The sequence below is a fragment of the Triticum aestivum genome, chromosome 5B (assembly GCF_018294505.1).
Source record: "Triticum aestivum cultivar Chinese Spring chromosome 5B, IWGSC CS RefSeq v2.1, whole genome shotgun sequence".
NCBI classification, from domain to species: Eukaryota; Viridiplantae; Streptophyta; class Magnoliopsida; order Poales; family Poaceae; genus Triticum; species Triticum aestivum.
The window spans coordinates 544,722,629-544,793,964 of NC_057807.1; the positions used below are offsets into that span (position 1 = coordinate 544,722,629).

Here is a 71,336-nt window from a genome sequence, read left to right on the forward strand (position 1 = left end):
TGGTGTCTCGGCATGACGAACTGTCGCAACGGTGCATACTCGGAGAGAACACTTATACCTTGAAATTTTAGTAAGGGATCATCTTATAATGCTACCGCCGTACTAAGCAAAATAAGATGCATAAAAGATAAACATCACATGCAATCAAAATATGTAACATGATATGGCCATCGTCATATTGTGTTTTCTGATCTCCATCTCCAAAGCACCGTCATGATCTCCATTGTCACCGGCTTGACACATTGATCTCCATCGTAGCGTCGTGGTCGTCTCGCCAACTATTGCTTCTACAACTATTGCTAATGCATAGTGATAAACTAAAGCAATTACATGGCGTGTGCATCTCATACAATAAAGCGACAACCATAAGGCTCTTGCCAGTTGCCGATAACTTTTACAAAACATGATCATCTCATACAACAACGTATATCACATCATGTCTTGACCATATCACATCACAACATGCCCTGCAAAAACAAGTTAGACGTCCTCTACTTTGTTGTTGCAAGTTTTACGTGGCTGCTACGAGCTTCTAGTAAGAACTGTTCTTACCTACGCATCAAAACCACAACGATGTTTCATCAAGTTTGTTGTTTTAACCTTCAACAAGGACCGGCCGTAGTCAAATTCGATTCAACTAAAGTTGGAGAAACAGGCACCCGCCAGCCACCTTTATGCAAAACAAGTTGCATGTCTGTCGGTGGAACCGGTCTCATGAACATGGTCATGTAAGGTTGGTCCGGGCCGCTTCATCCAACGGTACTGCCGAATCAAAATAAGACGTTGGTGGTAAGAAGTATGACTATCATCGCCCACAACTTTTTGTGTTCTACTCGTGCATATCATCTACGCATAGACCTGGCTCGAATGCCACTGTTGGGGAACATAGCATGAAATTTCAAAAAAAATCCTACAATCACGCAAGATCTATCTAGGAGATGCATAGCAACGAGAGGGGAAGAGTGTGTCCACGTACCCCTCGTAGACCGAAAGCGGAAGCGTTAGCTTAACACGGTTGATGTAGTCGAACGTCTTCTCGATCCAACCGATCAAGCACCGAACGTACGGCACCTCCGAGTTCTGCACACGTTTAGCTCGATGACGTCCTCGAACTCTTGATCTAGCAAAGTGTCGAGGGAGAGTTTCGTCAGCATGATAGCGTGGTGATGGTGATGGTGAAGTTATTTGCGCACGGCTTCGCCTAAGCACTACGACAATATGACTGGAGGAGTAAACGATGGAGGGGGGCACTGCATACGGCTAAGAACAATTGATCTTCCCTAGAGGTGCCCCCCTGCCCCCATATATAAAGGAGGGAGAGGGGAGGAGGCCGGCCTAGGGGGCGCGCCAACTGAGGGGAAACCCACTTGGACTCCTAGTCCTATTCGCCCCCCTTCCTTCTATCGGAGGGGGAAAGGGGGAAGAAGAGGGAGAGGGGGAAGGAAAGGGGGGCCACACCCCTACCCCTTGTCCAATTCGGACTCCCCATGGGGGGTGTGCCACCTCCTTGTGGGTTGTCTTGCCTCTCTCCTATGGCCCATGTGGCCCATTACTCCCCCCCCCCGGGGGGGGGGGGGGGTTCCGATAACCTCCCGGTACTCTGATAAATACCCGAAACTCTCTGAACCATTCCGGTGTCCGAATACTATCGTCCAATATATCAATCTTTACCTCTAGACCATTTTGAGACTCCTCGTCATGTCCGTGATCTCATCCGGGACTCCGAACAATCTTCGGTCACCAAACACATAACTCATAATACAAATCGTCATCGAACTTTAAGCGTGCGGACCCTACGGGTTCAAGAACTATGTAGACATGACCGAGACACCTCTTCGGTCAATAACCAATAGCGGAACCTGGATGCTCATATTGGTTCCCACATATTCTACGAAGATCTTTATCGGTCGAACCGTTATGACAACATATGTTATTCCCTTTGTCATCGCTATGTTACTTGCCCGAGATTCGATCATCGGTATCCACATGCCTAGTTCAATCTCGTTACCGACAAGTCTCTTTACTCGTTCCATAATGCGTCATCCCGCAACTAACTCATTAGTCACATTGCTTGCAAGGCTTATCATGATGTGCATTACCGAGAGGGCCCAGAGATACCTCCCCGATACTCAGAGTGGAAAATCCTAATCTCGATCTATGTCAAATCAACAAAACACCTTTCGGAGATACCTGTAGATCATCTTTATAATCACCCATTTACGTTGTGATGTTTGATAGCACACAAGGTATTCCCTCGGTATCCGGGAGTTGCATAATCTCATAGTCAAAGGAACATGTATACGTCATGAAGAAAGCAGTAGCAATAAAACTTAACGATCATTATGCTAAGCTAATGGATGAGTCTTGTCCATCACATCATTCTCCTAATGATGTTATCCCGTTCATCAAATGACAACACATGTCTATGGTTAGGAAATTTACCATTTTTTATTAACGAGCTAATCTAGTAAAGGCTTACTATGGACACTGTTTTGTCTATGTATCCACACATGTATCAAGTTTCCGGTTAATACAATTCTAACATGAATAATAGATATTTATCATGATATAAAGAAATATAAATAACAACTTTATTATTGCCTCTAGGGCATATTTCCTTCATTCTCTTGTAGCATCACACCTCGATGCCCGTACTAAACCACACCGTTGCTAAGTCTGATGGCCTAGAGCACGAGACCTCACCAGCCTCTACCCTCGGCATCGCGTGCTTACTAGCTTCAACAAGGCACCACAGAGCCGCCACCCGCACAAAAACAATAACCAAGGCCTCCTATCGACGGACGACTACGAGTCGGGCCTGGAATTGGAGGAGTCCCGCCCGCATCGAGGCAAGTCAGATCCGTGTGCCTTCTAGCGCGAGAAGGCAACGAGCGGCAAGGGATGTCGTTGACGCACGCCGACGGTCAGAATCAAGGTCCGAGGTCACCGTCGCCGGCCAGATACGATGTCCGGGCCCCTCCACCATATAATGTCTTGCAACACAGCAGCCGCACCGGTACAACCCCGCAAGCCTTCAAGAGCGGGCCACCATGCTGCAACAGAGGCCGGCGGCAAAAGAAGGGAAGGGAGACGGGGAGCCGATAACGGCGGCGGGGTGCTCCTCCCGGGTCGCGCCGGTGCAGGCGACACACGAGTCCATGTGTTCTAGTGCTAGCAGTAAACTTTTTTCTAAGGTCTATAGTCTTACTTTCAAGGCCCGAATCAACTTGGACTCACGAGTGTGTTCGTTAGAATCCCAACACCTCAGTGCAATTTGATAGTTTGATAGATAGACTAACATCGCCACTAGTTTCATCTACTTTGATTCGAGTCTCCGGTCTACCTTTGGTTCGAGGCCTGCCTGGCTGGTTCTGCACGCAACGCAGAGCGGCAGCATCGATCGCCGCCAGGTCAAACGAGACGAGCACGCGCGCGGCACGTGGGGACGTGCGGTCAAGTCCGGCGGGTGGACGGAGGACGGGCCGACGCTCTCCGCAGAATTTTACATTTCCTGGGGGGCCTGGGCGCGAGAGCCGGTTATCTAATAAAACCCCCGGCGCTGAGATCCGCGCACCCGAAGCTTCTCTACTTCCCTCCGCCCCACCCGCCTGCCTTCCCAGCCAGCGCGCGGTTTGGTCGTCGCCTCCTCCTCCTCCTCGCCGATCCATCCCAGATCCACGCCACCGCGCGGATCCCCGATGCGGGCGCCGGCGATGCTCCGGCTGGCCGCCGCCGGGATCGCCCTCGTCGCGCTGCTCGCCGCCGCGCCCCCCGCCGCCGCCTTCTACCTCCCCGGCGTCGCCCCCACCGACTTCGCCAAGGTGAGAACTCGCTTTCTCCCCCCCTGGTGCCACCCACCGCCCCCCTCCGTCCCCGCCGGCCGAGGGAATGAGTAGCTCGCGCCCGCGCCCGGGCTCGCCGGCTAGATCCGGTCAACGGGCGCCGCTTCCCCGCGCGCAGGTTCCCGGGATCCGCGGATCTCGGGACAGGCCCGTACGCACAAGCGTCGACAGTCCAATTACCTTCGCCGCGATCGCAGACAGGGGCGCACTAGGATGCGCGTCGGCTCGGGATCCGCACGCCATGATTCGTGCGTCGCCTCCTCCCTCCCTGCGCGCACCCTTCTGATCCAGGACGTGCTCGCTAGATTCACTCATGGTGCTTGGCTTGGGTCACAGTTGGTTATGTTGCATGCGTGTCCTTGTGCACTTGTAGTGCTGGTGGTTTAAGGCACTGAGAATTGGAAGCGGCGCTTCTCGCAATTTAGATCTCATCTAGTAGTTCTTAGTTTGATCTGATCGTTTATGGCAGTTTAGAATTGGAAGCAGACGCTTATGGCAACTGATTGAGTGGAGTATCCTTCTCAGCCAAGCACAAATCTGCTCGTTTTTAAATGCCCAATTGATAGTAATTGCACGTCCTGCAAGACATTGCTTTTTTATGCTTATTATTATTACTGTTTAAAAGGTTGCACCGTTTATCAGATATATTGTTTATTTATTTGTTTGGATCTTTCATGTCATAATCTTAAAAAAAATGCTTGTTTGATACACCGGGGTTTAGTACATATTCCTAGGAAACTAGATGCTCTGCAGAGCAGTATAGAATATTGTGTAGGATGGTTGAAACATACTCCCTCCGTTCCTAAATATAAGTCTTTCTGGAGATTCTAACAAATGACTACATACGGAGCAAAATGAGTGAATCTACACTCTAAAATATGTCTACATACATCCGTATGTTGTTGTCCATTTGAAATGGCTAAAAAGACTTACATTTAGGAACGGAGGGAGTAGTTTCCAAAACCAAACTGATGAGTGAAGCGGTCACACACCGGATCTGCTTCAACTGACATTGTACTGGCTGGGCCAGATATCTTTTGTGCCGAGTTATTTATATTTTGACTGTATCTGATATTTCTACGAACAGCTATCTGCATGTATCATTTTTTTTGCTGCTAAAAAACGCCCTTCATTTATCTCTCGGTTTATCTGTCTACAGGGAGATGAACTGTTGGTGAAGGTGAACAAGCTGACATCAATAAAGACTCAGCTACCCTACACGTATTACTCCCTTCCTTTCTGCAAGCCGAATACCATAGTTGACAGCTCTGAAAACCTTGGCGAGGTTCTCCGTGGTGATCGAATTGAGAACTCCCCTTACGTGGTAAGTATTCGGTAAAGAATAATCAAGAATTTATGTACCTGGGAGGGAAATGTGCCTAGTTTTTAGTTTAACATCCTCCTTGTCTGAACTGCAGTTTCAAATGAGAGAGCCCAAGATGTGCCAGATTATCTGCAAAATAACTGTTACTGAGAAAGAAGCAAAGGAGCTCAAGGAGAAGATTGAGGATGAATATCGCGTGAACATGTAAGGACAATATAATAGGTGTTGTCGCACTTTAGTTGGCATGGTATTTTTTTGAAATTGACCAGGTTTGCTTTGCAGGGTTCTTGACAATCTGCCACTGGTTGTTCCAGTTCAAAGGCCAGATAGGAACACGGTGGCCTACCAAGGTGGATATCATGTCGGTATCAAGGGCCAGTATGCTGGAGTAAGTTCATACCGCCTGTTCATGCTTACCCATGTCTTTACATGTATGATCGGGACTAACGAATTCACATATATAAATATATTTCCAGAGCAAGGATGAGAAGCACTTCATCCACAACCATTTGTCATTTTCGGTTAAGTTTCACAAGGATGAGGATTCGGAACTTTCTAGGATAGTGGGATTTGAGGTCAAACCATTCAGGTTTTCTTTCAACTTTGCTTGTTGTGTTGTTAATATTTTTTGCCATACCTAAATGGAATGTACCTAATTTTTGTGTTCTGTCTTATATGTTTGCACCAGCATCAAGCATCAGTTTGATGGGAATTGGAATGACGCAAACACTCGTTTGACCACATGTGATCCTCATAACAGCAAGTTTGTAGTAAATTCTGAAACTCCTCAGGAGGTTGAGGTCGGCAAAGATATCATATTCACCTATGATGTTCGCTTTGAGGTACTACTTTTGTTTATTGTTGTCTCCTATGGCATGATAGTTTCTTAACCTTTAATGTTAGATCTGCTTTATGAAAAAATTCATGGAATGTTTTGTTACTTCTGCAGGAGAGTGAAATTAAGTGGGCATCTCGATGGGACACCTATCTGTTGATGTCTGATGATCAGATTCACTGGTTCTCTATCGTTAACTCTCTCATGATCGTGCTTTTCCTATCTGGTATGGTGGCCATGATCATGATGCGCACCCTGTACAGAGATATATCTAGGTACAACCAGCTTGAAACTCAAGAGGAGGCACAGGAGGAAACTGGCTGGAAGCTTGTCCACGGAGATGCTTTCCGCCCTCCAATCAACTCTGATTTGCTCTGCGTCTTTGTTGGCACTGGAGTCCAATTCTTTGGCATGCTGCTGGTTACGATGATCTTTGCTGTTCTAGGTTTCCTCTCTCCATCGAACCGTGGAGGATTGATGACTGCAATGCTTCTCGTCTGGGTCCTGATGGGGTTGATTGCTGGCTATTCTTCTTCACGACTCTACAAGATGTTCAAGGGTGCAGAGTGGAAGCAGATAACCCTGCGCACGGCTTTCCTGTTTCCAGGGATTGCCTTTGTTATCTTCTTCATCTTGAATGCCCTTATATGGGGGGAGAAGTCATCCGGTGCTGTCCCATTCACCACCATGTTTGCCCTGGTCCTCCTCTGGTTCGGCATCTCAGTGCCCCTTGTGTTTGTTGGGAGCTACCTCGGGTTCAAGAAGCCCGCCATGGAGCCTCCAGTGAAGACCAACAAGATCCCGCGTCAGATCCCCGAGCAAGCCTGGTACATGAACCCGCTCTTCACTATCCTGATCGGCGGCATCCTGCCGTTTGGCGCGGTCTTCATCGAGCTCTTCTTCATCCTCACCTCGATCTGGCTGCACCAGTTCTACTACATCTTTGGGTTCCTCTTCCTGGTGTTTGTGATCCTCATCATCACGTGCGCGGAGATCACCATCGTGCTCTGCTACTTCCAGCTGTGCAGTGAGGACTACAACTGGTGGTGGAGGTCATACCTCACCTCGGGATCATCGGCGCTCTACCTCTTCCTGTACGCTGGGTTCTACTTCTGGACCAAGCTGCAGATCAGCAAGCTGGTGTCGGGCATCCTCTACTTCGGGTACATGCTGCTCGCCTCCTTCTCCTTCTTTGTGCTCACCGGAACCATCGGCTTCTGCGCCTGCTTCTGGTTCACGAGGATGATCTACTCGTCCGTGAAGATCGATTAGTCGCTGGAAGCACAGCAGGCAGAGACAGAGACAGAAGCATAGCATATGTTTTCAGCTTTCGCGGTCAGAGGTGATAATTGTATGATTAAGGTGAAGGTGGGGATCATCCCCGTGTTTGTTACTCTTTTGAGGGAAAAGTTACATTTTGGGATTAGTTTATGAACTGTTGATTTATGTTTATTGTTGTGGTCACAAGTGATGATACTTGTTAGTGATAAATGTTGGAGTTACAAGGGTAGAATACAATACACTGTGATGGACTTGTCTGTTTTGGCAGAATTTAATGGATCAGCGTATAAAATTCAATTTATATTCCATGACCTGTAATTCTTGTGCTGCTGTGTCGGTTTGCTGCTTGTAAGTTTTTTTTTTTCTTTCGAATTGGAGGCATAAGATTTGCCTCACCTGTTAAATAAGAAGGGAATAGAGATTTACAAGTGGCTCACATACATGGCATGACAACTACTCGCGCAATACAATATGCCCTAGTTTCTTAGCACCTACGGTAACCCAAAGCATAGCCTTGTTGACAACAATTTTAAGAAGAATTGGCGGCGGCGCACTTGTGGTGTGGTAAACATGGAATTGTTTTAAATTGTCTAGACCACAAGAAAATTCCATCAGTTTGCACTTGTGGGAGGTCATAGCTCGTTTATTGGAGTTTTGCATGTCGGTTCTCTTATCCCACCAATCCTCGAAGGATCCCTCTAAGTGCCAAGTTTAGGTGTCTATGTGCACAAACTCAAACTTATTGAAGAAGTGGTGAGTGCCTGTTTTTTGCTCCCTTTTGCAAAGAGGGCAAAGACTACAATTTGCCCAACCATGCCTCTCCAACCGACCGGCAGTCCAAATCCGACCTCACAATGCGAAGACTTTAACCTTTGGAAGGGTTCAAACTTTTCAAACCGTGAAGTCCATGGGGTAGCGTAAACTCCATCCATAGAATACTTCCAAACAATGTCATCTTCGTTTTCTTTCAAGGTGGTAGTCATGCACAAGCATTCAAAGGCGAAGAATTCTCATATGTGGTCTCTGGAGAAGACGGTGTCGTGGTTGATCTTTAGCATCCAACCATTGAGAGCCTCAAGCACTTTTCAACTCTTTCTCCTCGAGGCCTAAAAAATTAGCGGAGCAATATCCTCGGGACCCCCCAAGTAGCCAAGGGGAATCCCAGAAAGGTGTTTTGGCACCATTGCCAACAGTGATAGCGGTGGAGGCATAGAAGAAATCAAGGCCTTCCCGTTGCATGGGTTACCCTACCCCACTCAAAGCTTGTTTGGCTCTGTCCATTCATACCAAGGCCATCTCAGCGGCAACCACGTGCATATTTTTCGGTGTCAGGACCCCAAGGCCTCAGTATTCTGGAGGACGACAAACCACCTCTCTATTGACCTTGCACTTGGTCCTCGTCGTCTTGTCTGAACCAGACCAAAGGAAAGCCCTCTCATCTTGTTGAGGTTATGAAGAGAGCCGTGCGACACAATGAGGGGCGTGATGGAGTACACCGCTTGAGAGATGATGACCGATTTGACGAGGGGCGTGCGCCGAATGATGGTGATGTTTTGACCCACCTAAGTTACCAATTTTCGACCGCTTTGTCTTCAGGATATTGGAAGTCAACCTTCCTAAGTTGCCAAACCGAGACTTGGAGGCCCAAGTATTCCATAGGGAAATAAGCTCTAGTTACTGGAACGCTATGGAGGATATGCCCCAAATCAAGATGATTGCATCGAATGAGCACCACCGAACTTTTATGGAAGTTGGCGCAAAGGCCCGTCACATTGCCAAAACCCCTTAAGATGGTCAAGGGGTTTTCAAGGCCCCTCTTAATTGGAGGCATAAAAATGGTTGTGTTGTCCGCATAGAGGAATGTTCACACTATGGCACCACGTCCTCGAATCTTGTGTATAATGCCTTTTCTAGTTGCAAGATCGGGGATTTGGGGAAGAGGGTCAATTGCAAAGACGAATAGCAATGGAAAAAAGGGTCCCCTTGTCGAAGCCCTCGGCCAAGTTTGATAGGGAGCCCGGGCAACCCGTTGAGGAGGAATCGCAAAGAGGAAGAGGGAAGTAACGTGGCAATCCAATCCTGAAATTTGCTTGTGAGTTTTTTTTTTCTCGAGTACGCACGAGTGTGCGTATCATTCATTAAAGAAGATAGGGGGAGAGACTCCCCAAATCCACCGTTACATGATTTATTTACATGTGGATTTTATCCGGCACCACCTAAGGTTCACTCATCTCCCAGTCTACAAGGTCTACACCCAACCGTTGAGCCTCACCCTCAAATAATCCCGCCTTTGCCCATAGCTTGCCCTCGTCTCGAATCCGCTGGATGGTTTGTGTAACCGACGGTGTCACCCCGTTGAATACAATATCATTCCAATGCTTCCATATCATCCACATCCCGAGCAGACACTTGGCTCTAGTTGCTTTCCGGTTGGTTGAGCTTTCATCCTGCCTTGTACACCATTGCTCCAAGGCCTCGTGTTGTCGGTGCTCAAGCTCCACCCTTCCGGTCATTTGCCCCATCGCAAATCAAACATGTTTTGCAAAGACACACCCTAGCATTAGGTGTTGGATAGTTTCATCCTGTTGGTTGCACATAGGGCAAGAGTCTTGGTGAGGTAGCCTGCGGCTTGCTAATCTGTCAGACGTCCAGCAAATGGCCAACCAGGCTAAGAAGCGACATCTTAGTGGTGCTTTGGGTTTTCAAGTGAATGCCGTTCTTGTGGACACCTCTCGACCCATAAACCGGGCCGCATATGCCGAGCGGGCTGAGTATTTCCCGTGCTTTTCCCACCCACGTCCATTTGTCGTCTCTGAGCGCATCCGAGACCAGCATGGTTTGCTTGATTCTTTCCGGTATTCGGTCGACCTTACAAGGTGGACTCGCTTGTAAGGTTGTAAAAGCTTTCAGCCAGTACCATTGCTCTAGAGCTCTACGCCTCTTACCAGTCTAGTACTGGTGTGGTATCATTGTATCTCTCCCTCCTAGAGCACGCTTTGGGCATCACCATGGAATTGCTCCGGCATTTGTGGCATGTGGATGCGTTGCTTATTAGCACGGCGACCGTGGAGGGAGCGCAAGGGGCGAATTTTTATTTATTTATTTGGACTGCCCCACCGGCAAAATTTTGCCGGCGACTTTGCCGTGGCGCGTAAAGGATTCAAAGTTCCAAACTCAAAACCCCCGACGAATCTGCGGAGAACCCACTGCTTGCTTGCTGCTGCCCCGGCCAGGAGTGGGCCAGGATGGCCACGAGACCACCAATCAGTGCGCCCTGGCACGAGCAATTTACTTATATGCCACTGTTGCCCCCGTGCTCTGCTCGCTTTCCCCATTCACTGCTCACTCTGCTCGCCACTCCTCTGCCCTGCTCACACTCGGTCTCACTGCAGCGGAGCTGAGCAATGGCATCCAAGGCGCTGTTGCTGGCCGTGGCCGTGGCCGTGGCGGCGGGGTGCGCGGACGCGACGGACCACATCGTGGGGGCCAACCGCGGGTGGAACCCCAACATCAACTACTCCGGCTGGTCCGCCAACCAGACCTTCTACGCCGGCGACCTCATCTGTATGCCCAAACAAAAACCCTCACCTCGACCTCTCTTTTCTTCACCTCTGCCTCCCCTCCACTAGCTCCAGCTCCACCAGATCTACTACGTCCCTGCCGCCTCCACCCTCACTCATTCCTGATTTGCAGCGTTCCGGTACCAGAAGGGGACGCACAACGTGTTCGCGGTGAACGAGACGGGCTACGACAACTGCACCATGGCCGGGGTCACCGGCAACTGGACCTCCGGCAAGGACTTCATCCCGCTCCCGGACCCAGGCACCTACTTCTTCATCTGCGGCAACGGCTTCTGCCAGGCCGGCATGAAGGTCGCCATCACCGTCGCCCCTGGCATCTTCGATCTCGGCCCACAGATCTACCCCCCGCCCGCCCCCGGCGCCGACAACCCATCCGCCTCCTTCACCGCAGGGGCGTGGCCGGCAGCGGCAGCGGTGGTCACCGCGCTGGGAGCTGCTGCCATCATTGCCCTTTAGGTCCTAACTAGGAGCATCATCTGCAGCGATTGACCCAGACATGGTCTCCAATCTAGTCTAATTGGGGTGCATTTAACTAGCTAGCTTTCCTGATGTAATGTAAGCACGTCTGCATCGTCGATTTCGAGTACCAGTAGAATGTACTCATGAATGACCACGCTAGTTGCAATTCATCAAGATAGACCCAAATCGCTGGGAAAAAAAAGAAGCTCTGCAATTTATCCACCAACCAAGATGCTGCTATGTATATTGGACAAAAGGCTACAAGAACAAACCCTATGGGAATTGTTGAATAGAATCCCTCTGTTATATACACCACTTCACTTACTGCTATCCGATTTTGTCTATCACCGATCAGACCTTTCTGAACCATGTGGCTTGGACTCGGAGCGCTGCTGTTTCGACCGGGTCACGACCTTCTGACCATCGCTTTGCCTCGGAGCGCTACTTCGACGACGTCGGGGTCTTTGGGGCATCAGGCTCGCTGTTCACAAAGGGGACAGGGGAGGGGCTCAGATTCTGAAAGAGTAGCTCGGGTCTTACAATGTGGGATTTCATAATCTGTTATATGGTCTTAGTTGCTTCGACAGAGGAAAAGCTTGCTTACCTGGGCCGCATCTCTTCGTTGGTGACTGCAGATTGCTCCGAGCTAGAAGTAGCTGCAGCCGACTTGGTAGGCATGACCGGAGATTGCTCCGAGCTAGAAGTAGCGGCCAACTCGGTAGGCTTCTTGAGCACAACCAAGATCATCGTCATGTTGTCACAACCCTCCCCGCCACTCTCAGGCGCCAAGCACCGGTCAAGCACTTTCTCACACACAGCAGATAGACTATCCTCCTGCGGATTTTCAAACTCCCGGTATATGAGTACCATAACACTACACGATATCAATAATCTATGTTCGGCGAAACAGAGGTGCTTACAGTCTTCAACTTTTCGTGCACAAAGTCCACTACTTGTTGACTTGACATGCAGTCCCTGTCATAAAATAAGGGAGTTAATGAAAACCAAGTCATGATGGAAAGTGTAATTATGTGCATTGTAAAGCTCATCAATCAGGTCACACAGGTAATAAGTTGATACATCATCAGATCACATACAAAAGTAGCATGCTAAGAGTCTATGAAAGTAGCCTCAGATTCTAGTATGGAACCTCTGTTGCCTTCGATCTGTAATTCATCCGTCTTAATTTTGAACAGCATTTCAGTGATAGCATTTAAGATGACGTTGATAAAAGAAAACGTTCCACAGCCTAAAAGATCAAAAACTCTGGACTGATCCGGATCAAAGGTGTTGACTCCATGGCATGGAATGGAACTAACCAAGTCTCGTAGTATCTGCAAAACTGGTTGCAACTGAGCTTCCACTAGTATCAGTCTAACCATGTCCGACACTGCTTGCTAAATGCACAAAATCTAACCCTTCGACAATCACAACATGATGCATACGAGAAGAGTGTGATCAACATTATTTGTGCCATACTGGTCACTACAGATCCAAGGACACGCTGAAATAACTAAGTTCTCTAAAGACACATTGGCATTCTCCAATTCAAATTTAGTACTGAATATAATTTGTCTGGGTGTACGTGGCATCTGAAATAAGGCACCAGTTCTGTTGAGCGACCATTGTGCTCTCAATCTTCAAGAGACAACATAACATCTCAGCAGAATTGTGTGTCAATGGGCTCTAAGCGCCCAGAATGTTACACTGGGAAAACACCATGTTATGCTTTCGGTCTATCCTTAGCACAAACTATTGCGTACTTGTTATTTAAGGTTCAGAACTGCAAACATACTGACCCTCAGCAAAATTTTGAAAATTTAGCAGCAACTTGTAAAGCTAGTAAATATGTGCCATGTCAATTATGTTGATGAATGATGACAATAAGCTCCTGTACTATGTCAACTTGCCAACATAGCCATGTGTTCTTGATTAACATGCATCATATGTAGTGCCCAGATCAAACAATGGCATGCCCGGTGGTGGCAAGTTTTTCTTTCCCTCTATGCTTTTGTACAGTAGTTATAGTACATGGAAATCAAGGAAAATAATTGTGTTATATCCTCTTCAAGTTTCATGACTCTGATACAAAAGGTACAATTGGGAAGCCCTTTACTATTATATAAATCATGAACGGCAAGAAAAAACAGGCAAAGCAGGTATCACGATAAGTCTCAACCCTGAGAATGAATAATTATTACAGCCAAAAATTCATACCATATACCATCACAGGCCAAAACAATGAACTCATCATCCTCAGAAAGTGTAACCTGACCAACAGTAATGCAATTCTGAGTTGAGTAATTTTGTTCAAACAAAACTGACAGAAAAGAGGCAGCAAAACTCACTGTGTTCACTTCAGGTTCAGCTGAGACAGTCTGTTTCTCGGCTGGTAAAAGCTTATTTTCTTTCATCTCCATGTCCCCTGGGGATTAGATTTACAAAAATGAGTACCAATAATATATCCAATATATAAACGTTTTACTTGAGGAGTGTGCGCTACCAATTGCTCTTGTCAAGTTCAAACTTCCATTGACCCGCCCAGCAACAATGTAACCACCAGCATTCTCAATCCTCTCTTTTTCTGACTGAAGTTCTGGCTTGTGATCTCGTGACAAATCGCGAGCCTTAACAGTAGATGAGTTCGGAAAACATAAGCTAGCATTTATACTTCAATTACAACTAAAGATAGTTACAACTGGCATACCTGACCCTTCCTTGAGATAACACACCGGGAATCCCCGGCATTTGCAACAACCAGTTGATCATTTCTTATGATAGCCACACACGCTGTGCTTCCACATGTTGGCCCAGAAAAATCTGAATGAGGACCCTGGTACAGTAGCATAGTTAAAAAAAGGTCCGGTAAACTTAATATTCACTAGAACATCATAAAACTAGTTTTTGTGAGTTTACTGTATAAGAAACAAGGGCACATATAAATATAACACCCCAACATTGTTGTACTGCAAGTAACATGACGGACCTATGTTTTAGAAACAATGATGTTAGGTAATTACTGCAGATATGTTCTCGTATTTCAATACAGGGGTATGGAACAATCTGCAGTCTGTTTTACGACTGGTCAGTATTAGGAGATTCACTAATCTCATCTGAGCAATCCACCGGCCCAGTTCCCACCCATCCCTGCAGAAACTCCATCCGTCTCCCTTTCTAAAGCAGGGCACAAGCCTCCTACCCAACCCACTTTGCTTAACAACATCACCAATTTAAAGAAAACCCCTCTTTAAATATGGGTTGAGAAATGCCCACAATCCAAGCAGTTCTATCCATCAAATTTATTCTCAAATAAGAGATGATCTGTGCCATGAAAAGTAACCTATTCGATTCCATATCCAGCAGAAAGGATTGAGCAGAGAGAGAAGGAGGAGGAAGCAATTTTACCTCCTCCGAGTGCCATCCGTCCCCAAGTTTTTCTGCATCTCCAGCTTTGGGAGACCAAATTATACTCTCCAGCACTCCAGCAAACTTTGGCCCCTTTTCTCCCAGCTCAGCCAGTTCTCTCCATCCCCTTTGCCCTTTCATCATCTCGTCCATTCTGAAAGAGCAATACAGATTCATTGAACCATCAAGCATGTCAGTTTCAAGCAAAAAGCATACCACAGTGCAAAGAAAGAACATGGTAGATACCTCAAGAAGGCTTTCCGAGCAGAAGAAGCTAAATCACCAGAACAATATGCCGCACTTCTTAAGAATTGCATGTGTAGATGTTTGGCGCAGAATTTAGCAACCGCTTTCCCTGTAAATTTTATTTTGTATTGGCTAATAAATTCACGTCACACATAAGAAGACAACACATAATGCAGCTATTTTTTTCACCAAAAGCAAAAGCACGTGTAAATTTTCAACTGACATTTTCCAAATATGTGCTTCTATCTCTTACATCCAATGGTTAAATGGAAACATGTAGCTACTGAGTCATTTGATTGGCTATTGCCATGTTAGGATACTGCCATGCTGTAAAGCCAAACTCAACATAGCTAATCTCCACAGCATACGCACAACAACTAGTCAATGCTACAAATGTTTAATTCTCAGAGTTAATAAAGCCAGTGAACACATATTGTTGTTGAAGCAATCTTTTAGGTTTCAAAAAAATAAAATCCAATGAGGGAATCAAAAGGCCATGAACCTTCAGGAGAGGACAACACAGTAAGCAAAAATGATGATCAAATAACAAGTCCTGCCAGTTAACGTGAACATTGCAGTCCTGTCAATAGCTATACACATCCAATACTGTATGAAAGTACCAGGATGATAAAATAGTGCTAATTATATTTATGTTGAACAGAATAACAGCAAACCACATAGTGATGTGCAATGCATGATTTAGTGTAAGGTAACAATACAGAATTTTGTTCTATGGAAGGTTTTAAAGGGTTAGATTATACTAATCCACTCAAAGTAAGATGTGACCAGCTTAAACCAAAATAGGTACAGACCATTGTGAAACAAACAGAACAGGTACGACTGAATAGATGGTACGGTATAAAGTTAAACGAGAAGAGAAAACAGGCAGTATTTACCTCCATGGCCATCAAAAACGGCAAAAAAGGATGTGCGTTCATCAAGCTGTGGCACAGCAGTATGCTACAAGGGTAAACAGGTGCCCAAGTCAGATTTTAACGAGTAATAAACATGCGGATACACTCAAACTTGAGTATCACAAGCAAACAACTCTTATCCTCGACAAGATATCTTCAGATATGATGCAGCACTCTAAATCTCCAACTTCAGTCATACGTCAGAATCAGAATCCACTTACATGAGCTAGCTAGCAGTGAACTCCCAAATGCAAGTCAGCAAGCCGATAAACCGCTATCTCAAGCTTTTCGCCTATAGAGAAGCGCTGGCGCCATTGAGCGAACCAATGGAATTTCCGGTGCAAGTCGCAAGCCGACAAACCGCGTCTCAAACTTTCCACCTTATAGAGGAAAGGCGATTTGGCGGGCGAACAACAGATAGAAAGCTACCAATGCAGGTGGCAACCGACAAACCGCTACGCCGAGAGCCTTTCCGTTTGCACGGAAAATGTTGCCATTGGGTGAATGAGTAACAACTTTAATTCTGACTAGGTGGTGTGGTCGGTTCCCAAATAACAGGAAGAGACCCAATCACACGAGGCAAATGAATAACGGGGTCAGAAACAGCGAACTCACAATGCAAGCGACAGTCTGACAAACCGCTACCGCCAGTGGGGGTGAATCACAATGGAATTCAGGGGCGTCAGTTCAGCAGATAAACTCGTGACGCGAATGAACAGGGCAGGACGGAATCACAAACAGCGAACTCCCGATGCAAACCAAACCTCTGCGTGGAGCAGTACGGGAAACGCCATTGCGGGGAATCGCTAACGGGAATTCATCGCACCATCGCACCACCGCCGACCAATTAACTCATCATGACGCGGGCGAGCGAATCTATCTACGCGAGAGGCGCCACCCCGGGACCCCCCGAGCCGCCGCGGATTCATTCCCCACACACTGGCGCATCGAGCCACGCGCTGCCTGCGCACCCTAGGCCGTACCGTGCCGAGCGGCGCGCACAGAACGCAAAACAGAGAGAGCAGGGGAGGTGGGGAGAGGAGGAACTCACGGCGTCCTCCATGGTGGTCCGCCATCCCTGCATGGAGGCGAGGCCGTAGCGGACGCGGGTGCCCTCGCCGTCCGCGGTCTGCTTCTCCGTCTTGGGCGTGCTGAGGTACGTCCCCATGGCGCCCTAGCCCTCGAGCCCGGCGGCACCTGCGTCAACCAGCAACAACAACAACAAGGCCCTCGCCGTCACTGCTACAGCCCGTCTCGGCCGCGACTGCGCCTGCGACCCCGGCCCGCGCGATTGCGGCAATTGCGGCCCCGCGGCGGGAGCGGGGGCGCGATTCGGCGGATGAGGCGCGGGGTGGGGAGGGACTCACTGCGGTCGCGGCGGGCGGGCGGGCGGTGGAGCGGACGCGGAGGAGGAGGAGGAGGAGGGTGGAGCGTCTCTCCTCCGTATTTGTATGGAGGTGGCTTTCCGTCGCCGCGGCGCGGGGGCGGGGGAGAGGAGGTGGGGTGGGGTGGGGGATTCGGGGAAGATGTTGCGTATCTACTCTCCGCCTTTTCTATTCACCGCCAGCTCCCCGGATCGCCTCCCTGCCGGCCGGCTTCGGGCTCCCCTCTCTCGCTCGCTCTGCCGTGGACGGTTCTGATCTCCGCTTCTCCCTCCGCCCACGCCTCCCCGGACTAGTAAAATAAATAAAAACCGGCATGCTAGTTGTGGCATGCGGTTAGTTTTGGACCTAGTGGACCGTGCACAATGCGGTTAGTTCAACCATGCCTTCTCTTTTTTTTAAAGGCATATATATCAAGTAATATCACATACCCTTGAAATACATTCTCATGATTATGAAATATATTATCAAGGCTGAAAAATACGTCCCATTCCTTGAGGTGTCAAAGTCTTCTCCCTGCCGCATCCATCGCAGCATGCCGTGACTAAAGCTCATTGCTGCCTCTGGGTCTCTGTCCCGGCGGAGCAAACTTGTCTAAACCACCCAGGAGCTTGTAGAAGCAGTAATCGAATCCCCTATAAAAAAGGTATGTAAAAGTAATTGGTGTAGACCAAAAGATGTTGGTACCTACGATCTATGTAGAAAATCGCCACTCCGGAGAGGAGAACATCGGAGAGGGCTTGTAGAATGCCCCGGGTCTGGCCAGAGGGAGTTGAGGAACACAAATCTCACACGCTCTCTAACAAGGCCGAAACTGGTTAACCTTCGTCGATCGGAACTGGAGTCGAAGGGCTAAAAAGCACAATGACAATATCCGCTCCGTCGAAGAATGCCACCGAGACAAACATGCAGACGAAAAATCCAGGCCAAAGAAGCAGATCCGGGAACATGCCTCTCAATGATACAAATAAGCACCACCGAAACGAGGGCGGGAGGGGCAGACATTGTTCCACGCCAACGTCTCATGACCGCCAATCATAGACAAAAACCTAACTTTATTCCTAATTATACAACCATCGGACCAATGCTTTGGGATTCCCTGCCTCCTCCGTCAGCAAAGTGACGTACGAAGGGAGAGGGGATCCATGGACTCACTAGCGAAGAAGGTAGATGGTCGCTTGCCTGTACACCTAGGTCACGGAGCAGGGAAAGCGGAAATGATTTGTTCGTTTCATATCACCCAATCATTGCAGATGCCATATAGGTAAGTAGTTCTTCATTTTTCATTCAAGTTCCGCTCGAGCTGACGATGATGACGTTGGCTCCTTGACCTAGCTAGACATGGTAACATGGTTGATGGTTCGTTGTGCGGGTAGGGACACCGTCGTTGAGGAAATTGGCACGGTGTGGTGGGGGTTAGAAAGGTGCATGATCAGTGGCGGCAGTGATCGGATGAGGCGGCGCTATAGCGATACTGGCCGCATATGGGGAAGACAACCGATTGGATCGAGTAGGGAGGCTAGTGGGTAGAGGGCAGATGTTGCAGAAGAAGGCGCACCCTCATCCAAGATTATTGCATTAGGTGAAATGCCACACACAACAACCATACAAACGGTCCACTAAGGAGTAGTGCATTTTGAAGGTCGAGCTTCATGGAGACCAATTTTTTAAAATAATCATAGTTCAAACTTTTCAGTTTTGATAAATTCCAAAAAATATTCATGAATATAATGTATATGTCTATAAAATTTCTGGATGAAATACCTTGAAATGCGAGTTGTGAAAACATCATGGACATTGAGAATGAACCGTGTATGTGTTGAAAAACCACATATTTAATGTATTTCGTCCAGAAAATTTACACACATATACATTATGCCTCTAGGTATATATGTATTCTTTCCAATAAAAAAATAAAATGTAAAAGATATGAAATTTGAATTTATCAAATGTATCCTCCATGGAACTCGTCCTTCCTTCAGAATTTTCATACACCCCCTATTTCTAAAGGTAAAATGTTTTGCAGTTTAAATTAAACCGTCAAAGCATCTTATATTTAGAAACATAGAATGTACTCCCTCCGTTCTAAAATACATGTATTTTAGAACGGAGGGAGTATAAAAATATAGATACAGGCGGGAAGGGATATGTAGGAGCGGTTGACCAAGTCAGCATGACTCTCAAATACTCTCTCCGTCCCAAAATTCTTGTCTTAGATTTGTCTAATCTAAGACAAGAATTTTGGGACGGAGAGAGTACTCGCCAGCACAATCGTCATATTATTAATGGCTATTTGATTCATAGGATTCTCAAGATGTGAAAATATAGTGGCACGACCACTTCAATTATACGTTACAGAAATGTGTGTGCCACTTCGTCAGATTTTCTTTACAAAAGGGCAAAGGATTCTTCATGAAAGGTTTTAAATCCGCAGGAAACAATCTTTTAGCACGGATTAAGCAGAAAAGGATCCTGCGGAATTCATATGAAAATCCTCCCTGTACCAGTAGTTAGCTCAGTGAATGAAAGGACGGATCCATAGTGCCGACCAGTACGTTTTATACATTTGGAAGCTCTTTTTTCTCTCTACTAATAACAACTGCCGCACCTCTGATCAGGACATCCGCATCACTCTCATTCTGTCTCGTCGCCGTCCAACCCATGCCACCCACGTCGGTAGCCGCTGCCGACCAGACCTTGCCGAAAGGTAAAAACCTGTCTGATGAAACTGAAAGAAATACTTATCAGCAGGCATTTGAGCTGAAAAGGACTCTCCCAAACTCCCGTGCTCGCAGGCAATCCCCGTCAGCTAGATAGCTAATCTAAGCTGGGCCTCCTGGCTGGTTGACACGTGTCATCGATCGTTATTCCACCTGTCGACCCGGCAGGCGTAGTGGTTGGTGAACGAACAGCGCCATTGGTGAGTTCGACGATGGTTACGTGCGTACGGAGCACTTGGTTACACCTGGCAGTGGCATCCCATCAGGACTAGTAGTCACTAGTGTCTGGTGCAAGTGCAATGATTCAACCAGCGGCCTTTATAGTTTATAGTGAGAACCAAAATTCCAACATTCTACGACGTACCCCAACCTGAGTACACCTGACATCGACTTTTTTCTGAGACATTATACCTGACATCGACTGGTAGTTAATAGAGCAAGAAAGAAGCTCAATCTGGTCTCCTGCATGTATGTAGGAGTACTTTCCCTGGCCGGCCTTGTTGGCCGGGGGCCCCTTCGGCCCTTTTGTATAAAAAAGTATACATGGGAAATGCCTTTGGTTCGTGGGTAGGAAAATTTTAATAATTAAAAAATAAATCAAAATAGTATAAAAGTTTTTATATTAAACCTGACTTTCTTTTGCACTAGTACATAATTTTTCGAGAATAAAAAACTAGCGTTAACTTAAGGGCATTTTTTGTATTGCTATTATAGGTCACTATTCACACTATTTTTACCGGTTTTTTTAAGGAATCAACGGGGTTTTTCCTTTTGTGGATTTTTTTAAAAGTACAATGGAGGGTCAAGTTTATTTTAAAAATATTTTCAGAATTTTTTAGACCAAGTATACCTGGAGTACATTTTAAATTTAGTTCACCTCCTAATCTAGGGAGCTTTAGGGCCCGTTCTTTTAAATGTTATAGCAGCCATCAATAATTCTCAAACGAAGTAGCCCTTAGCAAGCTTTGTGCCTCACAAATGTTACATTAATCTTTTTATTTAGGGTCCCGGGATGATTTCCAATGATGGGCGACTTTCAACACCCCTGTCCAAGAATTCATCCGATTAACCATATAACTTACCGATTAATCCCTATTCGCAGGGTTAACGAGTAGCTGATAAATTGATTAATTGATTAACTTGCCAATTAGCATGCTAATTTCCTACTCGCTAGCCAACCGAGCAGCTAACAGTTAACGATTTCCTCAACAATGCTCAACACACACATCTTGCTAAGACTGTATCTCTTAATTGTGGTGGACTTTTGTAATCTCACACCCGCCACGCAACCTGTGTAGGTAGGTGGGGTGGTCGCAAAGGTTTGGGGGCAATCGACGAGGAAGAGATGTTGAGGTAAATGGCGCACTTCGTAATTACCAGCCACTCCAGAAACCGAAAATGAGGTAGAAGGGAGGGCCTCTTGAACCTTTTGTTTTAACACAATACAGTCACAAATGGTCACATACACATACATATACTCATTTCTATGAATGCACGAACACTCACATCTAGTAAAACACAAACACTAGCGACAAGCCTAGAACTTGAACCCTGATGGTTGATGCCACCAAAAAAAACGTAATCATCTGATTTCACAAGCCCCTTGAACTGTTCGTACGGAGATGATCTTTGGGATCCCACATGTCGCAGTAATCTTTTTCAGAACCCGTTTATCATAAGCTCTTCTGCCTGCTTTGGAGGCGCTCTCTCGCATGACAAATCTAGAAACAATCCGATGTCTCATGCATGCATGTTTAGCTCTCCTTAGTTTTCTGTCCCTTGATATAATTAGTTAATGGGTTGGAAATCCTTTTGGGGCTCCTTCGTGGTGTGCTTCTGCATGCGAGATCATATCCTGGGGGATTCTGTCGCCATGTGTGTGCCACCCGCCCCGGCCCAATTAACAATCGCGCTAGCTGCCGACCCTGAGCATGGCCACTAAGTTAATCACCCATGCGAACCTGTCGGATTTCCCCGCCCTTAATCTGCAAGATCGCGCGCGTACGGTGTCCTCGCACCGGCAGCTGTTCGTCACTAGTTAATGGCGATGGTGGCTTTGACGACGGTGCTACGGTCGATTAGCAGCTGGTCCCCCTGCCTCTGTGGTGTGGTGTGGTGGGTGCGGGATGTCTGGACGTGGGCGACGGATTTAGAAGGATCCTCCGGGCGGATTAACAATCCGTAATATAGTGACGGCGTTGCTTACGTGCGTGCATGGGAACAATATCTAGCAACTGGCCGCAGAGAACGGGAGGAGACCAACCAAGGTGGAGATCGCCCGCCATGGGGTGCGGGATACGCTGTATATTATCTTCTGACATGAACAGGGATTAGGGGATATGTACATGTATCATCCGTGAGTTTTTTTCCTTTCTGAAATTATTTCTCTTTTCTCCCAGAAAAATATCTTCTTCCCCTTTTTTTCCTGAGTGCATTTTCAACCCTTTTCCCTTGGCGTCGACATTCGGGTGTGTGGTGTGTGTAGGGTGGGCTAGCACAAATCGTTGCGGCGTAGGTTTTTTTTTTGGGAGCGAAACCTGCTTTACTATTTTTTATGTAAAAATTTGCTTTACTTTATTGATCAAAGTTCACAAAAACAGGTAAAACAACCGGATCATGAGACTGACCCAACCAGACATGTCGTCCCTGATCTAAAAAAAATGCATACCTAGCTAGTACCTGAGGTTCATAGTTCGACGCCCTCGACTCATCTTTACCTAATATTAAAAGGAGAATTGTTTTTTCAGTTTTTTTCGTTCACGGTGGGACCCACATAATTTTTGCACGTCCCAGATGTTTCCTCATGTTCATGGTGGGACCCACATAATTTTTGTACGTCCCAGGTGTTTCCTCATGCGGGCGTTTTCTCGTTCTCCCACTTTATTTCTGTCAGAAAAAAAATCACAGGACGGACAGAGCAGCAATGGGCCGGCCCATTAGCGTACAAACAGTCCGCGCCAGTAAAAGATTTAGCAAGAAAAAACACTGCAACGCAAGGAATCGAAGCCAACCACTCACGCTATAGCACTCAGGTGCTAACCACTATAGTAAACAAAACTACTGTATCTATTTAATTAGCACCAAAAATGTTAAATTAAGTACACTGTCGCGCCAGATACTGAGAGGAAAATATTTTTTAAGTGAATATACTTTAGGACGCGAAATTTTTGCAAAGTTGTTAATAAAAAAATTAAAGTCAAACATTTTATTTAAAGAACAATATTTGCCTTTTTTTGAAACATGAGTATTTTTTAAAACACAAACAACTTTTTAAAACTAGGAGGTACTGTTGTGATTATTTCTCGAATTTGCAAACATTTTAAAAACACAAATATTTTTTGAACTTTAAATTTGAAAAGGCAAACATTTTGTAAACATGTTTTTTTAAACTGGGAGGTATTGTAGCTAAATTATTTTAATCTATACCTATATTAATAAAACTCGGCGAATTTTTGAAATATGCCCACATGATTCTTTGGTTTACTTCAGTTTATGAAACTAGGGATATGGAAGGAATCCTTTTCTCTGTCGTCTCTTCACGTACAACCAGTCTCACTCGGCCCAGTGAGTCCCGTCAAAATGCATGAGGAGTCCAACTAAGATTTCATGGTCTATCTAATATAAACTACTCAATTTACATGACACAGACATATATTATGTGTAGTGCTTTTCTCTATTATATTAGCCAGATGATAAAGAAAACTGTGTTCAACGCTCTTGATCTTCATCGGACATGAAGGCGGCTCAACAATCCAGCTATTGGGCCTTGCCAACCTTGGTTAGTGACAACTGGTACTACGACCACCGGCGATGAGGACGGCAAAGACGACAAGTGGAAACATGTGACTGGTGTTATATTGAAATGAAGGATGTGGACTTGAGGCTGAGGTATTAATCATGTTTATTATGTTATGGGCATGAGGGTGAAGTCTTTAGCCATGCTCAGTGGATAAGGGCGGGTGAAGGCTGTTTTCTCCCGTTGCAACGCACGGGCATGTTTGCTAGTAAATGAAAACACACGAAATAAAACTACTGCACCATGATTTTATATCCGTGTTCGCTCCACCATAGATACCACTTGATGATTCATGTATGTGTTTAATAACATTCTTGCAATCCGATGCAATATGAACCTGTTGTAGTCCAAGATCTTGTGCTAGAGAAAGGGCTTCTCGGCAAGTCACTGTTTCAAGAGAAGATGTATCTGAAAGACCATGTATAACAAAAACTTAAGCTCCCAAAACTCGCCTTGCTCGCTTATGCAAACTGCAACTACAGCACTGAAATTTTCATGTGAAGAAACTGCCGCGTCTACATTAATTTTCACCTTACCAGGAGGTGGAGAGATCCATTTCTTCATTGTTGGATTTGGCCCGACATCTCTTGCAGGAGTATAATGTTCATGGCGCTGATTAATCTAACTCTGCAATTAATTCCCTCATGCATGAGTTTCCTCCTCGATGTCCATATCGCCCAAAGCGTCACTGTCATCCTCACAAACACATCACGAGACAAACGATCATCATGGCATAAGTGATGGACCAGGAAGTTGCACATGGACGGGCTAGACTAAAGCAGGCCCAATGCAGTGAGCGTGGATGTGCTACCTAGGGAGGCAAAAACAAACTGTTCTTTAGTACCATAATCGGAAATTTATAAAGTCTGTCAGATAAAAATATATTGACGGGACGAAATCAAGAATATCACTTTGCTTTATTCATAGGTATAGAATTGAGGATGTGAAAATAAGCTGCCCCCTACCTTACCCAGTTTATTTTAGAAAAGCCCAACTTGATTTTTTATTTGTTTTATAAGCGTACTAATTATTAAGGCGTGTTCTGAATCTATCTAGCTTCTGAAAACTTCCCATATCCAGCTTCATTACGTAGCTTCTCGCTTCACGTAGCGATGGGAGAACTCTCGGGAGCTCAGGTGGCTTCTGAACGGCGGCGGCGACGAGGACGGGAACAGGAGGGAATCGACCTAGGAAGTTCGTATATGTACACGGAAGAGCGGTTCCGACCGGCGACCGGGGAGGGGGGGGCGTGGTGGCGGGTGAAGGAAATATGTCCTAGAGGCAATAATAAAGTTATTATTTATTTCCTTAATTCATGATAAATGTTTATTATTCATGCTAGAATTGTATTAACCGGAAACTTAGTACATGTGTGAATACATAGACAAAACATATAGTCCCTAGTGTGCCTCTACTTGACTAGCTCGTTAATCAAAGATGATTATGTTTCCTAACCATAGACATGTGTTGTCATTTGATGAACAAGATCACATCATTAGGAGAATGATGTGATGGACATGACCCATCCGTTAGCTTAGCATTATGATCGTGTCAGTTTCATTGCTACTGCTTTCTTCATGACTTATACAAGTTCCTCAGACTATGAGATCATGCAACTCCCGAATACCGGAGGAACACTTTGTGTGCTACCAAACGTCACAACGTAAATGGGTGATTATAAAGGTGCTCTACAGGTGTCTCCGAAGATGTTTGTTGGGTTGGCATAGATCGAGATTAGGATTTGTCACTCCGTGTTTCGGAGAGGTATCTCTGCGCCCTCTCGGTAATACTCATCACTATAAGCCTTGCAAGCATTGTGACTAATGAGTTAGTTGCGGGATGAAGTATTGTGGAACGAGTAAAAAGACTTGCCAGTAATGAGATTGAACTAGGTATTGAGATACCGACGATCGAATCTCGGGCAAGTAACATACCGATGACAAAGGGAACAACGTATGTTGTTATGCGGTTTGACCGATAAAGATCTTCGTAGAATATGTAGGAACCAATATGAGCATCCCGGTTCCGCTATTGGTTGTTTACCAGAGACGTGTCTCGGTCATGTCTACATAGTTCTCGAACCCATAAGGTCTGCACGCTTAACGTTCGATGATGATTGGTATTATGAGTTTATTGATGTGATGTACCGAAGATTGTTTGGAGTCTCGGATATGATCACGAACATGACGAGGGGTCTCAAAATGGTCGAGACATAAAGATTGATATATTGGATGACTATATTCGGACACCGAAAGTGTTCCGGAGAAGTTTTGGATAAAACCGGAGTGCCGGAGGGTTACCGGAACCCCCCGGGGAACTAATGGGCCTCGATGGGCCCTAGTGGAGAGAGAGAGAGGGGCCGGCCAAGACAGGCCGCGCCCCCTTCCCCTTGAGTCCGAATAGGACAAGGAAGGGGGGCGGCGCCCCCCTTGCCTTTCCCGTCCCCCTCTACTTCCTTCCCCCTCTCTCCCTTTAGGTGGAAACCTACTAGGACTTGGAGTCCTAGTAGGATTCCCCTTGGAGGTCCGGCCGACCTCCCCCTTGCTCCTTTATATACGGGGGCAGGGGGCACTCTAGAACACACAAGTTGACAATTGATTGAGCCGTGTGCGGTGCCCCCCTTCACAGTTACACACCTCGGTCATATCGTCGCAGTGCTTAGGCGAAGCCCTGCACCGGTAACTTCATCATCATCATCACCACGCCGTCGTGCTGATGAAACTCTCCCTCGACCTCAACTGGATCTAGACTTCGTGGGATGTCATCGAGCTGAACGTGTGCAGATCGCGGAGGTGCCGTACCTTCGGTGCTAGGATCGGTCGGATCGTGAAGACGTATGACTATATTAACCGCGTTGTCATAACGCTTCCGCTTTCGGTCTACAAGGGTACGTAGATAACACCCCCCCCTCTCATTGCTATGCATCACCTAGTGATAGATCTTGCGTGATCGTAGGATTTTTTTTGAAATTACCGCATTCCCCAACAGTGGCATCCGAGCCAGGTCTATGCGTAGATGTTATATGCATGAGTAGAACACAAAGAGTTGTGGGCGATAATAGTCATACTGCTTACGAGCATGTCATACTTTGATTCGGCGATATTGTTGGAGGAAGCAGCTCAGACCGACATTACACGTACGCTTACGCGAGACTGGTTCTACCGACGTGCTTTGCACATAGGTGGCCGGTGAGTGTCTGTTTCTCCAACTTTAGTTGAATCGAGTGTGGCTACGCCTGGTCCTTGTTGACGGTTAAAACAACACACTTGACGAGAAATCGTTGTGGTTTTGATGCGTAGGTAAGAACGGTTCTTGCTAGAAGCCCGTAGCTTGTTGTGATGTGATATGGTCAAGGCATGATGTGATATAAATTGTTGTATGAGATGATCATGTTTTATAACAAAGATATTGACAACTAGCAAGAGCCATATGGTTGTCGCTTTATTGTATGCAATGCAATCGCCATGTAATTGTTTTACTTTATCACTAAGCGGTAGTGATAGTCGTAGTAACAATAGTTGGCGAGACGACAACGATGCTACGATGGAGATCAAGGTGTCGCGCCGGTGACGTTGGAGATCATGACAATGCTTCGGTGATGGAGATCATGAGCACAAGATGATGATTGCCCTATCATGTCACATATTTTTTGATTGCATGTGATGTTTATCCTTTATGCATCTTATTTTGCTTAGAACATTGGTAGCATTATAAGATGATCCCTTACTAAATTTCAAGGTACAAGTGTTCTCCCTGAGTATGCACCATTGCTACAGTTTGTCGTGCCGAGACACCACGTGATGATCGGGTATGATATGCTCTACGTTCACATACAACGGGTACAAGCTAGTTTTGCACACGCAGAATACCCGGGTTAAACTTGACGAGCCTAGCATATGCAGATATGGCCTCGGAACACTGAGACCGAAAGGTCGAGCGTGAATCATATAGTAGATATGATCATCATAGTGATGTTCACTATTGAAAACTACTCCATCTCATGTGATGATTGGACATGGTTTAGTTGATTTGGATCACGTGATCACTTAGATGATTAGAGGGATGTCTATCTAAGTGGGAGTTCTTAATTGAACTTTAATTCATCATGAACTTAGTACTTGATAGTATTTTGCATGTCTACATTGTTGTAGATCAATGGCCCGTGCTACCGTTCCTTTGAATTTTAATGCGTTCCTAGAGAAAGCTAAGTTAAAAGATGATGGCAGCAACTACACGGACTGGGTCCGTAACTTGAGGATTATCCTCATTGCTGCATAGAAGAATTACGTCCTGGAAGCACCGTTGGGTGCCAGGCTTGCTGCAGATGCTACTAATGACATTAAGAATGTCTGGCAGAGCAAAGCTGATGACTACTCGATAGTTCAGTGTGCCATGCTTTACGACTTAGAATCGGGACTTCAAAGATGTTTGAACGTCATGGAGCATATGAGATGTTCCAAGAGTTGAAGTTAATATTTCAAGCAAATGCCCGAGTTGAGAGATATGAAGTCTCCAGCAAGTTCTACAGCTGCAAAATGGAGGAGAATAGTTCTGTCAGTGAACACATACTCAGAATGTCTGGGTACCATAATCACTTGACTCAACTGGGAGTTGATCTTCCAGTTGATTGTGTCATTGACAGAGTTCTTCAATCACTGCCACCAAGCTATAAAGGCTTCATGATGAACTATAATATGCAAGGGATGAAAAAGACTATTCCCGAGCTCTTCGCGATGCTAAAGGCCGCGGAGGTAGAAATCAAAAAGGAACATCAAGTGTTGATGGTCAACAAGACCACTAGTTTCAAGAAAAAGGGCAAAGTGAAGAAGGGGAACTTCAAGAAGAACAACAAGCAAGTTGCTGCTCAAGTGAAGAAGCCCAAGTCTGGACCTAAGCCTAAGACTGAGTGCTTCTACTGCAAAGGGACTCGTCACTGGAAGCGGAACTGCCCCAAGTATTTGGCGGATAATAAGGATGGCAAAGTCAAAGGTATATGTGATATGCATGTTATTGATGTGTACTTAACTAATGCTCGCAGTAGCGCCTAGGTATTTGATACTGGTTCTGTTGCTCATATTTGCAACTCGAAACAGGGGCTACGGATTAAGCGAAGATTGGCTAAGGACAAGGTGATGATGCCCGTGGGAAATGGTTCCAAAGTCGATGTGATCGCGGTCGGCACGCTACCTCTACATCTACCATCGGGATTAGTTTTAGACCTGAATAATTGTTATTTGGAGCCAACGTTGATCCTGAACATTATATCTAGATCTTATTTAATGTGAGACGGTTATTCATTTAAATCAGAGATTAATGGTTATTCTATTTATATGAGTAATATCTTTTATGGTCATGCACCCCTACTGAGTGGTCTTATTTTGTTGAATGTTGATAGTAGTGATACACATATTCATAGTGTTGAAGCCAAAAGATTGAAGTTTAATAATGACAGTGCAACTTATTTGTGGCACTACCATTTGGGTCATATCGGTGTAAAGCGCATGAAGAAACTGCATACTGATGGACTTTTAGAATCACTTGATTATGAATCACTTGGTGGTTAATTGCGAACCATGCCTTATGGGCAAGATGACTAAAACTCCGTTCTCCGGAACAATGGAACGAGCTAATGACTTGTTGGAAATAATACATACCGTTGTATGCGGTCCAATGAGTATTGATGCTCGTGGTGGGTATCGTTATTTTCTTACCTTCACAGATGATTTGAGCATATATGGTTATATCTACTTAATGAAGCATAAGTCTGAAACATTTGAAAAGTTCAAGAATTTCAGAGTGAAGTGGAAAATCATCATAACAAGAAAATAAAATTTCTACAATATGATCGTGGAGGAGAATATTTGAGTTACGAGTTTGGTCTTCATTTGAAACAACATGGGATAGTTTCACAATTAACGCCACCTGGAACACCACAGCGAAATGGTGTGTCCGAACATCGTAACCATACTTTATTGGATATGGTGCAATCTATGATGTCTCTTACTGATTTACCGCTATCGTTTTGGGGTTATGCTTTAGAGACGGCTGCATTCACTTTAAATAGGGCACCATCAAAATCCGTTGAGACGACGCCTTATGAACTGTGGTTTGGCAAGAAGCTAAAGTTGTTGTTTCTTAAATTTGGGGCTGCGATGCTTATGTGAAAAATCTTCAACCTGATAAGCTCGAACCCAAATCGGAGAAGTGCGTCTTCATAGGATACCCAAAGGAAACTGTTGGGTACACCTTCTATCACAGATCCGAAGGCAAAATCTTTGTTGCTAAGAATGGATCCTTTCTAGAGAAGGAGTTTCTCTTGAAAGAAGTGAGTGGGAGGAAAGTAGAACTTGATGAGGTAATTGTACCTTCTCCCTTATCGGAAAGTAGTTCATCACAGTAATTAGTTTCAGTGATTCCTACACCAATTAGTGAGGAAATTAATGATGATCATCATGATACTTCAGATCAAGTTACTACCGAACCTCGTAGGTCTTCCAGAGTAAGATCCGCACCAGAGTGGTACGGTAATCCTATTCTGGAAGTCATGTTACTATACCATGACGAACCTACGAACTATGAGGAAGCGATGATGAGCCTAGATTCCGTGAAATGGCTTGAGGCCATGAAATCTGAGATGGGATCCATGTATGAGAACAAAGTGTGGACTTTGGTGGACTTGCCCGATGATCGGCAAGCCATAGAAAATAAATGGATCTTTAAGAAGAAGACCAACACAGACGGTAATGTTACTGTTTACAAAGCTCGACTTGTTGCAGAAGTTTTTCGAAAAGTTCAAGGAGTTGACTACGATGAGACTTTCTCACCCATAGCGATGCTTAAGTCTGTCCGAATCATGTTAGCAATTGCTACATTTTATGATTATGAAATTTGGCAAATGGATGTCAAAATTGCATTCCTGAATGGATTTCTAGAAGAAGAGTTGTATATGATGCAACCAGAAAGTTTTGTCGATCCAAAGGGTGCTACAAAGTGTACAAGCTCCGGCGATCCATTATGGACTGGTGCAAGCCTCTCGGAGTTGGAATAAATGCTTTGATAGTGTGATCAAAGCATATGGTTTTATACAGACTTTTGGAGAAGCATGTATTTACAAGAAAGTGAGTGGGAGCTGTGTAGCATTTCTAATCTTATATGTTGATGACATATTTTTGATTGGAAATGATATAGAATTTCTGGATAGCATAAAGGGATACCTGAATAAGAGTTTTTCTATGAAAGACCTCAAAGAAACTGCTTACATATTGGGCATCAAGATCTATAGAGATAGATAAAGACGCTTAATTGGACTTTCACAAAGCACATACCTTGATAAAGTTTTGAAGAAGTTCAAAATGGACCAGTCAAAGAAAGGGTTCTTGCCTATGTTACAAGGTGTGAAGTTGAGTCAGACTCAAAGCCCGACCACTGTAGAAGATAGAGAGAAAATGAAAGTCATTCCCTATGCTTCAGTCATAGGTTCTATCATGTATGCAATGCTGTGTACCAGACCTGATGTATGTCTTGCTATAAGCATAGTAGGGAGGTACCAAAGTAATCCCGGAGTGGAGCACTGGACAGTGGTCAAGAACATCCTGAAATACCTGAAAAGGACTAAGGATATTGAAAGGATCGATATAGTTGACTAGGGGGGGGGGTGAATAGGCAACTAACAATTTTTAGCTTTTCTTTACCAAATTAAACTTTGCATCAAAGTAGGTTGTCTAGATATGCAACTAGGTGAGCAACCTATATGACGCAACAACAATAAGCACACAAGCAAGGGATATAACACAATATAGCTGGCACAAGTAAAGGTGAGAGATAACCAAAAGCGAAATCGATGGAGACGAGGATGTGTTACCGAAGTTCCTTCCTTTTGAGGGGAAGTACGTCTCCGTTGGAGCGGTGTGGCGGCACAATGCTCCCCAAGAAGCCACTAGGGCCACCGTATTCTCCGCACACCCTCACACAATGCGAGATGCTGTGATTCCACTATTGGTGCCCTTGGAGGCGGCGACCAAACCTTTACAAACAAGGTTGGGGCAATCTCCATAACTGAATTGGAGGCTCCCAACGACACCACGAAGCTTCACCACAAGGCTCTGCAGTGACCTCAACCATCTAGGGTGCTCAAACACCCAAGAGTAACAAGATCCGCAAGGTATTAGTGGGGGGAATCAAATTTCTCTTGGTGGAAGTGTAGATGGAGGCCTTCTCAACCAATCCCTAGAGAATCAACAAGTTTGATTGGCTAGGGAGAGAGATCAGGCGAAAATGGAGCTTGGAGCACCAATGGAGCTTAGAGATGGAAGAGGTGTCAACTCGGAGAAGAAGACACCCCTTTTATAGTCAAGGGACAAATCCAACCGTTATCCACTTAACCAGCCCGCAACACGCGGTACTACCACGCAAGCCGAATGGTACTACCGCAAGGCGTCGCGGTACTACCGCGAGGGGGTGCGGTACTACCGCACCCACGACAGACACCAGAGGAGGCCCTTTTGTGTTGACGCTGCAAGCGGTAGAACCGCTAGAGCGGTACTATCGTGCGCCCTTGCGGTACTACCGTAGGGCAGGGCTTGACTGGGCTAGGAAGGCACGGATGAATAAAATTACATCCGTGTCTACTTCCACTGAGGTTCGATCGGTGCAAAAGTCTGACACGGTACTACTGCACACAGGGAGCGGTACTACCGCATAGGGCGCGGATGTAAAAAATTACATTCGCCTGCGAGAGCAGTACTGGGCCAGAGGTCACGGTACTACCGCGACCGCGGAGAGGTACTACCGCAAGGAGGTGCGGTACTACCGCAAGGAGGTGCGGTACTATCGTGAGCATCTGCGGTACTACAGCTCCCTTGAGCAGTAGTACCATAGGCCACATCATACTACCACTTGGAGTCGTTAGTTTTGCAAAGACACGGATAACAGATCGGAGCTCCAAAGAGGCAAGGGGAAAGAAGGTGTAGAGGAATAGATGTGTACGTGATGATTCCACCCTAACCTTTCCAAAGCGGACCCCCTCTTAATAGTACGAGTTTCCTACGACTCAAATCCACCAAAAGGAATCATAGAAAAACGCCGTCTTCACTAGGCTCCGAGGGGCATCGAATCGTCTTGTGCCTAAACATGAGATATCTGAAATGCTCAACGCACACGATTAGTCCGCAAAAGTGTTGTCATCAACCACCAAAACCACATAGGGTGAAATATGCCCTTACAATCTCTCCCTTTTTGGTGGGTTGATGATAATACAGGATTTGCATAAGAGTACACAAATGAATATAAGCAATCCCAACATCTACAAAATATAGGCATGCTCCCCCTAGATGCGTGCCCTCTAGATGAATGCTTTGGACTGCACGACACACATTCTAGGATCAACACTCCCCCTATATTTTATAGACACGACATACCTCGCAACAATAGCGAACTTTAAGCATGGAGGCAAGGTAATTAATATGAGCATAAAGAGAAGGGCACAAGATATCATAGACTCACGAACTACTAAGTAAGGAAGACAATAAGATACGCTAGAGTGCATATGTCTTATACCATATGATAGGATACCAGGTCTCACACGCACAAACTCAACCAAAGCAACACAAACGAAGTTCCGACGAGACGAAAGCAAACACATGAACAAAAGCAAATCCTATGCTCTCTCCCCCTTTGGCACCGAGACACCAAAAAGGACAGAGAGGACACCTATGACACAGGTGGTAGCATCCTCGGTAAAAATGTCACTCCTCATGCTCCTCCTCAGACTCTGCAGCTGGAATGGTCTCCTCCTCAGGCTCGGTCCACAGAAATCCCTGCTGGGCTATCCAGTCAGCCTCCGGAGTGATGTTCACTTTGGACCCACTCTCCACATTCTCGCCAAAGGTCCTCAAGATCCGCTTGTCGCGCTGGCGACTCTCCTTGGAAGCAACATGGGACTTGTACTGCCCATGCGCCTACATGCAGAACAGTTTCTTCATCTTGGCCTTCAGCTTCTTAGCCCATGAGGGCTCAGTAGAGGGAGGAGTGTATCCATCAGAGATGTCCTTGTCCGCATCCTCCTCCTCGATCTCATCCTCATCCACATCCATATGAGCAGCCGCTGCCTCAGCATGGGTGGTGGTGTTAGCCCATTGGCTGATGCGGAGCTTGATGGGCTCATGATCCAGTTGGGGGCAACAAACTCATCATCGGGATAGAGCTTCTCCCAAGTATTTGTGATCAAGAGAAATAGGTAAGGTCCATAGATGGGGACCTTACGGTTGAACACAGCAAACTGTAGCTCACACCACATGATATGTGAGACATCAAGTGGTTGCGTTTGAGAATGACGTGCTGATGTCTACTACGAAACCTTCTTCTTGTAGACGTTGTTGGGCCTCCAAGTGCAGAGGTTTGTAGGACAGTAGCAAATTTCCCTCAAGTAGATGACCTAAGGTTTATCAATCTGTGGGAGGCGTAGGATGAAGATGGTCTCTCTCAAACAACCCTGCAACCAAATAACAAAGAGTCTCTTGTGTCCCCAACACACCCAATACAATGGTAAATTGTATATGTGCACTAGTTCAGCGAAGAGATGGTGATACAAGTGCAATATGGATGGTAGATGTAGGTTTTTGTAATCTGAAATTATAAAAACAGCAAGGTAACTAATGATAAAAGTGAGCGTAAACGGTATTGCAATGCGTTGAAACAAGACCTAAGGTTCATACTTTCACTAGTGCAAGTTCTTTCAACAATAATAACATAATTGGATCATATAACTACCCCTCAACAACAACAAAGAGTCACTCCAAAGTCACTTATAACAGAGAACAAATGAAGAGATTATTGTAGGGTACGAAACCACCTCAAAGTTATCCTTTCTGATCGATCTATTCAAGAGTCCGTAGTAAAATAACACGAAGCTATTCTTTCCGTTCGATCTATCATAGAGTTCGTACTAGAATAACACCTTAAGACACAAATCAACCCAAACCCTAATGTCACCTAGATACTCCAATGTCACCTCAAGTATCCGTGGGCATGATTATACGATATGCATCACACAATCTCAGATTCATCTATTCAACCAACACAAAGAACTTCAAAGAGTGCCCCAAAGTTTCTACCGGAGAGTCAAGACAAAAACATGTGCCAACCCCTATGCATAAGTTCACAATGTTACGGAACCCACAAGTTGATCACCAAAACATACATCAAGTGGATCACGTGAATATCCCATTGTCACCATAGATAAGCACATGCAAGACATACATCAAGTGTTCTCAAATCCATAAAGACTCAATCCGATAAGATAACTTCAAAGGGAATACTCAATCCATTACAAGAGTGTAGAGGGGGAGAAACATCATAAGATCCAACTATAATAGGAAAGCTCGCGATACATCAAGATCATACCACCTCAAGAACATGAGAGAGAGAGAGAGAGATATCAAACACATAGCTACTGGTACATACCCTCAGCCCCGAGGGTGTACTACTCCCTCCTCGTCATGGAGAGCGCCGGGATGATGAAGATTTCCACCGGTGAGGGATCCCCCCTCCGGCAGGGTGCCGAAATAGGGTCCCAATTGGTTTTTGGTGGCTACAGAGGGTTGCGGCGGCGGAACTCCCGATCTATTGTGCTCCTCGATTTTTTCAGGGTATATGGATATATATAGGCGAAGGAAGTCGGTCATGGGAGCCACAAGGGGCCCACGAGTGCGGGGGGCGCGCCCAGGGGGGTAGGGCGCGTCCTGGACCCTCGTGGCCACCTCGTTGCTTCCCTGACATCTACTCCAAGTCTCCTGGATTGCGTTTGTTCCAAAAACGATTCTCCCGAAGGTTTCATTCCATTTGGACTCCGTTTGATATTCCTTTTCTGCGAAACACTGAAATAGGCAAAAAAAATAACAACTTGGACTGGGCCTCCGGTTAATAGGTTAGTCCCAAAAATAATATAAAATTGTATAATAAAGCCCATTAAACATCCAAAACAGATAATATAATAGCATGAATACTTCATAAATTATAGATACGTTGGAGACGTATCAACATCCCCAAGCTTGATTCCTATTCGTCCTCGAGTAGGTAAATGATAAAAGAAAGAATTTATGAAGTGTGAATGCTAGCAGGTGCACAAGTTTGATCAATGATAATTCCAGTCACCTTTTCTAGAATCATTATATGTCATAACAGTAGCTCATCTCATAAAATTGTTCATGATCAAGTAACAAGCTATTCACATGTTAAAGTATAGATCATAAACTTTCTTGAAAACTAGCAAACTACATTCTCAGTCATCAAACAATTGCAATTCATCTTATTTTCAGGAAGGGTCTATGTTAGAGCTTTGATTTAGCAAACTCCACATACTCAACTATCATTTAATCTTTCACAATTGCTAACACTCACGTGATATTTATGGGTTCAAAGTTTTAATCCAACACAGAGAAAGATAGGGGCTTATAGTTTCGCCTCCCAACCTTTTACCTCAAGGGTAATGTCAACAATAATGCTTTATGAAAACCCACATCCAATTGGATATATATATCATGATCTTTCCAACACATAGTGATTGCCAAAAGATAAAGTGTAAAAAGGAAAGGTGAAGATCACCATGACTCTTGTATAAGGGTAGAAGATAAAAGTAAAAGATAGGCCCTTCGCAGAGGGAAGTAGAGGTTGTCATGCGCTTTTATGGTTGGATGCACAACATCTTAATGCAAAAGAACGTCACTTTATATTGCCGCTTGTGATAAAGACCTTTATTATGCAGTCCGTCGCTTTTATTTCTTCCCCATCACAAGTTCGTATAAAGCTTATTTTCTTTGCACTAATAGATCATACATATTTAGAGAGCAATTTTTATTGCATGCACTGATGACAACTTACTTGAAGGATCTTACTCAATCCTTAGGTAGGTATGGTGGACTCTCATGGCAAGACTTATTTTAAGGGATGTTTGGAAGCACAAGTAGTATTTCTACTTGGTGCAAAGAATTTGGCTAGCATGAGAGGGAAAGGCAAGCTCAACATGTTGGATGATCCAAGACAATATAACATTTCGGATATAGGAAAACATAACCCATTAAGTTGTCTTCCTTGTCCAACATCAAATTTTTAGCATCTCATATTTTAATGAGTGCTCACAATTACAAAAGATGTCCAAGATAGTATATTTATATGTGAAATCTCTCTTCCTTCAATATTCTTTCATGAATTGTTCAAGTGACCAATACAATGTTTTCTAACCTTCAAATAAATTTACCACCTCTACTTCTTATATGTGAAGTCATTACTCCCCACGAGGTAAGCATATGAAACATATATAATTTCAGATTTATGATATTCAAATCATTCAACCATTTACTCATAAGATATAAGTGAAGCACACGAGTAAATGGCAAACTACTTCCAAAAAGATATAAGTGAAGATCAATGAGTAGTTAAATAATTATGTAGCTATGTGAAGACTCTCTAAAATTTAAGTATTTCAGATCTTGGGATATTATTCAAACATCAAGCAAAACAAAATAAAACAAAATGATATTTCAAGGATAGCACACATCATGTGAATAAGCAAAAACTTAGGTTCAACCAATACTAACCGATAATTGTTGAAGAAGAAAGGTGGGATGCCTACCGGGGCATCCCCAAGCTTAGGTGCTTGAGACTTATTAGAATATAATCTTGGGGTGCCTTGGGCATCCCCAAGATTGAGCTTTTGTGTCTCCTTAATTCCTCTCATATCACGGTTTTTCTAAATCTCAAAAACTTCATCCACACAAAACTCAACAAGAACTCGTGAGATAAGTTAGTATAAACCAATGCAAAAACCTTATCATTTTATACTGTAACAAATCAATAAAATTATTATTCAAAATTGCATACTAAATTTCTCTGCATATTTAATACTCCTATCCTCAAAAGAATCATTAAACAAGCAAACATATGCAAACAATGCAAACATAACAGCAATCTGCTAAAACAGTATAGTCTGTAAAGAATGCAAGATTCATCATACTTCCCTAACTCCAAAAATTATGAGAAAAATACTACACTTTAGAAGATTCATCATATCTCAATATTCAAAAAGGTTCAATATTATATCGTTCTCTGACTTTTCTAGGGAATGTTTGCAATAGCGGTAAACTTTCTGTTTTGAAACAGCAACATGTATACTTGCAAAATAAGCATGGTAACGGCTATCCTTGACATTTTTATTGAAAATATAGATGCAAAACATTATTATAAATAACATCAAGCAAATACTAACAAAATAAAATGACGCTCCAAGCAAAACACATATCATGTGGTGAATAAAAATATAGCTCCAAGTAAAGTTACCGATGAACGACGACGAAAGAGGGGATGCCTTCCGTGGCATCCCCAAGCTTAGGCTCTTGGTTGTCCTTGAATATTACCTTGGGGTGCCTTTGGCATACCCAAGCTTAGGCTCTTACCACTCTTATTCCATAGTCCATCGAATCTTTACCCAAAAATTGAAAAATTCACAACACAAAACTCAATAGAAAATCTCATAAGCTTCGTTAGTATAAGAAAATAAAACCACCACTTAGGTACTGTTGTGAACTCATTATAAATTCATATTGGTGTAATATATACTGTATTACAACTTCTATATGGTTCATACCCTCCGATACTACTCATAGATTCATCAAAATAAGCAAACAACACATAGAAAACAGAATCTGTCAAAAACAGAACAGTATGTAGTAATATGTATTATTAGAATACTTATGGAACTCCAAAAATTCTGAAATAAATTGGTGGACCTGAGGAATTTGTCTATTAATCATATTCAAAAAGAATAAACCTAAAATCACTCTCCAGTAAAAAATGGCAGCTAATCTCGTGAGCGCTAAAGTTTCTGTTTTTTACAGCAAGGTCACAAAGACTTCACCCAAGTCTTCCCAAAGGTTCTACTTGGCACAAACACTAATTAAAACATAAAACCACATCTAACCAGAGGCTATATGAATTATTTATTACTAAACATGAGCAAAAGCAAAGGACAAAAATAAAATTGCGTTGCCTCCCAACAAGCGCTAACGTTTAACGCCCCTAGCCAGGCATGATGATTTCAATGATGCTCACATAAAAGATAAGAATTGAAAAATAAAGAGAGCATCATGAAGAATATTACTAGAACATTTAAGTCTAACCCACTTTCTATGCATAGGGATTTTGTGAGCAAACAACTTATGGGAAGAATAATCAACTAGCATAGGATGGTAAAACAAGCAAATCTTCAAGATTTTCAACACATAGAGAGGAAACTTGATATTATTGCAATTCTTAGAAGCATGTGTTCCTCCCTCATAATAATTTTCAGTAGCATCATGAATGAATTCAACAATACAACCAGCAGATAAAGCATTCTTTTCATGATCTACTTGCATAGAAAATTTACTACTTTCCACATAAGCAAATTTCTTCTCATGAATAGTAGTGGGAGCAAACTCAACAAAATAATTATCATGTGAGGCATAATCCAATTGAAAACTAAAATCATGATGACAAGTTTCATGGTTATCATTATTCTTAATAGCATACAAGTCATCACAATAATCATCATAGATAGGAACTTTGTTCACATAATCAATTGGAACCTCTTCCAAAATAGTGGATTCATCACTAAATAAAGTCATGACCTCTCCAAATCCACTTTCGTCAATATAATCATCATAAATAGTAGGCACTCTTTCATCATAATAAATATTCCCATCAAAACCTGGGGGACAAAAAATATCATATTCATCAAACATAGCATCCCCAAGCTTGTGGCTTTGCATATCATTAGCATCATGGGTATTCAAAGAATTCATACTAATAATATTGCAATCATGCTCTTCATTCAAAGATTTAGTGCCAAACATTTTATAGACTTCTTCTTCTAGCACTTGACCACAATTTTCCTTACCATCATTCTCACGAAAGATATAAAAAAGATGAAGCGTATGAGGCAAACTCAATTCCATTTTTTAGTTTTCTTTTATAAACTAAACTAGTGATAAAACAAGAAACTAAAAGATTGCAAGATCTAAAGATATACCTTCAAGCACTCACCTCCCCGGCAACGGCGCTAGAAAAGAGCTTGATGTCTACTACGCAACCTTCTTCTTGTAGACGTTGTTGGGCCTCCAAGTGCAGAGGTTTGTAGGACAGTAGAAAATTTCCCTCAAGTAGATGACCTAAGGTTTATCAATCCGTGGGAGCCGTCGGATGAAGATGGTCTCTCTCAAACAACCCCGCAACCAAATAATAAAGAGTCTCTTGTGTCCCCAACACACCCAATACAATGGTAAATTGTATAGGTGCACTAGTTCAGCGAAGAGATGGTGATATTAGTGCAATATGGATGGTAGTTATAGGTTTTTGTAATCTGAAATTATAAAAACAGCAAGGTAACTAATGATAAAAGTGAGCGTAAATGGTATTCCAATGCGTTGAAACAAGGCCTAAGGTTCATACTTTCACTAGTGCAAGTTCTCTCAACAATAATAACATAATTGGATCATATAACTATCCCTCAGCATGCAACAAAGAGTCACTACAAAGTCACTTCTAGCGGAGAACAAACGAAGAGATTATTGTAGGGTACGAAACCACCTCAAAGTTATCCTTTCTGATCGATCTATTCAAGAGTCTGTAGTAAAATAACACGAAGCTATTCTTTCCATTCGATCTATCATAGAGTTCGTACTAGAATAACACCTTAATACACAAATCGACTAAAACCCTAATGTCACCTAGATACTCCAATGTCACCTCAAGTATCCGTGGGCATGATTATACAATATGCATCACACAATCTCAGATTCATCTATTCAACCAACACAAAGTACTTCAAAGAGTGCCCCAAAGTTTCTACCGGAGAGTCAAGACAAAAACTTGTGCCAACCCCTATGCATAAGTTCACAATGTTAGGAACCCACAAGTTGATCACCAAAACATACATCAAGTGGATCACGTGAATATCCCATTGTCACCACAAATAAGCACATGCAAGACATACATCAAGTGTTCTCAAATCCTTAAAGACTCAATCCGATAAGCTAACTTCAAAGGGAAAACTCAATCCATTACAAGAGAGTAGAGGGGGAGAAACATCATAAGATCCAACTATAATAGCAAAGCTCACGATACATCAAGATCGTACCACCTCAAGAACACGAGAGAGAGATGGAGAGAGAGAGAGAGAGAGAGAGATCAAACACATAGCTACTGGTACATACCCTCAGCCCCGAGGGTGTACTACTCCCTCATCGTCATGGAGAGCGCCGACATGATGAAGATGGCCACCGGTGAGGGATCCCCCCTCCGGCAGGGTGCTGGAACAGGGTCCCGATTGGTTTTTGGTGGCTACAGAGGTTTGCGGCGGCGGAACTCCCAATCTATTGTGCTCCTCGATGTTTTTAGGGTATATGGATATATATAGGCGAAGGAAGTCGGTCATGGGAGCCACGAGGTGCCCACGAGGGTGCGGGGCGCGCCCTGGGGGGTAGGGCGCGTCCTGGACCCTCGTGGCCACCTTGTTGCTTCCCTGACGTCTACTCCAAGTCTCCTGGGTTGCGTATGTTCCAAAAACGACTCTCTCGAAGGTTTCATTCCGTTTGGACTCTGTTTGATATTCCTTTTCTGCGAAACACTAAAATAGGCAAAAAAAACAACAACTTGGACTGGGCCTCTGGTTAATAGGTTAGTCCCAAAAATAATATAAAAGTGTATAATAAAGCCCATTAAACTTCCAAAATAGATAATATAATAGCATGAATACTTCATAAATTATAGATACATTGGAGACGTATCATGCGCCTCCTCACACAAGAGCATCATATCCACGAGATAGGCATGCACCTTATCCTTGTCACCAATGCGCGGAAAGAGGGAGTTGCAAAAGATTCGATGCATGATGTCAAGGAATGAGTTCAACACGCACGCCTTCTTGCCACTGGGAAGCGTCTTCTCAACAAAGAAGGGCTGAAGCTTGTTCTTGTTGGCAGACTCGGGGTTGGCTTGAGGGCGAACACCAACGGGCGAGTTGAGCCCCTCATCAGGAACCTGAAGCAAATCCATGAAATCCTTCCACTTAGCAGTCAACTATTGTCCATTGGTCATCCAGGTCATGGTCCGTTCCTCATCAGTATTGAAGTGGACCGAAGCAAAGAACTGGGCCACAATCTCCGGGTCAAAATCCAGGTGAAAAGTAAGCAAGTTCTCAATGCCAAAGTGCTCCACCAGGTCCAGAGCCTCACCAAAATAGGCTCGGTGCTTATCCTGCCTCATATGATGCATGTCAATCTAGTGCACGTCCATGTAGATGTTCTGCTTCGCCTTGATCACATCCAGATAGATAAGATCCTGCTGCTTGGTCCAGAACAGATCATTCCCTCTGAAGTTTGCATGGGGATTCACATAGGGGTTGATCTTCCTTCGAATGACAAACTCAGCCAGTGGTATCTCATCCATGCCCATTGTTGGCTCCTTGATCTTGGTGGCGGTGGTCTTGGTTCTACGTTGGGAGGCATTGGAGCCCTCAGGAGCTTCAGCTTGGTTGCGAGACGCTTCGAGCCCGTGTCGCGGATAGGATTCGACCGATGGACATTGGAACCGGAGCCACCACCTATGACATGCAACACAACCACGAGAGAAAATGAGAAGGATTATTGCAAAGACGAGGGCCAAAGCCAAATGAAACAAGCAAGCACGAGATTTGGAAGGATAAAGCAACATAATTTACAAATCTACGGTAGTACCGGACCGGCGCACAGATGTAAAAAATTACATCCACTCCAGCCACGGTAGTACGGTGCCGGGGTGGCACGGTAGTACCGCGCCTGGAGCGGAAGTAATTTTTTTACTTCAACGCCCCGAGTGGTAGTACCGCTCCAAGGGAGCAGTAGTACCACGCGAGGCAGTTCATGTGCGAGGATGCGGTAGTACCGCTCCAGGAGGAGAGGTAGTACCGCACGGATTCAAATGCCACAAGAACAGCGGATCTGGATCTAGGAACAACCACAAAACTAGATCGGTACTACCATTGATCAAACTAAACTGTTGTGTCATTCCAAATAGCATGCTTACTGCACTACCACTCTCCTACAATTCCCTCTTGTAAAGATTTAGCCAAAAATCACATGAACTACACATGCATCTCCCCAAGACCTAGAAGCACAAGAATAGAACAAAAAGGGAAGGACTTGGGGAAATACCGGGGTCCATGGCAAGAGGATGAGGTGGGGGAACGATCCCACCGGACAGAATGCGAGGAGAGCAGCCGGAGACGGAGATCCGGCGAGGTCCGCCAACGCCGTTCTTGGGCAGGAGAGAGAGAGACGGGGTGGGGAAAAGAGATGAATGGGTATGGGGGAGTTGGAACTCCCCCTGCCCCGCTCTTAACCCCCACCCGCTCGCGACGGTGTGGTAGTATCGTGGGTCCTCGTGGTAGTACCGCCCGGGCGGAAGTACCGCTTGCTGGGCGGTAGTACCGCTCTTCCACTGCCGTGGTAGTACCGTGCCTAGGATGGAACTGTGCACGCACAAAGCATTCCACTCCCGCGGTAGTACCGTGGCTTACCATGGTAGTACCGTACCCCCAAGAGAGTGCAAGTTTCGCAAAAGAGAGGGAAACGGCCTCTGCAATGCCACCTTCAAGAAACCAAACACACCAAAGAGGCGAACACAAGGGACAACAAAAACACACGCACGACACAAAGAGAAGGGCAAGCGACAACAAGGACCAAACACGAAACACAACCTGTCCAAAGAGAGGGAGGTGGCCAAAGCCACCTATGTTTGAGTCAATTGGTATGGCACCGCGAAGAATTATCCTTGGGCCCATGACCAAACTCGTCTTTGAAGCACATGTACCATAAAAAATGGCTAATGTGAAAGAGTTGATCAATTTATGCATGGTGGGGGGAGGGAGAGTTCATTGAGAGAACAACACTCCCCCTATGTCCATGCCTACACCTAAACAAGATATCAAGATGAGTATGGTGGGGTGTGCAAGGGTTCAAGCTACATTGCTCGAATCAATGATATTTAGCTCATGCCTTAACTCGTGAAATCTTGCTTCATCCAAGGGCTTCGTGAAAATATCTGCAAGGTTATCATGAGTGTTGACATACTTGAGCTTGATCTCCCCTCGCCTACTGTGATCACGAATGAAGTGATACTGAATCTCAATATGCTTCGTCTTGAAGTGTTGCACCGGGTTGAGAGAGATCTTGATGGCACTTTCATTGTCACACCAAAGAGGCACTTCGTCACAAGTGACACCATAATCCTTCAAAGTTTGCCTCATCCATAGAAGTTGAGCACAACAACTACCTACAGCCACATACTCCACCTCGGTGGACGAGAGAGACACACAACTTTGCTTCTTAGAAGACCAACTCACCAAAGAGCAACCAAGAAATTGACACCCTTAGGAGGTGGACTTCCTATGCACTTTGTCTCCCGCCCAATCTGAGTCTGAATAGCCCAAAAGATCAAAGTTGGCTCCTCTTGGGTACCATAAGCCAAAGTTTGGGGTATGAGCCAAATATCAAAAGATTCGCTTGACTGCCACAAAGTGGCTTTCCTTAAGTGCGGCTTGAAACCATGCACAAATTCCCACACTCAACATGATATCCGGTCTAGATGCACAAAGGTAAAGAAAGGAGCCAATCATGGATCATATACCTTTTGATCCACTGCTTTACCATTGGGATCTATGTGAAGTTGGCATTTGACGGGCATTGGGGTGGAGGCCGGCTTGACATCACATAGCTTGAATCTCTTGAGCATGTCTTGAGTGTACTTGGCTTGGTTGATGAAGGTTCCTTCTCTTCTTTGCTTGATTTCGAACCCGAGAAAGAACTTCAACTATCCCATCATAGACATCTTGAACTTTGAGGTCATGAGAGCGGCGAATTCCTCATTGAAAGCTTTGTTAGGGGAACCAAAGATAATGTCATCAACATATAGTTGGCATACAATCAAATCCCCTTTGACCTTCTTAGTAAAAATAATGGGGTTGATTTTCCCAATTTTGAACCCAGGATGTTGCAACAACTCGGTAAGATGCTCATACCAAACACGTGGGGCTTGTTTAAGGCCATAGAGTGCCTTGTCAAGTTGGTACACATGATTGGGGAAATAGGGATCCTCGAACCCCGGGGGTTGTTTGACACACAACAACTCATTAATAGGACCATTAAGCAAAGCACTCTTCACATCCATTTGTTGCAACTTGAAGTTATGATGAGAAGCATAAGCAATCAACAAGCGAATAGATTCAAGGCGAGCAACGGGAGCAAAGGTTTCACCGTAGTCGATACCCTCGACTTGGGAGTAGCCTTGTGCCACCAAACGAGCCTTGTTGCGAATAATGATCCCATGAGAATCTTGCTTGTTCTTGAATATCCACTTGGTTCCAATGACATTATGATTCCCCGAGGGCCTTGGCACCAATCTCCACACTTGGTTGAGCTTGAAGTTGTTGAGTTCTTCATGCATGGCATTAAGCCAATCCAGATCCTCGAGCGCCTCATAGACCTTTTGGGGTTCGACATAAGAAACAAACGCGTGATGTTCACAATAGTTTGCTAATTATCTATGAGTGCTTACCCCCTTTCTTAGGCTTCCAACCACATTCTCCATGAGATGACCTTTGGTTGTGAGCTTGGAAGCAATCTTAGCGGCACGACGCTCTAATTCCTCCTCAGGTGTGAAAAGAGGAGGGGAAACTTGATCATCTTGAGCACCATCTTGAGCTTGCTCTTGATCTTGAACTTGCTCGAAAGGGAGAACTCGACCTTGGGCATCACTTGGTGTCTCACCACCATCTTGAGGTTGATCTTTCCCTTGATCGTGTTCACGTGGTTGAGGGCCTTCACTTTGTTCTTCAAAAGCGTGTGGGTCTTGGGTCGGTGATGGCTCCACTTGAGTGGAGCATTGTCCTTCTCCTTCAGCCACAAGGGGTTCCTCAATGGGTAGGATATGACCAACACCCATTCTTCTTATGGCTTGGGGAGGAATTTCATCACCTACATCACAAGTACCACTTTGCTCCACTTGGGATCCGTTATTCTCGTCAAACTCCATGTTACACGTCTCCTCAATGAGCCCCGTGGACTTGTTGAGGACACTGTAAGCATGCGAGTTTGTAGCATAACCAACAAATTTGCGCTCATGAGCTCTAGGCTCAAATTTAGACAAATGAACACCTTTCTTGAGAATGAAACACTTACAACCGAACACCCGAAAGTACTTGATGTTGGGCTTGTTACCGGTGAGTATTTCATATGGAGTCTTGTTCAAGCCTTTGCGGAAATAGAGCCGATTGGATGCATGACACGTGGTCTTGATGGCTTCATCCCAAAAATTATAAGGAGACTTGAACTCTGCCATCATGGTCCTTGCCGCATCCATCAGCGTCCGGTTCTTCCTCTCCGCTACACCATTTTGTTGAGGGGTGTATGGTGCAGAATATTGATGCTTGATACCCTCATGACTAAGAAACTCATTCAAGGTGTAGTTCTTGAACTCGGTGCCGTTGTCACTTCTAATTGTCAAGATCTTTGCATCATGTTGACGTTGAGATTCATTTGCAAAGTCGATGATAGTTTGTTGAGTTTCACTCTTCCTCTTGAAAAAATATACCCAAGTGTACCTTGAGTAATCATCGATAATCACCAAGCAATACTTTCTACCCCTAAGACTATCAAAGGATGGAGGCCCAAAGAGATCCATGTGAAGGAGATCCAAGGGTTTCTTCGAGTAGATGATAGTCGTGGGAGGGTGAGCCTTCTCATGTAACTTTCCTTCGATACAAGCACTGCAAGCACGGTATTTGGCAAAGCTAACATTGGTTAGTCCACGGACATGGTCCCCCTTAAGAAGACTTTGCAAATATCTCATATTGACATGGGCTAAACGGTGATGCCAAAGCCACCCCACATCAACTTTAGTCATTAGGCATGTCGCGGTCTTAGTGGGTTGCTCCGAAAACTTAATCACATAAAGACCATTCTCGACATGCCCAACAAAGGTTACTTTAAGAGTCTTGCTCCACAAGAGGGCCACTGTATCAATATCAAAGAATATGGCAAAACCCATGATTGCAAGTTGACGAACGGGAAGTAAATTGTATGCAAGGGACTCAACAAGCATGACTTTCTCGATCGTGTGATCATGAGAAATGACTACCTTGCCAAGACTCAACATTGGTGGGCATAGATGGGATCTTTTGCACGTCCACCACCAAGTCCTTGCTTCCGGTCATATGATTTGTGGCTCCACTATCGAGCAACCATGATCCCCCACCGGAAGCAAACACCTACAAGAGATCAATGCTTGGTTTTAGGTACCCATTTAGTAATGGGTCCTTTGATGTTAGTAACAAGGGTCTTAGGAACCCAAATAGACCATTCAATGTACTCATAAGCAGAACCAACAAATTTAGCATAAACATGCCCATCACTAGCACGACACAACACATAAGAAGGATTAAAGTCGCTGGCTTTGTTGGAAGGGGTGGCATTGCCCTTTTTGACATCACCACCCTTCACATTGTTTTTCTTCTCCTTTGAAGCACCCTCTCCCTCCTTCACAAAAGTTTTCTTGAGAGGAGGAGGTCGTTTGGTCTAGTCATTCTTGTTCTTGTTCTTGGACTTGGGTGCGAACCCAACTCCCTCCTTGGCACAACTTCCTTTTGATTGCTCAAAAGGTCATTGAGATTCTTCTCACCTTGTATGCAAGAGACAAGGCCTTTCTCAAGTTGCTCCTTCAACTTGGCATTTTCCTCCACAAGATGCACATGCTCACAAACGGGTTAGTAGCATTTGCATTCTCAATTAAGACCATATGAGGAAAAGTGGCTTTCTCCTTGGTTAGCTTCACTTGGAGTTGATCATGAGACTCCTTGAGGCTAGCATGAGCACCCTTCAAGGCCTTGTGAGCCTTGTCAAGTATATCAAACTCCTCTTTGAGTCTAGCATGATCAACCCCAAGTTTAGCCTTCTCGGAATCTAGCACACGAGATACAACAAGAGCATGATCAAGATCTTTCTTTAATTTAGCATGGTCATCATTGTGTGACTCCTCAAGAGCCAAACGATGAACACGCTCTTCCTCAAGAGCATTGGAGAGATCCAATATCTCATCGGCATAGTCACGACTATGACCTTCCATCTTAGAGATGGTTTCTTCATGAGCCTCGATCATGTCATTGGCTTCACCAAGTTGTTCCAAGAGAGCAACAAAGTGCTTCTTGGATTTTCCCTTGAGCTTACTCATAAAAGACTCAAATTCATTTACTTCCTCATTAGACCCCTCACTTTCATTAATGCAATCCGTCAAGGAATGATTAGTAATGATGGTAGTTTTGATGTTGGGGGTAGCTTGTTGGTGGCTTTGGCCATGAGGCACTTGGTGGTGATGTTCTCGTTGGGTGAATCAAAGAGAGACACCCGTGGAGTTGTGGCAATGGCAATGGAGGCCATGGCCATGGATTCACTATCTTCATCATCCTCATCATCCTCATTGTATTCTTCTTGTGCCACCAACCCTTTGGTCGGAGTCTTCTTGGTGAAGTTGTTCTTGTTAGGGAAGGACTTGGCTTTGTATTTTCAGATGAGCTTGCCACCATTGTCTTCCCGCTTCTCGTAAGGGCACTTCGCAACAAAATGGCTCACGTTGCCACAATTGTAACATGTTCTCACACGTTGCTTGACCTTGAAGCCACTTGAGTTGTTCTTGTTGAAATTGGGCCTTGAGTTCTTCTTGCTCCAAAATTGCCTTGAAGCAAGAGCCATGTGCTCATGATAATCATATTTCGTATCTTTGGGGTTGCTCTCCTCATCTTCCTCTTCATCCTCTTCTTCTACACTAGCCTTGGCCTTCAAGGCAAGGTTGGGCTTCTTTGCTCTTTGAGAACGCAACACCGCATTGTCGGCGGTCTTGTCCAAGATCCTCATAGCCACAAACTCATCCAACACTGCATTTGAGGACAAGGTGTGGAAGTCCGTCCTTTGACGGATGACGGAGGACATGTCCTTGTAGTAAGGCATCATGGCCTTGAGGAATTTGCACTTGATCGAATTATCATCCGTATCCTTGCTCCCATGATCTCGGAGAGAGACCACGAGAGTGGTTAATCTTCGGTAAAGCACACAAGGTTCTTCATCTTCATTCATTGCAAACTCATCGGCTTCATATTGCACCACTTCATAGTTGGAGCGTTGAATGCTTGCGCTTCCCTTGTAAAGAGAAACAACATGGCGCCAAGCTTCCTTGGCCACGGTGAATGGACAGAGATGTGCAGTGTCTTCGGATGGAATTGCGTCTTGGATGATGAAGAGGGCATTCTCATTGAATTGATGATCCGCGGCTTCTCTCGGGGTAAAGTTGCTTGGGTCTTGCATATAGAAACCTTGCTCAATAATTCTCCAAAGATTAGTATTAACATGGTTTAAATGATGTTTAAAGCGATAGACCCAAGAGTCAAAATCCTCATTTTTCACAATCTTAGGAGGAGAACCCACATGATTTAAGTGAGTGGAGGGAACCGGTCCTCCGTAAGTAAGAGGTGGTTCAACATGGGCAAAGATGCCGCTACCATTTCTACCACTAGATAAAGGAACTCTATCACTAGAAGCTTCCCCCTTATCGGAGTTGGCATCCACCACCTTGTTAGTGGGAGCGTCCACTTCCAAAGGTGCGGTGGATAATTTAAGACCATCAAGGAACTCTTTGAACATGCCTTTGACCTCGATCGTCATGGAGGTTTTCAATGTGTCCAAAGCCACATTGAATTCCTCATGTGAGACCGAGGACCCCCCATTGGCCATGGATGAAGAAGGATTCACACCGGGGTGCTCCTCATCACCATCTATGGTGTCAACCATACTCTTAGGACGGTAAATCCCTTAATTAAGAGACGAGGCTCTGATAAAATTTGAAAGGATCAATATAGTTGACTAGAGGGGGGGGGTGAATAGGCAACTAACAATTTTTAGCTTTTCTTTACCAAATAAATTTTGCATCAAAGTAGGTTGTCTAGATATGCAACTAGGTGAGCAACCTATATGATGCAACAACAATAAGCACACAAGCAAGCAAGGGATATAACACAATATAGCTTGCACAAGTAAAGGTGAGAGATAACCAAAAGTGGAACCGATGGAGACGAGGATGTGTTACCGAAGTTCCTTCCTTTTGAGGGGAAGTACGTCTCCGTTGGAGCGGTGTGGAGGCACAATGCTCCCCAAGAAGCCACTAGGGCTACCGTATTCTCCTCACACCGTCACACAATGCGAGATGCCGTGATTCCACTATTGGTGCCCTTGGAAGCGGCGACCGAACCTTTACAAACAAGGTTGGGGCAATCTCCACAACTGAATTGGAGGCTCCCAACGACACCATGAAGCTTCACCACAATGGACTATGGCTCCGCGGTGACCTCAACCGTCTAGGGTGCTCAAACACCCAAGAGTAACAAGATCCGCAAGGGATTAGTGGGGGGAATCAAATTTCTCTTGCTGGAAGTGTAGATCGAGGCCTTCTCAACCAATCCCTAGAGAATTAACAAGTTTGATTGGCTAGGGAGAGAGATCGGGTGAAAATGGAGCTTGGAGCATCAATGGAGCTTAGAGATGGAAGAGGTAGTCAACTCGGAGAAGAAGACACCCCTTTTATAGTCAAGGGACAAATCCAACCGTTATCCACTTAACCAGCCCGCACCACATAGTACTACCGCACCAGCCGAGCGGTACTACTGCAAGGCGTCGCGGTACTACCGCGAGGGGGTGCGGTACTACCGCACCCACAACAGACACTAGAGGAGGCCCTTTTGCGTTGACATTGAGAGCGGTCGAACCACCGGAGCGGTACTACCATGTGCCCTTGTGGTACTACCACAAGGCAGGGCTTGACTGGGCTGGGAAGGCACGGATGAATAAAATTACATTTGTGTCTACTTCCGCTGAGGTTAGATCGGTGCCAAAGTCCGACACGGTACTACCGCACACAGGGAGCAGTACTACCGCATAGGGCGCGGATGTAAAAAATTACATCTACCCCTACTTCCGTGCGAGAGCAGTACTGGGCCAGAGGTCACGGTACTACCATGACCGTGAAGCGGGACTACCGCAAGGAGGTGCGGTACTACCGCGTCCCCGCACGGTACTACCGTGAGCATCTGTGGTACTACCGCTCATAGGCCACATCATACTACCACTTGGAGTCGTTCGTTTTGCAAAGACACGGATAACAGATCGGAGCTCCAAAGAGGCAAGGGGAAAGGAGGTGTAGAGGAATAGACGTTTACGTGATGATTCCACCCTAACCTTTCCAAAGCGGACCCCCTCTTAATAGTACGGCTTTCCTACGACTCAAATCCACCAAAAGGAATCATAGAAAAACACTGTCTTCACTAGGCTCCGAGGGGCATCGACTCGTATTGTGCCTAAACATGAGATATCTGAAATGCTCAACGCACACGATTAGTCCGCAAAAGCATTGTCATCAATCACCAAAACCACATAGGGTGAAATATGCCCTTACAGATATGTTTCTCGTTAATGGAGGTGAAAAGGAGCTCGTCATAAATGGTTACGTTGATACAAGCTTTGACACTGATCCGGATGACTCTAAGTCGCAAACCAGATACATATTTTTATTGAATGGAGGAGCTGTCAGTTGGTGCAGTTCCAAGCAAACTGTCGTGGCAAGATCTACGTGTGAAGCGGAGTACATTGTTGCTCCGGAAGCAGCGAATGAAGGAGTTTGGATGAAGGAGTTCATATTCGATCTAGGTGTCATACCTAGTGCATCGGGTCTAATGAAAATCTTTTGTGACAATGCTGGTGCAATTGCCTTGGCAAAGGAATCCAGATTTCACAAGAGGAATTTAGCACATCAAGAGATGCTTCAATTCCATCCGTCATCAAGTGTCAAAAGGGGACACAAAGATTTACAAAATACACACGGATCTGAATGTTGCAGACCCGTTGACTAAGCCTCTTCCGCGAGCAAAACATGATCAGCACCAAAGCTACATGGGTGTTAGAATCATTACTATGTAATCTAAATTATTGACTCTACTGCAAGTGGGAGACTAAAGGAAATATGCCCTAGAGGCAATAATAAAGTTCTTATTTATTTCCTTAATTCATGATAAATGTTTATTATTCATGCTAGAATTGTATTAACTGGAAACTTAGTACATGTGTGAATACATAGACAAAACATATAGTCCCTAGTATGCCTAAACTTTACTAGCTTGTTAATCAAAGATGGTTATGTTTCCTAAGCATAGACATGTGTTGTCATTTGATGAACGGGATCACATCATTAGGAGAATGATGTGATGGACATGACCCATCCATTAGCTTAGCATTATGATCGTGTCAGTTTCATTGCTATTGTTTTCTTCACGACTTATACAAGTGTCGGTGTCAAAACCGGCGGATCTCGGGTAGGGGGTCCCGAATTGTGTGTCTAAGGCTAATGGTAACAGGAGAATGGGGACACGATGTTTACCCAGGTTCGGGCCCTCTCGATGGAGGTAATACCCTACTTCCTGCTTGATTGATCTTGATGATATGAGTATTAAAAGAGTTGATCTACCATGAGATCAGAGAGGCTAAACCCTAGAAGCTAGCCTATGGTATGATTGTTGTTATGTCCTACGGACTAAACCCTCCTGTTTATATAGACACCGGAGGGGGCTAGGGTTACACAGAGTCGGTTACAGAGAAGCAGATCTACATCCGAATCGACAAGCTTGCCTTCCACGCCAAGGAGAGTCCCATCCGGACACTGGACGAAGTCCTCAATCTTGTATCTTCATAGTCCAACAGTCCGGCCAAAGTACATAGTCCGGCTGTCCGCATACCCCCTTATCCAGGACTCCCTCAACAAGTTCCTCAGACTATGAGATTATGCAACTCCCGAATACCGGAGGAACACTTTGTGTGCTACCAAACGTCACAACATAAATGGGTGATTATAAAGGTGCTCTACAGGTGTCTACGAAGGTGTTTGTTGGGTTGGCATAGATTGAGATTAGGATTTGTCACTCCGTGTTTCGGAGAGGTATCTCTGGTCCCTCTCAGTTATACTCATCACTATAATCCTTGCAAGCATTGTGACTAATGAGTTAGTTGCAGGATGAAGTATTATGGAATGAGTAAAGAGACTTGCCAGTAACGAGATTGAACTAGGTATTGAGATCTCGGGCAAGTAACATACCAATGACAAAGGGAACAACGTATCTTGTTATGCGGTTTGACCGATAAAGATCTTTGTAGAATATGTAGGAACCAATAAGAGCATCCAGGTTCTGCTATTGGTTATTGACCAGAGATGTGTCTCGGTCATGTCTACATAGTTCTGAACCCATAGGGTCCGCACGCTTAACATTCGATGACGATTGGTATTATGAGTTTATGTGATGTGATGTACCGAAGCTTGTTCGGAGTCCCAGATATGAACACGAACATGACGAGGAGTCTCAAAATGGTCGAGACATAAAGATTGATATATTGGACGACTATATTCGGACACTGGAAGTGTTCCATAGAAGTTTCCGATAAAATCGGAGTGCCGAAGGGTTATCGGAACCCCCCGGGGAACTAATGGGCTCAATGGGCCCTAGTGGAGAGAGAGAGAGGGACCGGCCAGGCAGGCCGCATGCCCCTCCCCTTGAGTCCGAATAGGACAAGGAAGAGGGGGGGCGGCGCGCCCCTTGCCTTTCCCCTCTCCCTCTCCTTCCTTACCCCTCTCTCCCTTTAGGTGGAAACCTACTAGGACTTGGAGTCCTAGTAGAATACCCCTATTGGGGGCACGCCCTTGGAGGGCCGGTCGGCCTCCCCATTGCTCCTTTATATACGGGGGCAGGGGGGCACCCTAGAACACACAAGTTGACAATTGTTTTAGCCGTGTGCGGTGCCCTCCTCCACAGTTACACATCTCGGTCATATCATCGTAGTGCTTACACTACTGGAATCAGCTTCTTTGCCATCCGCCACGGCAGACGGCAAAGGCATAGATCCCGGACGGCAAACTTCTTTGCCGTCTACCAGCAGACGACAAACTGTCCGTCTGAATAGGTGCCAACAAAGGCCTTCTTTGTCATCTGCTTCCTAGAAACGGACAACAAAGGATTGTGCCATCAGCCGTTTGAGGCCAGCAGACGACAAAGACAGCGGACGGCAATGGGGTGGCGTCAGAGACATTAGGGGGTTAACGGTGCTCTTTGCCGTCCACCAACGGACGACACTGAGTCGAAGCTCTTTGTCGTCTGCTGACGGACGGTAAAGAGCTCAGTTAGGCCAGCACTGGGAAGCTACCACGTGGCCAGCTATGCCGTCCGCCAGCTGACGACAAAGATTCAAAGGTCTTTGTCGTCTGCTGGCAGACGACATAGCTGGTCAAATAGGCAACCACTGTTCCCCGTGTCTATAGGTAGTTGCCACGTGTCCTCTTTGCCGTCCGCTAGCGGACGGCAAAGAGGCTACATATCCCCTGTTTTTATTTATATCCATTTAATTTCACTAGAATTCACACACATATATACATATTTTTTTTTCACAGGCACAGCAGACATATGATGTATCCAACACATAGCTCCATCCATGACAACATACATACATAAGAAACACAGTTTCATCCATACATCTTACACTAATATCACAATGTTCATCCAACACATTGTTCCATGCGTCCATATAACAAGTTCCACATTATTCTTCGATACAAACGAAAAGAAGAACAGAGAAACAAGCACTCCATCCATGCAAACTTCCATATAGTGAATTAAATCTGCAAAATGGGAAACAAGAAAGTTAGAAGAAGAAGAAGAAAACTGGAAGAAGAAGAAGAAGGAGAAGAAGACTAGAAGAAGAAGAATAAGAATAAGAAGAAGTAGGTTCTTCTTCTTCTTTTCTTCCTATTCCTTCTTTTCTTCCTCTTCATTGATTTTCTTCATCTTATTATGTCATTTGTGACTAAATAGGCTAAATTATGTCATAAATGGACTAAATAGGCTAAATAAGAAGAAAAATGCCATTTTTGAGCTAACATAGCAAATTATGCCATTTTTGACCTAACTAAGCTTATTGTGTCATTTTAGAGGACAACGAGCTAAGTATATGACATTTATGAGGTTAGCAAGGTTATGATGCCATTTACAAATAAAAACAAGTAAGAGGAGGAAAAGAAGAAGAAGAAGAAGAACAACAACAAGAAGAAGAAGAAGTAGAACAACTTCTTCTTCTTCTTCTTCTTCTCCTTGTTCTTCTTCGTCTTCTTCTTCTTCTTCTTCTTCTTCTTCTCTTCCTATTCCTTCTTTTCTTCCTCTTCCTTGATTTTCTTCATCTTATTATGTCATTTGTGGACAAAATAGGCTAAATTATGTCATAAATGGACTAAATAGGCTAAATAAGAATGAGAATGCCATTTTTGAGCTAAGGTAGCAAATTATGTTATTTTTGACCTAACTAAGCTTATTGTGTCATTTTAGAGGACAACAAGCTAAGTATATGACATTTATGAGGTTAGCAAGGTTATGATGCCATTTACGAATAAAAACAATTAAGAGGAGGAAAATAGTAAGAAGAAGAAGAACAAGAAGAAGAATAATAAGGAGAAGAAGAAGAAGAAGAACTTCTTCTTCTTTTCTTCCTATTCCTTCTTTTCTTCCTCTTCCTTGTTTTTCTTCATCTTATTATGTCATTTGTAGACAAAATAGGCTAAATTATGTCATAAATGGACTAAATAGGCTAAATAAGAAGAAAAATGCCATTTTTGAGCTAACGTAGCAAATTATGCCATTTTTGACCTACCTAAGTTTATTGTGTCATTTTAGAGGACAACAAGCTAAGTATATGACATTTATGAGGTTAGCAAGGTTATGATGCCATTTACGAGTAAAAACAAGTAAGAGGAGGAAAAGAAGAAGAAGAAGAAGTTCTTCTTCTTCTTCTTCTTGTTCTTCTTCTTCTTCTTCTTCTTCTTCTTCTTCTTCTTCTTCTTCTCCTTCTTCTTCTTCTTCTTCTTCTTCTTCTTTTCTTCCTATTCCTTCTTTCCTTCCTCTTCCTTGATTTTCTTCATCTTATTATGTCATTTGTGGACTAAATAGGCTAAATTATGTCATAAATGGACTAAACAGGCTAAATAAGAAGAAAAATACCGTTATCACGGAGGTGTAGGAATGGTCGGAGCTGCGCCAGTGGCAGACGGAGGTGAAGGACCGGTCGGGGTTCCGGCATTGGCAGACGCGGAATGATTGGTAGATGCTTGTTGGGAGCGAAGCTGAACCAAAGATCATTTTCAATAATGTGTTGTTAGCATGATGCAAACTGAAAAGTGAATATTAGTAACTAAGGGCCATTTAAATGAAACTCACCGTGGCCGCCGGAGCAATCTGGGGCATCGACGGAGGGGCCTGACCTTTTTTCTCGCACATGGTCTGCACATTTGGTTCTCATGAGTCAGTCATATTAGTACGTAATGCGAACATTATGTGCATGATTGGGCTAATATGCATGAGAAACGTACCACGATGAGCTCGTATAGGGCCCGGTGAGATGCCTCATTCCGGTTCCTCTCCTCCTCCAACAGCTTAGCCGTCCTCTCCTCCCTCTCCCTCTCCCCCTCCCCCTCCCTCTCCACCGCCTCCCTTTTTGCCTCCTCCAAAAGCACCTGGGTCTTCAATCTCTCTTTCTCAACCGCTGCCTGCAACACAACACTCCTCGTTAGCATTGTAATCATTGACAGACGCACACACAATGTAATGGAGGAAAGGTCAGAGAGTCTGTATAACTAACCGCCACGGCGAGCTCTGCGAGCCGTGCACGAGGCGTTATCTCAGGATCAGAGCTACTCAGGCGCTTATTGATCTGCGAGAGAGTCCTAGAACAACATATCAGTCCATCACGGTGGCTTGAGAGCCATGGGACCTCCCGCCACCAGATATCATCACCAGCTCTATATCAAAAGGATCCCGGCTCGGGTTAAAGTCCTCCCCGTTCCTTGTCTTTCCCTCGTCTCTGTACTTCACAAGCTTGTTGTGGGAGGAGATGTTGGTGAAGCTCTTTGAATGATCAAGGTCAGACTCCGTGAATGCCTTGGCCTTCTTGTACGGGGCCATATGGGCCATGCCATAGAGGTCGAACAAACTTGGCACATGCTTCTTGTGGTACTGCGCCTGAGAGAGAGGAACAAAATATTAGTTATCGACTCAAGCTATCATGAAGAATGATATTGCTATGTAAATAGGTCATTTTGGAGCTAAGAAAGGTTATTATGTCATTTTTGAGGAAAATAAGCTAAGTTTAGGTCATTTTCGAGGTAACCAAGATTATTATGCCATTTTTTTTCACTAAAAGTATGCTAAATATGTCATCATTGAGCTACCCAAGGTAGTTATGTTATTTTTAGCTAACTATAGCATATTTAGGCATTCTATAGAGCTATCTAAGGTTATTATGTCATTTTAGAGCTAAATATGTCATAAATGAACTATCCAAGGTAGTTATGCCATTTTTTAACTAACTAAAGCATATTAAGTCATTATATAGCCTAAAGGTTATCATGTCATTTTAGAGCTAAATATGTCATAAATGAACTATCCAAAGTAGTTATGCCTTTTTAACTAACTAAGCATATTAAGTCATTTTATATAGCTATCTAAAGGTTATTATGTCATTTTAGAGCTAAATATGTCATAAATGAACTATCCAAGATAGTTATGCCATTTTTTAAGTAACTAAAGCATATTAAGTCATTTTATAGAGCTATCTAAAGGTTATTATGTCATTTTAGAGCTAAATATGTCATAAATGAACTATCCTAGGTAGTTATGCCTTTTTTAACTAACTAAGCATATTAAGTCATTTTGGAAAGGATAGATGCTAGCATGAAGAATGAAATTGCACGAATCATGTAGCAAACCACATACCCAGTTTTCCCCATACTTAAACAGATTGGAGCTCCCTTGATGGTGTGGCACACCTTCTATTTGGTCGCGCTTATCCTTGGCCCTTTGGTGTTCGACTAGCCATTGGGGAGAGCACCACACATCCACCAACGCCTCCCAACAGTCCATCTTATCCACACACCATCTCGGGGGCACCTAAGTGAGTCAAGAGAAATTTCAGCACTACGAATCAAATCAAGAAAACTAAGTTCAAGGCCTTAAGAATAGGTATAATTACCGCCAAGTACTTGTCCCTACTCAGAAACTTGGCGCGACACTTCTTCTTGGCCCTCCTAATACCCTTCGAGCCGTAGTAGTCTCGAACAGCTTGCACCCGAGCCTCATGCCGTAAGTTCTGAAGTAGGCGCTTGCACTCGGCTTCGACAACCATAGTCACGGCCTCCTGTTCTCCCTCTGAAACCTGTAGAAGGTCTACAATCAAAGAAGACAACAATGATTAGTACAATCACTAGCTAGGTAGTGTTCATTTCTAATTCTTTAAAGGAGAAATTACCCAAAACCGACGGAACACAATGTCGGCCACCGTCTCGCACGCGACACCGGCAACCATCTCCCCCGGAGGGGCCGGGGCAACAGAGTACAGCTCCCAGCTCAGTGCTAGCTGTGGAACCTAACCCTCACCGAGCATCGTGACCCACCCAGGGAAGTGTTGCCGGCAAAGCGTGCCAAGGACCTAGTTGGGCCTGCGGACACCACAGTCACGGGGGTATACCCAGCCCCTGCAATATGACAAGGCCAACACATTGGATATTAATTTGAAGGAACATGAAGGCAAAAGGTTAAAAAATAGTAAATGCACCTACTTCAACCCTTTAGGCGCAATCAACCACCTCTGGTCGGGGGTTGTCGGCATGGGCGGGAGCTTTGTACAGCCACACTTGTAGACCTTCATGCCCTTCTCAACTAGCTCATCGTCGCTATAGCTATCATCTGAAAAGGTGTCCTCGCTACCATCCTCCGGGCCACTAGCCTCCGGAGTCTCGTGGGAAGAAGACGGCGGGACCAGAGTCTTGTGGGAAGAAGACGGCAGGACCGGAGTCTTCTGGGACGAAGACCTCGTGACCGAAGTCTTCTGGGACAAAGACCCCATGACCGGAGTCTTCTGGGACGAAGACTCTGGGACCGGACTCACGTGGGGCGAAGGATCGGTGACCCGATTCTGGTGGGGCGAAGGATCAGCGACCGGAGGTTCATGGACCGGAGTCCGAGACGGGTCCACGTCAGACGAAGCAGTCCTTTGGTCGGGTGAATCAGCTGAGGGTGGCGGCGAGGAAGGCGTAGCAGCCTTCCTACCTCTCCCGCTGCCACGTCTACCTCTACCAGCCTTCTTCGTCCTCCCCTGACCTCTCCCAGCCAAAGAAGAATCGCCTGCCATAGTTGTCTGCATACTGTCTAGCAGCGCTCTCCGGAGGGGCTTGGGTGGAATAATGGAACCACCCCTCCCAGTAGCGCTCGCAGGAGGCTCGGGGCGCTCTGGACCCTTGCCCACCATCCTGTCAACACCTGCAATGACAAAAAGTAAACGAAATTAATACAACATAAAAAAATTGGATCGAGGTGTCGATTATCGGGGTCTTAGGGTGTCGGGGTCGGGGTTGGGGTGTCGGTGGTCGGGGTCGGGGTCGGGGTGTCGGTGGTCGGGGTGTCAGGTGTGGGGGTGTCGATGGTCGGGGTCGGGGTTGGTGTCCGGGTGTTGGGGTCGGGGTGTCGTGCCGGGGTGTCGTGTCGGGGTCGGGGTGTTAAGGTGTTGGGGTCGGGTGTGGGTCGGGGTGTGGTGTCAAGGTGTCGAGGGTCGGGGTCGGGGTGGAGGGTGGGGGGGTCGGGGTGTCAATTGTCGGGGTCTCAGGGTGTCGGGGTGTCGGGGTCGTTGTTAGGGTGTCGGTGGTAGGGGTCGAGGTGTCGGTGGTTGGGGTGTCAGGTGTGGGGGTGTCGATGGTCGGGGTCGGGGTCGGGATGTGGTGTCCGGGTGTCGGGGTCGGCGTGTCATGCCAGGGTGTCGTGTCGGGGTCGGGGTGTCAGGGTGTTGGGGTCGGGGTCGGTGTGTGGGTCGGTGTGTGGTGTTTGGGTGCCGGGGGTGGGGGGTAAGGGTGGGTGTGGTGTCAGGATGTCGGTGGTCGGGCTGTCAGGTGTCGGGGTGTCGGTGGTCGGGGTCGGGGTGTGGTGTCAGGGTGTCGGGGTGTCGGGGTCAGGGTGTCGTGCCGGGGTGTCGCGTCGGGGTCGGGGTGTCGTGCGGAACTCTCAATGAAAGCACCAATGTCGGTGTCAAAACCGGCGGATCTCGGGTAGGGGGTCCCGAACTATGCGTCTAAGGTCGATGGTAACAGGAGACGGGGGACACGATGTTTACCCAGGTTCGGGCCCTCTCTATGGAGGTAATACCCTACTTCCTGCTTGATTGATCTTGATGAATATGAGTATTACAAGAGTTGATCTACCACGAGATCGTAATGGCTAAACCCTAGAAGTCTAGCCTATATGATTATGATTGTGATTGCCTCTACGGACTAAACCCTCCGGTTTATATAGACACCGGAGGGGGCTAGGGTTACACAAAGTCAGTTACAAAGAAAGGAATATACATATCCAAATCACCAAGCTTGCCATCCACGCAAAGGAGAGTCCCATCCAGACACGGGAAGAAGTCTTCGCTCTTCTATCTTCATAGCCCAACAGTCCGACCCACGTCACATAGTCCGGATGGTCGAGGACCCCTTAATCCAGGACTCCCTCAGTCGCCGTAGTTGAACTTCCATGTTCAAGTTGTCATGTCTATGGACACATGCATTGCATACCGATCACTGGAAGGAGCAGTAGAGAAAGCTAGGTGGATAAATAGTTCCTTATAGTCAAGCGGACCCACACTACTACTTGTTCCGAAGACATGCACACCATCGAAATAGTCCATCTATATCAATATACACCGAGAGGGAGTAATTTTTTTTACAAGAGAGGAAATAGTTCATCCATCCATGCCCTGCTGTTGGTGCAGCCTCTTCTTCTTCTTCTTCTTCTTCTTCTTCTTCTTCTTCTTCTTCTTCTTCTTCTTCTTCTTCTTCTTCCTCTTCTTCTTCCTCTTCTTCTTCCTCTTCTTCTTCTTCTTCCTCTTCTTCTTCTTCTTCTTCTTCTTCTTCTTCTTCTTCTTCTTCTTCTTCTTCTTCTTCTTCTTCTTCTTCTTCTTCTTCTTCTTCTTCTTCTTCTTCTTCTTCTTCTTCTTCTTCTTCTTCTTCTTCTTCTTCTTCTTCTTCTTCTTCTTCTTCTTCTTCTTCTTCTTCTTCTCCTTCCTCTTCTCCTTCTTCTTCTTCCTCCTCTTCTTCTTCTTCTTCCTCCTCTTCTTCTTCTTCCTCTTCTTCTTCTTCCTCTTCTTCTTCTTCCTCCTCTTCTTCTTCCTCTTCTTCTTCTTCCTCTTCTTCTTCTTCCTCTTCTTCTTCTTCCTCTTCTTCTTCTTCCTCTTCTTCTTCTTCTTCTTCTTCTTCTTCTTCTTCTTCTTCTTCTTCTTCTTCTTCTTCTTCTTCTTCTTCTTCTTCTCCTCCTCCTCCTCCTCCTCCTTCTCCTTTTTCCTCTTCTTCTTTTCTTCTTTCTTCTTCTCCCTCCTCATGTTCCTCCCTCCTCCTCCTCCTTCTACTCTTCTTCTTCTTCCAAACTAAAACTAAAATTAATCTAAAATAAACTAAAACTAAAACTAATCTAAAATAAACTAAGCTAAAACTGAAACTAAACTGAAACTAAAACTAAACTAAAACTATAACTAAAACAGAAATTAAACTAAAAGAAACAAAAAGAAACTAATTAAACAAAAAAGGGGAGGATCTCACCTGCAGGAGGAGGCGGCGACCCGATGGAGGGGGAGGCCGGACGGCCGCGACGACCGCTGGAGAAGGCAGCAACTTAGTGGAGGGAAGGCCGGACGGCCGTGGCGACCGCTGGAGGAGGTAGCAACTCAGTGGAGGGGAGGCCGGACGGCCGCGATGGGATGGGGCGGGGACGGCCGCGGCGAGGACGGCCGCTGCGCGGCTGGCCAACATGGAAGGGGCAGCGGGGCTGCGGTGGAGGTTGGGTAAGGGTGCGGGGCGGCCGGCTACACCGGACTGGGTCGACGGCGGCGGTGCGGGCCGGTGTGGGTGGGGGATGGCGATGGAGGGGAGGGGGCGGGGGCGACGTGGAAGGGACGGCCGTGGTGCGATGGAGGTCGGGGCACCGTAGGGTAGGAGTGCGGGGCGGTAGGGCGGCCGGCTACGGCAGACGGGGTCGGCAGCGGTGGCGCGGGTGTGGGTGGGGTGGGGAATGAGAGAGTGAGAGAAGAGAGAGAGGACGGGGGCGGGACAGCCGTTAACATACCCGCCTCTTTGCCGTCCGCCAACGGTCGACAAAGATTCTTTGTTGTCCGCTGGCGGACGGCAAAGAGGTGGGGCCGGTGGGCTGTAGTTGGTTAAACAATAACTGGACCCACCCACTTCTTTGCCGTCTGCTAGCAGACGACAAAGATTCGTAGTTGTCAGCCAGCAGACGGGAAAGAATTGGCTGATGGCAAAGACCTTGTTTGCCACTAGCCACTTCTTTGCCGCCCGTTTTCTTGTGGCTGACGACAAAGACCTTCTTTGCCCTCAGCCAGCAGACGACAAAGAGTTGGCAGATGGCAAATAAGCTAATTCCAGTAGTGTTAGGCGAAGCCCTGCGCCGGTAACTTCATCATCACCATCATCATGCCGTCGTGCTGACAAAACTCTCCCTCGAGCTTAGCTGGATCTAGAGTTCGTGGGACGTCACCGAGCTGAACGTGTGCAGTTCGCGGAGGTGCCGTACCTTTGGTGCTAGGATCGGTCGGATCGTGAAGACGTACGACTACATCAACCGCGTTGTCATAACGCTTCCTCTTTCGGTCTACGAGGGTACGTAGATAACACTCTCCCCTCTCGTTGTCATTCATCACCTAGTGATAGATCTTGCGTGATCGTAGGATTTTTTTTAAATTACCGCGTTCCAACAATGGGAATGGCGGCGGTGAGGTTTCGTGAGGAAGAGAACGAGAGAGAGGGAGAGATATGTGCGATGTGCGATGGGTTTCTCTGTTCAAGCGAGGAAGAGAAGGGGCGAAACGTTTTGTTTTGTGGTGGCATTTTGCTCGTAAATAAGTGGAACTTCAATTTCACGAAAACGTGGAGCAGGGAAAAGCTTGCTTCACTGATTTGCACTATGGCCCAATATCGCTTCGTGAGTTTAGCTTCATGAAGCAAAACCGTTCAGGCTGGATCCGCTGCAAGAATTCCTGAGGTTAGAAGCTAGATAGGTTCAGAACATGCCCTAAGAGCTAACTAGTAGGTTTCTAAAATAAAATTTAAGGTTGGGCTTCTAGAATAAGATGTGTACATAGAGGGCGGATTATTTCCACAACTACAAATAAGCCACAAAAGAACCTGCCCTTAATTGGAGAGCTCCTATGTGGCATCTTAAGCGTCACTAGGAGGAACCACACCCACGAGCTTGCCTTATGGGCTGGCCCAATTACATGGCGACCAGGTCGCTCGTCTAGGAACCATTTCTGGTTTGCTCCCTCAAGGTCACACGAGTTGACTTATGCGAAAAAGCCAAAATATTTAAAAAGAAGTTCATCGATTAAAAAAATTACAAAATTAGAAAGTCTATCAATTCTGAAAAAAGCCTTTGGTTTTGAAAAAAGTTCATCCAGTTTGAAAAAAATTCATCGATTTCAAAAAAAGTTCACAAAATTGAAAAAATATCATTGATTTTGAAAAAAAAAATCAATTCCGTAAATTTTTTTATGAATTTGAAAAAAATCACAAAAGTAAGAAAAGAACAGAAAAAAATTAAAAAGGAAAGGAAAAAAGAACAGAACAAAAGCAGAAAAAAAGAGTAAGAAAAATGCAACGACCTAGGTGGTTAGTGCAGATTATTGGGAATCAAGAGATCACTAGTTTGAATATCTCTCGCCCCGTGTTTTGTGTAGTTTCATAATGAAAAAAAGAAGCCTAACGGGCCGACCCAGTGCAAGGGCGGTGGTTGTCGGATTTCGGGTTCCGGCAGACCCTTGAGGTTCGAACACTGGGGTGCGCGCGGAGGTTTCGCCTTCTACCTACCTGTTCTTCGCCTAATCGCTAGGATCTAAACTACGAGAAGAACAACACAAGAGACACATGATTTATACTGGTTCAGATCACCATTGTGGTGTAATACCCTACTCCAGTGTGTGGCGTGGTGGATTGCCTCTTGGGCTGATGATGAACAATACAAGGAAGAACAACCTCGCGAGGGTCTGTCCTTGTGGTGGTGTTGTCCTTTTTGAAGGGTTGGTTCTAGATGCCTATCTTATATTACGCTTCCTATGCCGATCTCTCTACCCTGTGGGTGGCTAGTCCTATTTATAGGCGAAGGCCTTGGGCCTCTTCCCAAATATTGAGCGGGAAGGGCGCCAACAATTGGGTAATTTGAAGGGGAACATCTAGTACACTTATCCTGACTAAAGTTGGTTCTCGCCTGTCAAAGGCTCTGGTGGTGATGCCGACTTGGGCTCCACGGTGACCTCCATCCTGCCGTTGGACTGGTCTTGGTCTTGTTGCACTGAAATGGATGCCTTTGCTTGATGCTCTCGCCTGCGCTTGCTCCCCTTGCACCAAAGAGGAAAGAAGGACACTGCGCGGGCTGGCGCCCGGCTGGCGCCCGGCTGGCGCCCTTGGTCGTCATGGCTTGCGTCATGGGCACCTCGCGAGGTACCCCGCCTTGAACTCTCCGCCTCCTCGTGAGCCAGCCTGACGAGGCCGTGCCTGAGGAAGCTCCTTGTCGTCCTCCCCACGAGGCTTGGCCCCTCGTGAGGGTCTTGAGCTTGTGTTGATGAAGATGGGCCATGCTGGGCCCCCTTTGAGCCACGTCGCAGGCCGCAGGCAGGCAAGTCTGGGGACCCCCATTCCCAGAACGCCGACAGTAGCCCCCGGGCCCAAGACGCGCCTGGACTTGGCCGAGCAGAGAGGCGAAAGGGCAAATGCGAAGCATTGCGGGCCCTAACAGCCTGCGGCCTTGGGCGCCGCGTGGCGGTTGATTCGACGTGGGCATCTCCGCAACCGCGCTAGTTGATAAGGAGCGGCATCTGCCCTCTGCCTCCTTTGCTCTCTCCAGTTGCTGCTCAGATCCCCTTTCTTGCGCCTCTCCTTCCTTCCTTCGAAATCTCCAGATCTACTCCACCCGCGCGCCCTAGCCAGACATGGCGCCTTGCCAGGCCCCGGCCGAAGCTTGGTACTCGTCCGCCCTGGACTCGCCGAACGTGTCGGAGGCGAGCCTTGCCCGGGTGCACCAGTTGGCAGCGCGTAGGGCGTCGACGGGGCGAAGGTGTTCAAGGCTGGTTCTGCCCTCCCTGAGGGCCAAGGAAGCACCTTCTATCCGCTCTTCGTGAGCGCCATTGTCGCCGGTCTGGTGCCTCCCTTCTCCGAGTTCTTCTTTTCCGTCCTCTGCCATTACAACCTTCAAGCTCTGCATCTCCACCCCAACTCTGTCCTCCTTCTGACAGTCTTCGCCTACTATTGCGAGGCTCACGTGGGGGTGAAGCCCTCAGTGGCCCTGCTGCGCCACTACTTCTCCCTCTGGCCCTCTCACGGTTCCGTCTCTGCGTGTGCGAGCTTCGTCACGTACGGCAGCTCCATCGCCATTTTGAATCCCGGGAAAAGGATTGAGGGCTTCAGGAGCAAGTGGGTCTTGGTTGATGCTGGGCGCGTCCACCCCCGGCTGGCCTTGCCCACGGGGCACCCCTCGAGCTCCGACGACTGGTCTCGAGTGGAGCTTGTGGATCCCCGTGTAAGGCTGGTGTTGGAGAAGATGGATGCAGATCTGAGGCCGGCCAGCATGGCGGCGGCGAAGCTGACTGGCGCCTCGCTACTGAGGGAGTTCCTGGAGCATCAGCTGGCTCCACTTCGTCAGTACTCGCTTCCAATGTGGAGGCCCCACCTGAGCCCCGCGATCCTGGCTGATGAGGATCTGGCCGCGGTCCTCCAGTCTTTGGTCGGGGGCGACGTGGCAAGGTTGGAGGGCGCTCCGACGCCCCTGTTCCTTCATGAGGACTGGGAGCAGGTCGTGGGGTCCATGCCCGTCCTCAACGGGGACGGGCCTGTGCCCGCGGAGGCTCCCGAGGACCTGGTGGACGTATCCTTCGACGACTCCAGCGAAGAGAGGGAGGAAGGGGAGCGGGAAAAGGGGGCTGACTCCGAGGCAGAGTCAAGGGCTCCACCTCCTCGGTGCAAGTCCCGCACTCTCCGCCTCTCTCTGAGTGACGACGACGAGGGTGATGTCGTGCAGGGCGGCGGGAGCCTGCCCCCGGCCCCGAAGAAGGACCGGACTGGGCTGATCCCCCGCGGGTCCGCCCCAGCCCCGAGGCGATCCGCAGGCGCCCCAGCTGCACCCGCGCTCCTTGAGGTTGATCCTTGCAACCGGCTCTCGGGCTTCAAGTACGGTTGGAGGCTGCTCGAGCCTGCGGGCGACGACCTGTAAGTGCTTGATCCCTGTCTTGTTTCTTGTTTCGTCGCTGAGGCTTGACGCCCGTATCTCCCGGCTAGGCTGGCGCCCACGGCAAAGAAGCCAAAGGGGGCTCCTGAGACTCCATCCGCGACAGCGCCTCTGCTCGCGAAAGAAGATGAACGTGACACGCGGGCCTCTCCTGCCCAGGCGTCCCTGCGAGGCCCTGCCGAGCCGGCTAGGGCGAGCTCGGCTCCTATGGCCCTGGCGACCCCTGAGGCGCCCCCGTTTGACGCCGTCGCCACAGCCGCTGGGGCGCAGCAGGCTCCGCCTCAGGACACCGTGGTCACGCTGCCGTCTTCTCCTCCTACTCCGCCGACTGCTACTTCCCCGTCTCCTCCTACTATCCTGGATCGTGCTGCTGCCGAACTGGACCGTCTGCGATGGGATCTTCTGAGCGCCGACCCTCGTTTGGTGGCCGGGCGCTTGGAGCTAGCCTCTGGCTGGATTCACTCCGATGCTTCGATTCGGGCGGCGCTGGTCCAGGCCTCGACGGCCTGCGATGAGGAGAAGCAGGCCGTCCTTGGGGCGAAGGTTGCCCGCGACGCCGCGTTGGGGGAGGCGGCTAATGCCCGAGGTCGTTGCGAGGTGCTGGAGGGCGAGTTGAAGGGCCTGCAGGACCGGCTTGCCGAGGAGACGCGCCTCCGCCTAGAGCAGGAGGACGGCATGAAGGCTCACGAGGCGGCCGTCAAGGACTGGGATGCCAAGCTCAAGAAGCGTCGTGACCGCCTAGGCGCGCTGGAGCGAGAGCTGGAGGCGAGGAAGGTTGAGTTGGACGGCAAGGCACGGGTTCTTGCCGAGGATCGCGTGGCCTTTGCGGAGATGGAGGAGAAGGCCCGAGCTTCACTGAAGACGCTTTATGAGAGCGGCCTGGAGAGCCCGCTGGCCGGCGAGGAGGACGGCCCTGCCAAGCTGCTTCCTTTCCTGGTTCATGCCCTTGACGATGTCGCCCTTGGCCTCGGCCCTACGGCTGAGGCCGAGGCACGCGTCTTGTCTTCTGCGGCGCTGACGCGAGTGTTCACCCACATCTATCTTCGCGCCCCCAACATCGACCTCGACATCCTGCTGGAGCCAGCGAGTGGCGAGCATGCCGCTGCCACTGCTGAGGCTGTGAAGGGTCGTGCGGAGGCTCTGCTGGGGAAGTTCCGGGCCTTCAGCACCAGGCCGAAGCGGAGCGCTGCTAGCCCGGCAGCTCCACAAGGCGAACCCGCTCTGCCCAACTCCACGGCCGGCAAGTGACTCCGTTGTGGCTCCCGCCCTGCTTTTAGTTTCTGCACATGTATCAGGCCTCGGGGAGGCGTTAAAACTTGCATTTGGTGCTGTGATAACAATATGGACTGTAATATTTGCTTTTGAATTCCTTGAAATTTGCGCTATTTCCTTCCTACTTGCTTGTGTCCTACGCCGGCAGAGCCCGGCCCCGCGCATACCTCAGCCGCCGTTAGCCCCGACCGGAAACCAGGACGGGACCAAGGAGTGAGGGGCTACGTGACAAGTTAGGCTCCTGAGTCGCGATGCTCAGGAGTCCCCCTTGGCGCCCGAACAGCAAGTAGGGAGGTGAGATGTGGGGGTGGATCTACCGTTCTACGTCTGCAGAGCCCGGCCCCGCGCATACCTCAACCGCCGTTAGCCCCGACCGGAAACCAGGACGGGACCAAGGAGTGAGGGGCTACGTGACCAGTTAGGCTCCTGAGTCGCGATGCTCAGGAGTCCCCCTTGACGCTCAAACGGCCTTCATACCTTGGCTCCGCTCGGGGAGGGACGCGCGACGAACCAGGCCCGGGGGGCCTGGCTGGGTGGCGTGCGCCTGGGCGTGACCCAGGCGTAGCCCCCGTGCCCAGCCCCCTCGCGCGGCACTCCCGAGGGGAGGCGTTGCGATGAGGCTAGACACTGAGCTCTGGGCTCCCTGAGGTTGATGCGGCCCGGGGGCCACCCTCAGTTGTTTATCACCAGCGCGGAGCATAGCGCTTCCGTATGCGTACGGGCATAGCCGCTCCTCGGCAGTGTCGTCAGCCAGCGCGGAGCATGGTGCTTCCACTGGTGCGTGGGAGGGGGCTCCCCTCCGGGAGGAGCCCCCGGGGCGTGTACAGCCCCGCCCTGACACGTGGCTGGCACGGTAGGGCTTGACGAGGTGTATCTGGGCACCCGTGAGCCAGCGCGGGACTCACGGGGCCCTACCTCAAGGCGGGTTGCGCCTGGCTCTGGGCCTTATCTTGGAGTGTGTTCCTGCAAATTTGGCTAGATGCCGATGCTCTACGTCCTCGGGTCCCGGCTCTCGGGCTGGTCTCAGCCGTCGCTGGTATGCCGGGGCGCGATGCCGTGGGCAGACCAGAGGGTGAGGGCCGGAGAGCCGGTAGGAGCCCTGAGTCGCGATGCTCAGGCACCCCCCCTTTAACGCGCAAGCTGGGTTAGATGTCGAAACTCTACGTCCTCGGGTCCCGGCTCTCGGGCTGGTCTCAGCCGTCGCTGGTATGCCGGGGCGCGATGCCGTGGGCAGACCAGAGGGTGAGGGCCGGAGAGCCGGTAGGAGCCCTGAGTCGCGATGCTCAGGCACCCCCCTTTAACGCGCAAGCTGGGTTAGATGTCGAAACTCTACGTCCTCGGGTCCCGGCTCTCGGGCTGGTCTCAGCCGTCGCTGGTATGCCGGGGCGCGATGCCGTGGGCAGACCAGAGGGTGAGGGCCGGAGAGCCGGTAGGAGCCCTGAGTCGCGATGCTCAGGCACCCCCCCTTTAACGCGCAAGCTGGGTTAGATGTCGAAACTCTACGTCCTCGGGTCCCGGCTCTCGGGCTGGTCTCAGCCGTCGCTGGTATGCCGGGGCGCGATGCCGTGGGCAGACCAGAGGGTGATGGCTGGAGAGCCGGTAGGAGCCCTGAGTCGCGATGCTCAGGCACCCCCTTTAACGCGCAAGCTTGCAACATCCAGGAAGAAAAAGGTACCATGAACAGGCACCAAACAACAAGCATGACGGGTCGAAAACATGGCCCTAAGATAAATGCAAGAGGGGTACATGCCACTGGGTCTGACTCAAGCGGCTTGGGGATAATGCAGCCCGAGGGGCGCCCCAGCAGAGTGAGCTAAGAACATGAAATAAAAAAGATACACGCCACAGGGACGGACCCACGTGGCCTGGGAATAATGCAGCCCTGAGGGCGCTCCCAGCTGGAAATGAAACTAGAAAGATGTCACCTGATGACGCTGAAGACGAAGGGGTGTTGCTGCAGCAGACTCGGTGGGCTGCGGAGGCAGATCCTCATGAGCCCCCAGGCCCTGGGGCCTCGAGAGGCTCCGGAGGCGCTGGTGGCTCTTCGCAGACCGTCTCCATCTCCACCAGGGCTGCGGAACGCCTGACCTCTTGAGCCTCCAGGATGGCCCTCATGATGTGCTGGTACGCAGCAGCCGCGTTCGGCGAGCCGTAAGGCATGCGAACGTAGCTGTGGGGCGGGCCCTCGCAGCGTCCCACTCGCGAAGGCCAGAGGCGCTCCTGAGACGCGGCTTGGTTGAGCCCTGGTATGTCGATGCAGACGCACAGCCCACCATCCTCGCCTGGATGGGGAGCCACAGCGGATAAGCGGCGGCTGCCTCTCATGACCCTTGACTCCTATAGCTCCTGAATGGCCTTGCTGACGAACTCCTGAGGGTTTGTCCCTCCTTGCCTTGCTCCTTCTTGATGGAAACGTGCTTCGAAGCATGCCTCCACGTGGTGCCCAAGCGCCTCCCTCATGACCTTGGCGAGGTCGACGGCCCTCCAGGGGAGAGCCCCCGAGCCCTGCCTGAGGAGGGCACCGGGCGTGCTTCCCTATGCGATGGAAGGAGGTTCCCCCTGAGCAGGCGCGGGCCCAGAGGGACCTGCCTCCTGAGGGGCCAGGCCGGCTGATGTCTTCTTCTTCTTGGGGGCGGCCTCAGGAAGCCTCCTGCTTCCGCGATCCGGGTCTTCCAGTGATGCGGCCTGAAAGGCTCTCTCCAGGGAGCAAACTGCGTCTCTCTCTTCGCAGGGCACCGTGATGACTCCGCCACTTCCTGGCATCTTGAGGACGTTGTAGCCGTGGTGGGTTACGGCCATGAACTTGGCCAGCGCTGGGTACCCGAGGATGGCGTTGTACGGCAGGCGAATGTGGGCGACGTCGAAGTCGATGAGCTCGGTGCGGTAGTTGTCGCGTGCCCCGAAGGTGACAGGGAGGCGGACCTGCCCAATCGGGACCGTGGAGCCGTCGGTGACTCCGGAGAAAGGCTTGGTGGGATGAAGCTGACTATAGGGTACTTGGAGATTGTTGAATGTTTCCACGGACAGGACGTTGAGCCCTGCCCCACCATCGATGAGGGTCTTGGTGACTAGCACGTTGCTGATGATTGGGGAACAAAGCATCGGGAGGACTCCGGCTGTGGCCACACACTTGAGCTGATCCGCTGAGCTGGACGTGATGGCGCACGCCGACCACCTGAGATGGCGCGTGGCCTCGAGCTTGGGGAGGACTGCATTCACTTCGCGGGCGAACTGCTTAAAGATGCGCTGAGAGGCTAGGGCTTGGGCTCCACCTAGGATGCAGGCGATCGCGCGTGGTTCCTGGAAACCCCCAGCCCCTTCGTCCTGATGACGGTCCTCATTTCTCCTTGGCTGCGGCGATAGCGAAGGGAGGCCTGCGTTACCTTGCGGGTGATCCTCGCGAGGCTGATCCCTCCAGCCTCCCTCGCGAGGCGGGTCCTGCCAGCGATCATCGCGAGGTTGGTCGCGCCACCCTTGACGTGGGCTGCGGTCTTCCCAGCGTCATGTGTTCCATCCTCCTCCTCGTCCGTAGACCCGGTCGCTGCGGTCTGGACGCCGGCCAGTCCGTCCTTCGCGCAGGGCCCTGAGCTCTTGGCATTCATTGGTGTTGTGGGTGTGGAGGTCGTGGTACACGTAGTACCGACTGCCCTTGGAGGATTCCGGCTGATCTCTGCCCTGCTTGGTGTCTGGTTCTGCCGCGAGCACAACAGCCCCCTTGCGCTTCACGTCCTTGGACTTGGGCTTCTTCTCTTCAGGGTCTGCGGCAGGCAATTCGAGGAG

General features: G+C 47.1%; 3 protein-coding genes across 4 annotated transcripts; 2 read left to right on the top strand and 1 right to left on the bottom strand.

The window, feature by feature from the left end:
* The first annotated feature begins 3,537 nt into the window (after positions 1 to 3,537).
* LOC123113080 (transmembrane 9 superfamily member 8) lies at positions 3,538 to 7,588 on the top strand. The gene is made up of 7 exons (XM_044534207.1): positions 3,538 to 3,821; positions 5,002 to 5,166; positions 5,261 to 5,370; positions 5,449 to 5,554; positions 5,643 to 5,755; positions 5,855 to 6,008; positions 6,116 to 7,588. Exons 1-7 carry the CDS (start codon positions 3,699 to 3,701, stop codon positions 7,271 to 7,273), a joined length of 1,929 nt encoding a protein of 642 aa, XP_044390142.1. The 5' UTR covers positions 3,538 to 3,698; the 3' UTR covers positions 7,274 to 7,588.
* Positions 7,589 to 10,618: 3,030 nt separating this feature from the next.
* Positions 10,619 to 11,612, top strand: LOC123113083 (mavicyanin). Its single transcript, XM_044534210.1, has 2 exons — positions 10,619 to 10,846; positions 10,976 to 11,612. The coding sequence occupies exons 1-2, from the start codon at positions 10,687 to 10,689 to the stop codon at positions 11,317 to 11,319; spliced, it is 504 nt and encodes a 167-aa protein (XP_044390145.1). The 5' UTR covers positions 10,619 to 10,686; the 3' UTR covers positions 11,320 to 11,612.
* LOC123113081 (probable protein phosphatase 2C 70) lies at positions 11,513 to 17,465 on the bottom strand. 2 transcript variants are annotated; one of them, XM_044534208.1, is made up of 12 exons: positions 17,255 to 17,453; positions 16,939 to 17,084; positions 15,870 to 15,933; positions 14,974 to 15,082; positions 14,728 to 14,881; positions 14,030 to 14,155; positions 13,826 to 13,949; positions 13,671 to 13,747; positions 13,540 to 13,592; positions 12,243 to 12,297; positions 11,927 to 12,156; positions 11,513 to 11,803 (listed from the first exon to the last, which is right to left on the bottom strand). In XM_044534208.1, the coding sequence occupies exons 2-12, from the start codon at positions 17,053 to 17,055 to the stop codon at positions 11,764 to 11,766; spliced, it is 1,149 nt and encodes a 382-aa protein (XP_044390143.1). In that variant the 5' UTR covers positions 17,056 to 17,084; positions 17,255 to 17,453; the 3' UTR covers positions 11,513 to 11,763. The 2 variants fall into 2 exon arrangements, with proteins under 2 accessions (XP_044390143.1, XP_044390144.1); XM_044534209.1 differs by having other exon boundaries at positions 11,513 to 11,838; positions 16,939 to 17,465.
* Between the last annotated feature and the right edge of the window lie 53,871 nt (positions 17,466 to 71,336).

What these genes read in the sequence shown, in the direction of transcription:
- LOC123113080 (XM_044534207.1), top strand. Translation starts at nt 3,699, where the DNA reads ATGCGGGCGCCGGCGATGCTCCGGCTGGCCGCCGCCGGGATCGCCCTC. An exon ending in CCCCCACCGACTTCGCCAAG is followed by an intron (nt 3,822 to 5,001) that starts GTGAGAACTCGC and finishes ATCTGTCTACAG; the next exon opens with GGAGATGAACTGTTGGTGAA. An exon ending in TTGAGAACTCCCCTTACGTG is followed by an intron (nt 5,167 to 5,260) that starts GTAAGTATTCGG and finishes TCTGAACTGCAG; the next exon opens with TTTCAAATGAGAGAGCCCAA.
- LOC123113083 (XM_044534210.1), top strand. Translation starts at nt 10,687, where the DNA reads ATGGCATCCAAGGCGCTGTTGCTGGCCGTGGCCGTGGCCGTGGCGGCG. An exon ending in CTACGCCGGCGACCTCATCT is followed by an intron (nt 10,847 to 10,975) that starts GTATGCCCAAAC and finishes CCTGATTTGCAG; the next exon opens with CGTTCCGGTACCAGAAGGGG.
- LOC123113081 (XM_044534208.1), bottom strand. Translation starts at nt 17,055, where the DNA reads ATGGGGACGTACCTCAGCACGCCCAAGACGGAGAAGCAGACCGCGGAC. An exon ending in CGTTTTTGATGGCCATGGAG is followed by an intron (nt 15,083 to 15,869) that starts GTAAATACTGCC and finishes TAAAATTTACAG; the next exon opens with GGAAAGCGGTTGCTAAATTC. An exon ending in TTATCTCAAGGAAGGGTCAG is followed by an intron (nt 13,950 to 14,029) that starts GTATGCCAGTTG and finishes TCTACTGTTAAG; the next exon opens with GCTCGCGATTTGTCACGAGA.